The sequence below is a fragment of the Hordeum vulgare genome, chromosome 5H (genome assembly GCF_904849725.1).
Source record: "Hordeum vulgare subsp. vulgare chromosome 5H, MorexV3_pseudomolecules_assembly, whole genome shotgun sequence".
Lineage (NCBI taxonomy): Eukaryota > Viridiplantae > Streptophyta > Magnoliopsida > Poales > Poaceae > Hordeum > Hordeum vulgare.
Genome location: NC_058522.1, coordinates 537,285,377 through 537,357,465, shown reverse-complemented (window position 1 = coordinate 537,357,465; position 72,089 = coordinate 537,285,377). Strand labels below are relative to the sequence as shown.

The following is a 72,089-nucleotide window of genomic DNA, read 5'->3' as shown; positions in this document are numbered from 1 at the left end:
TAATGCGAGACGGCTACTCATTTAAGTCAGAGAATAATGGTTGTTCTATTTATATGAGTGATATGTTTTATGGTCATGCTCCGCTGGTGAATGGTTTATTCTTGATGAATCTCGATCGTGATGTTACACATATTCATAGTGTGAGTACCAAAAGATGCAAAGTTGATAACGATAGTCCCACATACTTGTGGCACTGCCGCCTTGGTCATATCGGCGTTAAGCACATGAAGAAGCTCCATACTGATGGACTGCTAGAGTCTCTTGACTTTGAATCATTTGACACATGCGAACCGTGCCTTATGGGCAAGATGACTAAGAATCCATTCTCAGGAATAATGGAGAGAGCAACCGACTTATTGGAAATAATACATACCGATGTGTGTGGTCCAATGAACGCTGAAGCTCGCGGTGGTTATCGTTATGTTCTCACTCTCACCGATGATTTGAGTAGGTATGGGTATATCTACTTGATGAAGCACAAATCTGAGACGTTTGAAAAGTTCAAGGAATTTCAGAGGGAGGTTGAGAATCAACGTGACAGAAAGATTAAATGTCTACGATCTGATCGTGGAGGAGAATATTTGAGTCACGAGTTTGGCACACACCTAAGGAAGTGTGGAATCATTTCATAACTGACGCCGCCTGGCACACCGCAGCGCAACGGAGTGTCTGAACGTCGTAATCGCACTTTATTAGATATGGTACGATCTATGATGTCTCTCACCGACTTACCGCTATCATTTTGGGGATATGCATTAGAAACTGCAGCATTCACTTTAAATAGGGCACCGTCTAAATCCGTTGAGACGACACCGTATGAACTGTGGTTTGGCAAGAAACCTAAGTTGTCGTTTCTTAAAGTTTGGGGTTGTGATGCTTATGTGAAGAAACTTCAACCAGAAAAGCTCGAACCCAAAGCGGAGAAATGCGTATTCATAGGATACCCTAAGGAAACTATTGGGTATACCTTCTATCTTAGATCCGAAGGTAAAACCTTTGTTGCCAAGAACGGATCCTTTCTAGAGAAAGAGTTTCTCTCGAAAGAAGTAAGTGGGAGGAAGGTAGAACTTGATGAGGTAATTACACCCCCTCTCGAACAGGAAAGTAGCGCAGCGCAAGAAGTTGTTCCTGTGGTGCCTACACCGACTGAAGAGGAAGTTAATGATGATGATCATGAAGCTTCGGATCAAGTTACTACTGAACCGCGAAGGTCCACAAGGGTACACTCCGCACCAGAATGGTACGGCAACCCTGTGATGGAAATCATGTTGTTAGACAACGATGAACCTTCGAACTATGAAGAAGCGATGGCGGGCCCGGATTCCAACAAATGGCTTGAGGCCATGAAATCCGAGATAGGATCCATGTATGAGAACAAAGTATGGACTTTGGTGGACTTGCCCGATGACCGGCGAGCCATAGAAAATAAATGGATCTTCAAGAAGAAGACTGATGCGAACGGTAATGTAACCGTTTACAAAGCTCGACTTGTCGCAAAGGGTTTTCGACAAATTCAAGGAGTTGACTACGATGAGACTTCCTCACCCGTAGCGAAGCTGAAATCAGTCCGAATCATGTTAGCAATTGCCGCCTTTTATGATTATGAAATTTGGCAAATGGACGTCAAAACAGCGTTCCTTAACGGGAACCTTAAGGAAGAGTTGTATATGATGCAACCAGAAGGTTTTATCGACCCTAAGGGTGCTAACAAAGTGTGCAAGCTCCAGCGCTCCATCTATGAGCTGGTGCAAGCATCTCGGAGTTGGAACATTCGCTTTAATGAGGTGATTAAAGCGTTTGGGTTCATACAGGTTTACGGAGAAGCCTGTCTGTACAAGAAAGTGAGTGGGAGCTCTGTAGCTTTCCTCGTACTATATGTGGATGACATATTATTGATGGGGAATGATGTAGAGATGTTGGAGAGCATAAAGGCCTATTTGAACAAGAGTTTTTCAATGAAGGACCTTGGAGAAGCTGCATACATATTAGGCATCAAGATCTATAGAGATAGATTGAGACGCCTCATAGGTCTTTCGCAGAGTACATACCTTGACAAGATATTGAAGAAGTTCAATATGGAAAACTCAAAGAAAGGGTTCTTGCCAGTTTTGCAAGGTATGAGATTGAGTAAGACTCAGTCGCCGACCACGGCAGCAGATAGAGAGAAGATGAGTTCTGTCCCCTACGCTTCAGCCGTGGGCTCTCTAATGTATGCCATGCTGTGTACCAGACCTGATATAAACCTTGCGATAAGCTTGGTAGGGAGGTACCAAAGTAATCCCGGTGCGGAACACTGGACATCGGTCAAGAATATCCTTAAGTACCTGAAAAGGACTAAGGAAATGTTTCTCGTTTATGGAGGTGACGAAGAGCTCGTCGTAAAGGGTTACGTTGATGCTAGCTTCGACACAGATCCGGATGACTCTAAGTCACAAACCGGATACGTATATGTGTTGAATGGTGGGGCAGTGAGCTGGTGCAGCAGCAAGCAAGACGTCGTGGCAGCATCTACATGTGAAGCGGAGTACATATCTGCTTCAGAAGCGGCTCATGAAGGAATTTGGATGAAGGAGCTCATCACCGACCTTGGAGTGGTTCCAAGCGCGTCGGGTCCTATGACACTCTTCTGTGATAACACTGGAGCCATTGCCATAGCCAAGGAGCCCAGGTTTCACCGGAAGACGAAGCACATCAAGCGCCACTACAACTCCATCCAGGACCATGTCCAGAGTGGAGTGATAGATATTTGTAAAGTACACACGGATCTGAATATTGCAGACCCGTTGACTAAACCTCTTCCACGAGCAAAACATGATCAACACCATGATGCTATGGGTGTTCGATACATCACAATGTAACTAGATTATTGACTCTAGTGCAAGTGGGAGACTGTTGGAAATATGCCCTAGAGGCAATAATAAAATGGTTATCACATATTTCCTTGTTCATGATAATCGTCTATCGTTCATGCTATAATTGTATTAACAGGAAACAGTAATACATGTGTGAATGAATAGATCACAATGTGTCCCTAGCAAGCCTCTAGTTGGCTAGCCCGTTAGTCAATAGATGATCATGGTTTCCTGATCATGGACATTGGATGTCATTGATAAACGGGATCACATCATTGGGAGAATGATGTGGTGGACAAGACCCAATCCTAAGCCTAGCACTAGATCGTATTGTTCGTATGCTAATGCTTTTCTAATGTCAAGTATCTTTTCCTTCGACCGTGAGATTGTGCAACTCACGGATACTGTAGGAGTGCTTTGGGTGTATCAAACGTCACAACGTAACTGGGTGACTATAATGGTGCACTACGGGTACCTCCGAAAGTGTCTGTTGGGTTGGCACGAATCGAGATCGGGATTTGTCACTCCGTGTGACGGAGAGGTATCTCTGGGCCCACTCGGTAGAACATCATCATGAGCTCAATGTGCCTAAGGAGTTAGTCACACGATGACGTGCTACGGAACGAGTAAAGAGACTTACCGGTAACGAGATTGAACAAGGTATAGGTATACCGACGATCGAATCTCGGGCAAGTTCTATACCGACAGACAAAGGGAATCGTATACGGGATTGATTGAATCCTTGACATCATGGTTCATACGATGAGATCATCGTGGAGCTAGTGGGAGCCACCATGGGTATCCAGACCCCGCTGATGGTTATTGGCCAGAGAGGTGTCTCGGTCATGTCTGCCTGTCTCCCGAACCCGTAGGGTCTACACACTTAAGGTTCGATGACGCTAGGGTTATAGGGAATTGTTATACGAGATTACCGAAAGTTGTTCGGAGTCCCGGATGAGATCTCGGACGTCACGAGGAGCTCCGGAATGGTCCGGAGGTAAAGATTGATATATAGGACGGATGGTTTCGGACACCGGAAGTGTTTCGAGCATCACCGGTAACGTACCGGGACCACCGGAGGTGGTCCCGGGGGGCCACCGAAAGGGGGTGACGACCCCGGGAGGCTAGATGGGCTAGGTGGGGAAGGGAACCAGCCCCTAAGTGGGCTGGTGCGCCCCCCACCCAGCCCATGTGCACCAGAAAAAGGGGGAGAGGGGGGAACCCTAACTTAGGTGGGCCTTAGGCCCACCAGAGGGGTGCGCCACCCCTCCTCCCGCATCTGGCCGCCACAAACCCCATCTGGGAGGGCTGCCGCACCCCCTAGGGTGGGAACCCTAGGGGTGGCACCCCCTCTCCCCTTCCCCTATATATAGTGGGCACTTTTGGCCTTTGGAGGACACGGTTTTCCCTCTCCCTCGGCGTAGCCCAGCACTTCTTCCTCCTCCTCTCTGCCGGCGCTTGGCGAAGCCCTGCCGGGAGACCTCGTCTCTCCACCAACACCACGCTGTCGTGTTGCTGGTCTTCTTCCCCAACCTCTCCCTCCTCCTTGCTGGATCAAGGTGCGGGAGACGTCACCGGGCTGCACGTGTGTTGAACGCGGAGGTGCCGTTGTTCGGCACTAGATCGGAATCGCTGCGAGTACGACTCCATCAACCGCGTTCTAGCAACGCTTCCGCTTAGCGATCTTCAAAGGTATGAAGATGCACTTACCCCTCTCTCATTGCTGGTCTCTCCATAGGAAGATCTGAACATGCGTAGGAAAATTTTGAATTTATGCTACGTTACCCAACAGGTAGGACCTTCGTCCTCATGGCCGTGTGCTATATAAGAAGAGGAGATGAATATGAATATCAATCATGATAACAAAGAATGACGGGTAAAAATAGAGGTGTGAATGTTCATTGCTTACGTCGAATCTGTGATCCTTGAGCTCAGAGGTAAACGTGTGAATGGTCTCGCAAACATAGTATCCGCATAGATGCGTTCCCCGTGGCTGCTGGTCGCACTTTACGAGAATAGAATATATATAATCAAAATAATAATCTAGTATCATAAAATGTATTGAAAATAGAAGTATATCATACTACTACTTACCTGAGCCGCTCTAAAGGTCAGCTTCTCAGGCTCGATACAGGGAGTCACGCACTTGAACCGCTTCCAAACCCTGCCCTACAAGGATAATGATTTGCTAAGTTTTTCATTAATTGATATATCAGAAAATCATCGAAAGAGACCGATAGAGCGCAAGAATGATTGAAAATACCCTTGGAGCATGTCCTGCAGGCTTTGGGACTGTTCCAAAGGTCTCGATAATGGGTCGAAGGCATCGACTCTTCCCTTATCAATTTGAGCATAGTATTCAAAGTAGGAGTACTTTTCCAATTTGAACATTCAATAAGCAAAACCAAATCGTAAAATAAAGTAGTATTCAAATTAGAATGCATTCAATTATAAGCAAATACATCATTTCTTTTATCCTTACATCGTCGAATATTATCACTAATACTCCTCGAATACTATCATACATATAGCATCACTGATACATCTAGAACCGTAGCGCCCGACGGGTATCGGCGCGGGCAGTGGACACCCAAAGAGAAGGAACCATCACAGGATCATAGCTCCAGTGAGATCCCCGAAGAACCTGCCAGGTATGCTCGAACCTGCCCTCCAACGCAACCATGTAGCGACGGACATGCTAATCCTCCTCGCTGACACGGTGACGTACCACCTCCGCGGTGTCCGGAAGCCTCGGCACCCTCACTGGCCCACGCGACCGCCACCAAACAAGGATCGGGTCAACGACGGGCTGGCTCCTCACCAACCTACGCCCCCCGGAAGGTAGCACCTCCCAATACCAGCCGGGCGGAGCCCAGTACCGGACATGGCCCCTCTGATCAAGCAGGTGTCCTCCACCGAGTCGACGACGAGGATGCGGGATAGGCATCGTAAATGAACTAAAAAAATAAACTAGTTATATTAATTTTCTTGCTAGAAATAAACTATTAACACTTAAGCATATACCATAGCAAAATTAAACTATTAACACTTAAGCATATACAATAGCAAAATTAAGCAATAATCTAAGAAACACTATTAACACTTAAGCATATACACTATACAATAGCAAAATTAAATGACAAAAAAAATATTTCTTATTCTTGTAACCCGAAACTAATTTTTCCTCTTCTTCTATTTCTCCTCTTCTTCTACTTCTTCTTCTACTTCTACTTCTCCTCTTCTTCTACTACTTCTCCTCTTCTCTTCTTCTACTTCTCCTCCTCTTCTAATTTTTTCTCTTCTTCTACTTCTCCTCTTCTTCTATTTTTCCTCTTCTTCTCCTCTCCTCCTCTTCTTATTCTCCTTTTTCTTCTTTTCTTCTCCTCCTCTTCTTATTTTCCTTTTTCCTAATTCTAAATATTAGTAACCCTAATAATCTAGCACAAACCTAATAACAATAGGAATTAAATGACAAAAAAAATTCTTTTCCTTCTTTTCTTCCCTTTTCTTCCTTTCTTCTCCTTTTTCTTCCTTTTTTTCTTCCTTTCTTCTCCTTTTTCTTCTTTTCTTCTCCTTTTTCTTCTTTTCTTCTACTGGCCGGAGTGTTGGGGAGGAGGGGCGGGGGGCTTACCGGCCGGAGGTGTCGACGGTGCGCGGCGAGGAGGACGGCAGGCGGCGGCGAGCAGGACGGCGGGCAGCCTGACGGCGTCGTCGAGTTCGTCGCTGTGCCGCGCCGGGCAGGAGAACGAGGAAGAAGGAAAGAAGGAAATGCGATTTGGGTTGGAAATTTTTTAACTCCCGCTTATATAGATGGATCTTTAGTCCCGGTTCGGGGCTCGCTCCGGGACTAAAGACCCCCTTTAGTCCCGGGTGGAGCCACGACCCGGGACTAAAGGTCCTTTTTTGGCAGACCAGAAGGCGGGAAGCAGGGGCCTTTAGTCCCGGGGCGTGGCTCCACCCGGGGCTAAAGCCCCTCCTCGGGTGCACGATAAGTTTAGTCTCACCTCCCCAGCGAGGGGGACTAACACTTGTTTATAAGCCCCGTCGCAGCTTCTCCATCGAGCTCCTTTCTAAAGCAGGCTTACGGGCCTAAACTCTCTGAAAATTGAATCTATATTCGAAATTATGGGGAAAATTCAACCTGAATTCAAAGTGAGTTCAATTTGAATTTAGATTGATTTTTCTCTATAAATTATCATATAGTTTCAATTTTTTTTCTATTTTCATAATTAATAATTTTGACTATCCAAACTATTATCTATTTTCTTATTTTCAATTAAAAACTATGTTTATTAAAAATTCTTTTTGCATAATTGAGAATTTGACAAAACTATGATAATGAAAAGTGTTTGAAATTGAATAAATAATGCAAAACTATTTTTTATTTTCAAAAGTAATTATTTTGACTATCCAAACTATTATCTATTTTGTTATTTTCAATTAAAAACTATGTTTGTTAAAAATTCTTTTTGCATATTTGAGAATTTGACAAAACTATGATAATGAAAAGTGTTTGAAATTGAATAAATAATGCCAAACTATTTTCTATTTTCAAAAGTAATTATTTTGACTATCCAAACTATTAACTATTTTTTTATTTTCAATTAAAAACTATGTTTATTAAATTCTTTATGCATATTTGAGAATTTGACAAAACTATGATAATGAAAAGTGTTTGAAATTGAATAAATAATGCAAAACTGTTTTCTATTTTTAAAAGTAATTATTTTGACTATCCAAACTATTAACTATTTTGTTATTTTCAATTAAAAACTATGTTTATTAATTTTTTTTTTGCATATCTCAGAATTTGACAAAACTATGATAATGAAAAGTGTTTGAAATTGAATAAATAATGCAAAAATATTTTCTATATTCAAAAGTAATTATTTTGACTATCCAAACTATTAACTTATTTTTTTTGAGCTAGTTGACCCTGAAATTGAAAAGCACTACAAATGAAGTCTGAAAATGTTGAAAGTTGGCATGCTATCATCATTTCACCCACATAGCATGTGTTAAAAAGTTGAGAGGGCTACGACAAAAACTGGATGCACTTCGTGTACAAAATGGACAATCTCTCTCGAAGTAGAAGCGACCCCCACAATAAGAGACGACATTCTTCTTCTCTCATATATGGTGGACACTAGCTCACCTGATTTTTCAACCGTCGATGATGGTCGCTACTCCTACTTCCCCTAGTGCATAACCAATATCTAGCACAAGGAGAAGAAGGAGAAACGACCACCCACAGCAACAGTCGACATTCTTCTTCTCTCATGTATGGTGGACACTCCCTCACCTGATTTTTCGATCGTCGATGATGGTCGCTACTCCTTCTTCCCCTAGTGCATAACAAATATCTAGCACAAAGAGAAGAAGGAGAAGCAACCCACACATCAACAGTCGGCATTCTTCTTCTCTCATGTATGGTGGACACTCCCTCACCTGATTTTTTGACCGTCGATGATGGTCGCTATTCCTTCTTTCCCTAATGCATAACAAATATCTAGCACAAAGAGAAGAAGGAAAAGCGACCCCCACAACAGAAGTGGTTCCGCGGCACGCCACGTGGGACTAATGGTCTTTCATTTTTAAATGACTGTTTTAATAAAAAACAGATCTGTTACAAAAGGGATTTCATTTTTTGAACTTATTTGAACTGAAGACTTTTTGTATATATATGTGGTCGAAATGCATGATACCATGAAGTTAGAAAGGGCTAAACCATTCAAATTTGGAAACTATAATGGCACAAACAGAAACTAGACATATATAAATTGGTCCAAGCAACACATGATACTAGTCCAAACAGTACATAATAATAGCTATCATAGATATATATATTCGAGGTGACGCTGGCCATAGTTGACGACTCGAATCAGAATGTCCACCTTATTCGAGGTGACGCTGGCCATAGTTAACGACTCGAATCTTGCGGTACAACTCGTATGAAACGTATGCATCTTTTGCTGCATACTCAATGTTGATACGATCAAGTGGGGCCTTCTCCCAAAGTTTGTGCTGAGACTTTGGGAAATTGGTCTTCATATTACCATATTCCTCGTCGATCAAGGCAACTGCCATATGAGCCATCGAAGTCCTGACATGTCGAAGCCTGAATACCGTTTGGAGATCAATTAATGAGGCAACCAGTTGGTATCTCAATACCGAAGCTGTACCTCATCTTCAGCTTGTCGTTCGTTATGTCAACGGTAGCAAAAGTGATGCCGTTGTGAAGGAAGTCCATGAGTTCTGGACAATGCTTGTCACTACTGCAACAGAAACAAATTGAAATGGAACAAATGTTACATACTACTGCAATAAGGAAACATGTTTCACTACAACTAAAGAGAAAATTATCTTTAGGATTCAAATAGAACATATTGCTATCCTATGCAATTTTCATATCCTACGAATTGATCAAGAAACCGTAAATTAACTATGACATATATATAACTATATATATATATATATGTATATATATATATATACATATATATATATATATACATATATATATATATATATATATATATATATATTCTCCCACGGTTTTGCAAATATTCAATAAGCTAGACATGTTGCATATTGCTATCCAGTGGAACCTAGAGAGATCACTATATCTATCCAATGGAACCTAGAGAGATCACTAGCTATATGCAATTTTCATGACTATGACATATCATATTGCTATCCAATGGAACCTAGAGAGATCACTAGCTATATGCAATTTTCATAACCTTGGATCAAAGAACACCGCATAAAATTGTATCACTACAACTATGATTTCAATGGAACATATTGAACCAATCAGATTTTTCAGATTGTGGAACACTATTCCAATGGAACATATTAAACATTAGTCCCTTCAACTATCACTACAACTATTCCCTTCAACTAATCAAAATTGTTTCACTACAACTATTTGAAGCGAACCAACTATGATTCCAATGGAACATATTAAACACTAGTTGATTCTAATACGATTTTTTCAGATTATGGAACACTATTCCAATCAGATTGTGTTCCCCTTCAACTAATCAAAATTGTTTCACTACAACTATTTGAAGGGAACCAACTATGATTGAAACAAATAAACTTACAATGTCATTACCTTGGATCAAAGAAAGCCTCAAAACTTACCTCGCCCATTGGAAGATCAAGACATGGTGTGCGAAACATAGTTGGATAACGGCAACACCGCGTTGATCGGCAGTGTACTCCAGATCAAGCCCCAAGAACTTCTCATGATCCACTGCGGCATCAAGCCATCGTTCCTTCAACTGTCTAAGAAAATGCGGCACCTCCCTGCTCTCGTTCGTGTACACGACATCGAGCTTGGTCTTGCCATGTGCGAGCACCTCTCCAAAGCGAGTTGGCATGGTGGAAGAAGAGAAGGGAAGAAGAGAGGGGAAGAATAGAGAAGGGAAGAAGCGAGAGAGGAAGAAGAACAGAGAAAGAAGGGCGACGCGACACAAACTCTGCTTCGGTTGTGGTTTTGTGAAGCGGGATGCAAACCGTTTTGGGCCTTTAGTCCCGGTTTGAGCCACCAACCGGGACTAAAGAGGCATACCAACGGTTGCCACCACTACGGCAGGCCACATGTTAGGCCTTTAGTCCCGGGTTGAGCCACCAACCGGGACTAAAGGGGGATACGAACGGTTGCCACCACCACTGCCCACTGCGTAGCCCTTTAGTCCCGGTTTGGGACACGAACCGGGACTAAAGCCTCGAGGGAGGCATTGAGAATTGGGGCGACGTGGCCGGGCCTTTAGTCCCGGCCCAGAGGCAGGCCGGGACTAAAGGGTCCCGGCCAAAGGCCCGTTTTCCACTAGTGTCAATTACTCTTTTGCTCTTTATGGATTATGTTAAGGAAGAAGGAATTACTCTATTTCTACCACCTTGTCGATTTGATACTTGTTAATAAGTCGTGGCATTCCCTTTTCCCAAATTCCAATGATACTACATGAGATGAGAAGATGGTGTAGTATATATTTACTTGAGATAATACTTTGATCAAGTGACTACAGAACTCACTGTCAAAGAAACCAAAGACTTCACCAAACCTTCAGTACCTTCCCATTTGAACTGTGCATAGTATGTGATGTAGTTCTCCGTCTGGGTTTATTAGTTTTTGCATTTTGGGTCAAAGTTTGACCATAAATTTTAATAATAAAATATAAATTATATGTAAAAAATAGTATCATTGGAAACTACTTCTAATATGTATCTAACTATATAATTTTTAGGACATATCACATATATTTTCCTATTCAAACATATTGTCAAAGTTTGAAACAGGATACGATGAGGACTAATAAACCGGATGGAAGGAGTAGATAACTTATGAGCCCGTACCTTTTTTTCTTCTAAAACTTCCCTACTACTACATTTTCCCCTCTACAGAGAATTCAAGTTCTCAACCTAACACAATAAATGTAATCTCTGTCTTTGCAAGCTCTCGGACAATAAGCATAATTCAACCTCTTAGATGAAGTCTTCGTGTTCTTCTCTACCATGTTGCACGTCTTATATAAGTATAGTTTTTGGTACTGTAACTGTACGTTCTAATAATATTGCACAAGATTGTTGATCGATAAAATGGTAAAGATTCTTAGGAATGATTGGCAACGGGATTGACAGAAACAACAACTTGGATGGATTCTATGTGAACAAAGTGGTATGTATGTCGGAGTTACATCTCCATGCAATTAAGCTACTAGTTACATCCATATCTAGAACACATGGTCGACAAATACATTGAGAAGATGTGGAACCTCAAGGAACGTGGAAGACCTCTAAACCTTGAGAACATAGAAACATCTAACCGGATGTAGATGAAAACCCTAGCTATGCGACCTTTCCCTGTGCTTCCTGTTGGATAGGGTTGGTCGCCCATCTGCTGCACTAGCCTGGCACATAATCATGAAGGTTAGCTTGTAAGCATGCACATGTCACAGGGAATGCCCGTGTAATCCCGCTCATCATGTTGATGCACAGATCCAGTGACTACAACCATGCTTTGCTGTTGAAAATTGTATGGTTGTCAGCGGACGATATTCAGTTTTAGATTTGTGAGCTATGTGTGTGTTTAAGGGTCATTTAATTAGTTATGAAGACACTGACATTTAACTTGTTTATAACATACTATTTGAACTGTGATTGTTCTTACACTTGTAAAGATCAAGTACAATTTGGAGAACAGGTTTCTCATTTTCTAGTCACATTGATGTCAATAAAGAGGGGTCCTAAAAAAGTCGGTATAAGAGCAATAATATTAATATGACATATAAGCTTATAATATCCCTCTTCTTAGAATAATGTAGGGAAAACAGAAGGTGAGATACTGTAAAGTCGTGGTCACTGCCTAATATTTTGTACACATGGATGCCAATGACATTTATTATTTACTAGAAAAGAGCCCGTGTGTTGCAAATGGTGAAAAAGTAGCACAATCCTATAACCAAATAACCACAACTCCGGACTCTAGTAGATACACGTCCTTCATTTCAACACATGCCATCCCATTTTTTTGCAACTTATCCTCCTTCCCATCCTCACAGGCGTGTTAATTTTTTTTAATATTGTTTTTTTATTGAATTTGAAAAATATTGCATTGTTTCAAAAAATTTGAAAATACTGCGTCACATGGTTCTTCAGGAAGTTGAAAAATTATAGAGGGGCAATTTTAATATCATGAACATCATAAATTGTGCATTACGCGGCAAAAAAAGATTGCATGCATTTATTGGCTTTGCCAACACCAATTAGTACTAATTGGTCACGAGTAGGCCAATTAGTACTAATTGGTCATGGCTAGGCTGATTAGTACTAGATAGAAACTAATTGGCCTTGGCTAAGCCGACAGGGTGACATTTTTGATTTTTTTGAAATGATGCAATATTTTTCAAATTCAATAAAAAATGCGATATTTAAAAAACATAGGCACATACGGTGGCCTGAGTGTTCACACGATCGTAACAATTTGAATTTTGTCAATTCTAAAGCGCCTTTCTTTCGGTATAAGATGATAAATATGTTTTTTCCTATGAGGTTTTGGCGAGGCATGCATATGTATTATAGATTTGTTTTCCATCTTCCATCCACTAGTGGGGACGGGGCCTTTAACCCCGGCCCGTAAGGGGCTTTAGTCCCGGTTCACCAACCGGGACTAAAGGGGCAGGACTAAAGGCCTAACCTTTAGTCCCGGCCGTGTTACAATCCGGGACTAAAGGTGCTCCACGTGGGCGCCTTGTAGCGCCCCAGGGGCAGGCCCTTTAGTCCCGGTTCGTTACATGGACCGGGACTAAAGATTTTCAGATTTTGCTTATTTTTGGGTTTTTTTTGAAGAGTTAAATGCAAGCGTGGTCCTAATTCTTTTCTGAAAGTGTCACTTGGGTCCTAATTCTTTCAAAATGCATATCTGAGTCCCATATCTTTTTAAGTTGTTCATCCGAGGTCCTAATCTCGTCTGACCGCCGCTGACCAGTGCCACATCGACACCAGAGGGCCCGGGCGGGAGTTTTCCCGCGCGTGGCGGTTGGGCATATATGCAATTTGGCCCCTGATTAATGCCTCGTTCCCATTCCCCCGTCCCTAGGTCTGCTCCACCCCGCCGCCGCTCATTCCGCCGCCGCCCAGTGCCATGTCCGCCGCCGCTAGCTCCTCTGCGGTGAAGCGCCACGGGAGGAAGATGCTTGGTCCATCGCTGGCATCCATGGCCTTGGCAGCGCCGTATCCACCGCTGGCATCTTCACCGAGGACAGTAGCTCATTCGGTGCAGCCGCCGGCGGGGATGCTGCCGTTGGTACCTTGCCCTAGCTGCGGCATTCGGTCTACAATTCATCTTGTGTCAAAATCGGAGACAAATCCTGGCAGGATTTTCTACAAGTGCCCCAATCATCATGTAAGATTTTATACAAGTGCCCCAATCGATTTGATGATTCTGTGTTCGACATGTTCCTGTGTTATTTGTTGGCTGAATTTTCTTACTCAATTTGTGTCAGATTCCACCAAATCCTTGCCAACATTATTACTGGGAAGATGGACCAGACAACTATTTTGATTTTTTGGTGAGAGGTGGGTACATCAGCCATGGATTGAGCAGTTTTGATTCGGCTGGTGTCATTGCAAGTGAAGAGATAGAAGTGCAAGAGGAATGTGCAGGAGCAATGCAGAGCACTGTTGAGACTGTGGTGAATGCAGATGTACTGAAGAAGATGAATGAGCTTATTTTTCTTTGTAAGAGTATTCTCAGTGCACTTGTTGTATTGATTGCAGTAGTGGTGTATGTAGGTTTTAAGAAGTGATGTGGTAGTGATGTATCCAGTGTTGATGTGTGCACTGTTGATTTATCCACATCTTGATCATGTACTGTGGTAATGAATTTGAAGTAAAATTTGGCAGCATTTTGTTTGTTTTCCTGTACTGTGCCAGCATTTTTTCAATAGCATTGAGAACACAAATAAATAGTAATTGAACTTAGAAGTAGTTTCAAAGATAGATTATAGGAAATAGCATTACATTTCCATGGGAGTACTCTTATCCATGGTTTGTGTGAAACCCAAAGGCACATCCCAGCATCAGGTTTCATTACAAACCATCTTGTTTCCTAACCAAAATAAGAGAACATCCTACACTGCTTCTTTCCAGAATATGTCCAAGTTTGCTTCTATCCAAAATATGTCCAAAATGTGCCACCTTTGTAGCTCTTCACTTCTTAGTTCATGGGGCTTTGTTCTCCTTAGTTTTTGTCACTTTCTTCCTTCTCTTCAAGCCCAGTGTTGCAGTAGTTTGCACTCTTGGAGGGGGCAAAGCATCTCTACAGGCTGCAAGGAACTGGCTATCTGGTAGAGGAGCTGGCAATGATGTTTGTGATTGTTGTGTAGCTATCACCTACAATTGAAGCATTTGCAGCACTTAGTAATTATCAGGAAAATACACAGTAGAAGAAAGTAATCAACACTCACTTGGTCTTGCAGAATTTCCATGACAGTAGATGAAGCAAGATCATAAGTCATTGAAGGTGAAACCAAACTGGATGCTCTACTTGAGAGTTGTGGGCATGACTTTTTCTGCATAACAGGAATTGCACTGTAAATGCAGACATTTTGAAAAATGCAGACATTTTGAGAAAAAAAAACACCTTGTAAGTAGGCCTTTTTACTGGCATTTTCTTTCTCTGGCTAGGTGCTGGAAGTGCTGGAAGTGGTTCTGCTTCTTCAGGAAGAATAATATGAATAGGTTCAGGTTCTGCCTGTTCTGCTGCATCTCCTGCTCCTTCTGCTGCTGCATCTCCTGCTCCTTCTGCTGCTGCATCTCTTGCTCCTGCTGCTCCTGGGCCCCTACCAAGTTCAGGGCATTTTCTTTTGTTGTGCCCTGGCTGCTGGCACACACTACAATGCCCCACAATGCCATGTCTACTCATCCTAGTACCATTCTCTTCCTCTAGTGGGTTCTTCTTCCTTTTTTTCCCAGGCCTCCCAACTTGCTTCTCATATTTGGGTGGTGCCATTGGAGGGCCATTAGTTTTAGGCCACACCCTAGGATCACTACATGGCATTATGACTTTGCCATAAGCTGCTTTGAAAGCATCAATGCTGTAGCACTTGTTGACAACTGCCTCTGGTTTAATTCTTTCATATCTTAAACATGCCACTCCATGTCTGCATGGAATTCCAGAGAGCTGCCAGGCCCTACATGAGCACTCTTCCTTCTGTATGTTCACCTCATATTCCCCAACCATGCCCTTGACATGAAAGATATCTTGCCCAGCAGGCAAAGCTGTGCAGTTGTTGGACATGTCAATGTTTTTGTTCAATTTCTTTCTAATTTTGGGACAAATAGAACCACACATCTCCTCAGCTTCCACATTTTTGCTATAAAACCACACATCTGCGCAGTCACAATGGGCAGTTCTCTAGCATCAAGTATATATCTACAGTGGGAACAAATAAAATGAGATGCTACATTTTAGAGAAATTAGATGCTACATTTTAGAGAAATTAGCTGTTGTAGTTAGTACTTACTTGTTAAACACTTAACAACTATTATTCAGAAGCAAATCACATTTTGGGAGTTCTTGGAAATAGGCCTTGCACCACTGTCTTGGGTCAATTGCATCCAAGTACTCAAATGCCCCCTGATCCATCTCTTTCATCTCTTGCATGTATTTCTTCCAGTCTGCCTCATGTGTAGCTCTTGCAATTTGCCATAACTTATTCTTGAAAACATCGCCTTTCCAGTTCTTTGCAAAGTTTTGATGCAGGTGCCTCACACAAAATCTATGTTGTGCATCAGGAAACAGTGCATTGACAGCATTGATCAACCCCTACATACACAGAGTACAGAAAACATATGAAATGCTACAGTATGACAAAAGAAATGGTACAGTGTGATATATGAAATGGTACAGTATGAAATGATACAGTGTGATATATGAAATGCTACAGTATGAAATGATACCTTCTGCCTGTCACTCATAAGTGTCCATGGTGCTGTGTTTTCTATGTTTAGATCCTCCTTCAATGTGTTTAGAAACCACTTCCATGTAACGGTATCTTCTACTTCAACTATTGCAATTGCAATGGGAAAGATACAATCATTGGGATCAACTCCAACAGCTGTCAACATCACTCCACCATACTTGTTCTTAATGTGGCACCCATCAATGCATATAATTGGCCTGCAAGCAAGTAAGAAACCTCTCTTGCATGCATCCAATGACATGTAACAGTTCTCAAATACTCCATTTTTTGCATTCACAAACATTGTACTTCCAGGATTGGACCTTCTAACTTCAGCTGCAAAGTCCCAAAGCAAATTGTACTGTTCCAGTTCATCTCCGTGTATCAGCTTCAGTGCAAATCTTCTTGCTCTTGCTAGCTTGCTTCTAGTAGGAAGCATATTGTAGTCCAACTGAACTAGCCTTCCAAAGTTCTGCAATGACATCTTCTCATCTGCTCTGAATGTCTCCACATACCTGGCAGCTAGATATTTTGCTGTGAATTACTTGAGTGCCCACTCTCTTTCACATGTATGTTCTCCCACATACTTCTTCACAACCCAAGAATTTGTCCTGCTATCAGGTGCAGCAAATAAGAACCAGGGACAATCACCAACACAGCCAGCCCTAACCCTCTGCTTATCATTTTTAATGTATTGTATTTGCACTCTTTGTTTCACAATGTACTCTTGAATTGCTGCCCTCAATTCTGTCACTGTCAAGAACACCATGCCTATGTGAAAATTCACTTCTTTCATATTCTCTGGCCTCCACCTTTTGAGCTTCACTTTCTTCTTCCTTGTTTTCCTTCCTTGAGCATCAACTACTTCCACTTCTTCTGCTGAATCACTCTCTTCAAGCTCTGAATCTTGCAACTCTTGCAGCTCATCAGATTCATAGTCACTGTCCTGCTCCAATTTGGATTTCTTCTTTTTCTTCTGCTCAAACTTGTCATCCACCCATTCTTCATAAAGATCATCATCATCTTTACCTACTTCATTGTCAGAGTCAACCCAGTCCGAATCCCACTCACTGTCATCACTGTCACTTTCCTTTTCATTACAAATTTCTTCTTCTACCACAAGCTTTCTCCTACTTCTTCTGAGCTCATGACCAACAATTTGTGCCATTGGTGGAACACTGCTACTGCCTACATTGTTGCTACCTCCATGACACTGGTTCAGATTGCCTTTCTGAGCTTTGACCTTAAACCTAGGACTGCCCCTAATTCCAGTATTAAACTGAGGAGACTTAGGGCTTAGTACAGCAGGAAGATCAGGTGTACCACTAACATGAATGTCATCAATTGCATTGTCAAATGTCATGCCTTTATGGTCCACAAACAACTGAAAATACTGAAATTTTGGAACAACTGCTGTCATGTGCAATGTGTCAGTGTCGCAGTCCACAATCCGGAGACCATCAGCTAGATTTTTTCCAGGGAGCAACCAATATAAAGTGAAGTTCGATTGGTCACTGTATCCTAATTGTTGCATAAAATCAGTGAGCCAGAGAGGAGACCATGTATCTACTTCACATCCATCAAACACAACATCTTTGCCATCAACATATGACTTTGACTTGCCAAATCCGCAAAAAAAACCATCATAATTGATTTCTACACTGAAAAGCTCCTCTTGTGGTCCTAGATTGCAAAGGATTCGGTCACTGATTAGGGTTACGAGCACCTAACAGGGAGAGATTGGGATTAGGGTTAGGAGTTGTTACCATATCGCGGAGGAGGATCTCCGGGTCGCCGTAGATGTGGCGCCATCCTAGCGTCGCCGTCCTCGGACAACCGCCGGCAGCGACCCCCTCTTCTCTCTGGAGCAGAGCCACCGCCGTCAATCCCCTGTTTTCGCCGGACAGGGAGATGGAGAGGTGTGGGGAAAAGGAAGAGGGACCGCGATAGAAAGTGATTTAGGGTTACAGGTGTTTTCTGCAAATATACACGGTCGGTCGTTACCCCGCCCGGGCCCTCTGGTGTCGACGTGGCACTGGTCAGCGGTGGTCAGACGAGATTAGGACCTCGGATGAACAAGTTAAAAAGATATGGGACTCAGATATGCATTTTGAAAGAATTAGGACCCAAGTGACACTTTCAGAAAAGAATTAAGACCACGCTTGCATTTAACTCTTTTTTGAATGAAATTATTTTTGGGTTTTAGGGTTTTAGGGTTTAGGTGTTCGGGAGATTAACGTGATGCCTCGTTTGGTGTTCGGAAATTAGTTTTCATATAATTTAAATAGAAATAATTATGCATATATATATATAAGATTAACTTATCTTACAAGCGAGCATATATATACAATTATATGGAGATCTGAATTATCGGGACTAGAGCCCGTCTATCCGATTACATGGACGAACATCAGTAATGGCCCCTAGCTACACTAAATCATCCTTTGTCATCTATAGCTTCCGTCCTCAGAAATCCCGCAAGCTCCTCTGCAACAGCAATCGCGCGTTGCTCTGGTAGGACCTTCGTCCTCATGGCCGTGTGCTATATAAGAAGAGGAGATGAATATGAATATCAATCATGATAACAAAGAATGACGGGTAAAAATAGAGGTGTGAATGTTCATTGCTTACGTCGAATCTGTGATCCTTGAGCTCAGAGGTAAACGTGCGAATGGTCTCGCAAACATAGTATCCGCATAGATGCGTTCCCCGTGGCTGATGGTCGCACTTTACGAGAGTATAATATATATAATCAAAATAATAATCTAGCATCATAAATGTATTGAAAATTAATAGAAGTATATCATACTACTACTTACCTGAGCCGCTCTAAAGGTCAGATTCTCAGGAAAGTTACCGGGAGTCACGCACTTGAACCGCTTCCAAACCCTACCCGACAAGGATAATGATTTGCTAAGTTTTTCATTAATTGATATATCAGAAAATCATCGAAAGAGACCGATAGAGCGCAAGAATGATTAAAATTACCCTTGGAGCATGTCCTGCAGGCTTTGGAACTGTTCCAAGGGTCTCGATAATGGGTCGAAGGCATCAACTCTTCTCTTATCAATTTGAATGTCCAACAGAATCCAATGGAAGCTGCACATATATATATATATATATATATATATATATATATATATATGTCAGTAACTTATCAATTACACTTATAAGTGAATGGACACAATAGAGTAAAGACCCTCACCTGAAGTTGTATGGAAACAGTATGTGGTCACAGAAATTTTGATCTATTAGAAACCTTAGAAGGTTTTCCTCCGTCTCCTTGGGTTTATCAGTTAGCGTCGCTATATGTATTTTATCTGGGTCAATAAACCCTATATTTAGGATGGTCTTACTTTTACAATCCAGAATCTTCATTCTGCATAATAGAGTACAAGTTATATATAGACAATGAATTGAAATAACTAAACAAGTTATATGTAGACAACGAATTGAAAAACTTACAGACAATAGCAACTCATAAGCGATTTGTCGAGGGCGTCGCCATTGTACATCTGGAAGAGTTCATCAAAGTCGAGATGGATTTCTTCGGAGCGGCCGTAGTACTCCCGTGGGACACTCAGCACGATCATCGTTCTCCCATTCTTTGATTCACTTAAGTACCATTGATGCAAGTAACGCATATTTGTTGGGAGATCATCTTTGCTGACCAAAGGCTCTCCCATGACAAAACGTGGCTTAGGGGCTATCACAGCCTTGGGTATCCTGTCGTCTTGGGAAGCCATAAAATCTTCAACCGAGAACCACATTCAGCCGCCAACTCCTTTGCTCTTTCAAAAGCTTGCCCCTGCATCGGAGGGGGAACATTCTCGGTTAACACCTCGAAGGGTGGGATCGACTGTTTGGCCTGTTGTCCAAGCTGAGGAACGTCTGATTTTTTCTTGCTTGTAGTTGAACTTGATTTGCTCCCACTTGCACTTGCACGTGATATGCTCTTTTTCACTTCCTTCTGCAATGTGCGTGTATAGTCATCAGGCTTATGGTGTAAGTCATATTGTGATGGAAGGGTTATGAAGTCTTTTGCCCATGCTATTTGCTTCTCAGTGTATTCCGGGCGGGGCTCGGGTTCCTTCTTTTTCATCTGCGCATCATGATGTTCCTTTGCTATCCTGGCGTTTTCCTCGGGGGTACGATCATAAGGTCTGATAGGAAGATTAGCATGAGTTACCTTTGGGAGGGGCGACCGTTTGCGCTTTGGGGGGCTCCGTCGCTTAGGAATCGTCGGCGGAGCGTTCTTGGTGGCACGCTTCCGCTTAGTATCCTGTGCGGGCGGCGGCGGAGATGGACGACCCAAGTCCGGCGGCAGTGATCGAGATGGACTTGTGTTGTGCTGGCCGACGTCATGTGGAGGGCTTGGAGGTAATGGAGGTGTAGGTGACCTGCGACAACTCGGAGGCGGTGTTGTCCTTGGGGCCGAGCCTAGAAGCTTGATGTAGTTCTTGTCCCATAGGATGACTCCACCCAGTACTTCTCCGAGTGTCCTCTCATCTTCGGGTCCAGCTATGTCGAGCTCCACATCATGAAACCCCGTCATGATTTCATCCACCCCGACTTTAGCAAAGCCAGCTGGAATCTCACGGCCATGCCAGCGTGCATCAGGGCCAGAAGGTAAAGCTTGTCCGACGGCCACCTTCATGGATATGTTCTTGAATTTCTGATGGAGTTCACATGATGTTGACTCCTTGATTCCATCCACAGGGTAGCCGGGACCGCCCTCTATCATTCTTCGTGCATCGTCGGGCGGGGCCTCAGATTCAGCCACGCTGCTTTTCCTCTTAGATGGGGCGCCGGTAATATCAAGTGCAGGATCTTCCTGGCGCGCTACTCCTCTAAGCTCATCAATCTGCTTCTGTTGCTCGTTAATCCTAGCAAGCAACTGGTTGAACTTGTCATTCTCCTCATCCTGCTGCCGCTTCTTTGCTCTCTCTCGGCTTCTGTAAGTGTCTTGGTCTCTGGCAAACCCAAGCCACCACGGGTAAGAAGGACCGAAGCCTCGCGTTCGTCCTCCATGTTCGTCATTGCCGAGGACCAGTGTGAGCAAATCTTTCTCTCTATCTGCAGTGAACTTTCTTTTTCCCTCCTTAATTTCTTTCACTATCCTTTTCCAATTCTCCCTGGGTATCCTAAGACCGTCATTGCAGATGAGGTCCCCTGTTTTTTCGTTGTACGACCCACCATGCGCAAGGAACCAATTTCTTGCTCTCAATTCCCACTCATCACGGAGTGGTTCACGTACGATGCCTTTATCTAGCAGATCTTGCTCTTTCTTATCCCACTTTGGGATGGCAGTCTCATAGCCCCCTGGCCCCAGCTTGTGGTGATATTTCTTCTTGTCGGCATTTATCTTGTTATTTTCTGATAATGCGTGGGCATCTTCTGACTCCTTGTACTCTTGAAATGCCTTCCAGTGATTCGCCTGCTTGGCTAGATACCCCTCGAATACTGGCACTTTCTTTGTCTTCAGATAGTTTTTCCATAGCTTCTTCTTCCAGCTACGGAACAGTTCGACCATCTTCTTTAGAGTCCACTGCTTGACTTTGGCCCTCAGTTTGTCTGCGGCGTCTTCATTCTCATATTCTGGCAGGTTGAAATGTGACATGAGATCATTCCAAAGATTATCTTTGTACCTTTCGGCCACATAGTCACTATCGGCTGCCCCTTTGCGCTTGTTCCACTCCCGAACGCTGATCGAGACGTGATCCCTAACGAGAACTCCGCATTGCTTCTTGAATATGTCAGCAGCATTCTTAGGAAGCTTGGGTTCGCCCGTAGGCAATATCACCTCAAAGGTGTAATGCGTCCGTGCATCCAACTTTCTAGTCGGGCCTCGTTTCGTAGTTTTGCTCGATGTGGAGGCCTAAGAGGGAGAAACATTCATCAAATGAATGTATTTGTATACAATATAGAGCTATCTCCAATATTTTTCACATATTACAAGTGATTGTCGAACTTCATATGTATACCTCGCCAGACTTTATTATTTCTTCACCGGATTCTCCATCAGTGGAGCTATCACCTTCTCCGTCATTGGACCTATCTCCTGCCCCATCGGGTTCATCTTCGTGTCGCTCGACCTCCATTCCAACGTCGTGGTTTAGATATGACGACGGAGATTCAGCTGGTTCAACGTCCGGGACGTCTTTGATTATATCTTCGAGAAGTTCTTCCTCTTCGAGGTTCCTGATATGTGGATTCATAGTTCTGCAAAAAACGGATTCTCTTAACCTATGTACCAAAAAAGAATTATTCTATCAGGAACTCCGTTCCAAAACAACTTTAGTCCCGGGTCGTGGCTCCACCCGGACTCCTAGATTTCTGCATAGTATTCAAAGTAGGAGTACTTTTCCAATTTGAGCATTCAATAAGCAAAACCAAATCGTAAAATAAAGTAGTATTCAAATTAGCATGCATTCAATTATAAGCAAATACATCATCTCTTTTGTTCGTACATCGTCGAATATTATCACTAATACTCCTCGAATACTATCATACATATAGCATCACTGATACATCTAGAACCGTAGCGCCCGACGGGTATCGGCGCGGGCAGTGGACACCCAAAGAGAAGGAACCATCACAGGATCATAGCTCCAGTGAGATCCCCGAAGAACCTGCCAGGTATGCTCGAACCTGCCCTCCAACGCAAACATGTAGCGACGGACGTGCTCATCCTCCTCGCTAACACGGTGACGTACCACCTCCGCGGTGTCCGGAAGCCTCGGCACCCTCACTGGCCCACGCGACCGCCACCAAACAAGGATCGGGTCAACGACGGGCTGGCTCCTCACCAACCTACGCCCCTCTGATCAAGCAGGTGTCCTCCGCCGAGTCGACGACGAGGATGCGAGATAGGCATCGTAAAATGAACTAAAAAAATAAACTAGTTCTATTAATTTTCTTGCTAAAAATAAACTATTAACACTTAAGCATATACAATAGCAAAATTAAACTATTAACACTTAAGCATATACAATAGCAAAATTAAGCAATAATCTAAGAAACACTATTAACACTTAAGCATATACACTATACAATATTTCTTCTTCTTGTAACCCTAAACTAATTTTTCCTCTTCTTCTATTTCTCCTCTACTTCTACTTCTCCTCTCCTCCTCTTCTCTTCTTCTACTTCTCCTCTCCCCCTCTTCTGATTTTTTCTCTTCTTCTACTTCTCCTCTTTTTTCTATTTTTCCTCTTCTTCTCCTCTCCTCCTCTTCTTATTCTCCTTTTTCTTCTTTTCTTCTCCTCCTCTTCTTATTTTCCTTTTTCCTAATTCTAAATATTACTAACCCTAATAATCTAGCACAAACCTAATAACAATAGGAATTAAATGACAAAAAAAATCTTTTTCTTCTTTTCTTCCCTTTTTCTTCCTTTCTTCTTCTTTTCTTCTCCTTTTCTTCTCCTTTTTCTTCTTTTCTTCTCCTTTTTCTTCTTTTCTTCTACTGGCCGGAGTGTTGGGGGAGGGGGCGGGGGGCTTACCGGCCGGAGGTGTCGACGGCGCGCGGCGAGGAGGAGGGCGGCGCACGGTGAGGAGGGCGGCGCGCGGCGAGGAGGACGGTGGCGGCGAGGAGGATGGCAGGCGGCGGCGAGCAGGACGGCGGGCAGCCTCACGGTGTCGTCGAGTTCGTCGCTGTGCCGCGCGGGGCAGGAGAACGAGAGGAAGAAGGATAGAAATGGACGATTTGGGTTGGAATTGTTCGAAGTCCCGCTTATATAGGTGGATCTTTAGTCCCGGTGCGTGGCTCGATCCGGGACTAAAGACCCCCTTTAGTCCCGGGTGGAGCCACGACCCGGAACTAAAGGCCCTCGTTTCCCGCCTCCTCGCCTGCCGAAAAGGGGTCTTTAGTCCCGGGGCGTGGCTCCAACCGGGACTAAAGGGGGTCTTTAGTCCCGGGGCGTGGCTCCAACCGGGACTAAAGCCCCTCCTCGGCTGCACGATAAGTTTAGTCCCACCTCGCCCAGCGAGGGGGACTAACACTTGTTTATAAGCCCCGTCGCAGCTTCTCCATCGAGCTCCTCCCTAAAGCAGGCTTACGGGCCTAAACTCACTGAAAATTAAAACTATATTCGAAATTATAGAGAAAATTCAATCTAAATTCAAAAGTGAATTTAGATTGAATTTTCTCTATAAATTCTCATATAGTTTCAATTTTTTTCTATTTTCATAATTAATAATTTTGACTATCCAAACTATTATCTATTTTGTTATTTTCAATTAAAAACTATGTTTATTAAAAATTCTTTTTACATATTTGAGAATTTGACAAAACTATGATAATGAAAAGTGTTTGAAATTGAATAAATAATGCAACACTATTTTATATTTTCATAATTAATAATTTTGACTATCCAAACTATTATCTATTTTGTTATTTTCAATTAAAAACTATGTTTATTAAAAATTCTTTTTGCATATTTGAGAATTTGACAAAACTATCATAATGAAAAGTGTTTGAAATTGAATAAATCATACAATACTATTTTCTATTTTCATAATTAATAATTTTAACTATCCAAACTATTATCTATTTTGTTATTTTCAATTAAAAACTATGTTTATTAAAAATTCTTTTTGCATATTTGAGAATTTGACAAAACTATGATAATGAAAAGTGTTTAAAATTGAATAAATAATGCAAAACTATTTTCTATTTTCATAATTAATAATTTTGACTATCCAAACTATTATCTATTTTGTTATTTTCAATTAAAAACTATGTTTATTAAAAATTCTTTTTGCATATTTAAGAATTTGACAAAACTATGATAATGAAAAGTGTTTGAAATTGAATAAATAATACAATACTATTTTCTATTTTCATAATTAATAATTTTGACTATCCAAACTATTATCTATTTTATTATTTTCAATTAAAAACTATGTTTATTAAAAATTCTTTTTGCATATTTGAGAATTTGACAAAACTATGATAATGAAAAGTGTTTGAAATTGAATAAATAATGCAAAACTATTTTCTATTTTCATAATTAATAATTTTGACTATCCAAACTATTGTATATTTTGTTATTTTCAATTAAAAACTATGTTTATTAAAAATTCTTTTTGCATATTTGAGAATTTGACAAAACCATGATAATGAAAAGTGTTTGAAATTGAATAAATAATACAATACTATTTTCTGTTTTCATAATTAATTATTTTGCCTATCCAAACTATTATCTATTTTGTTATTTTCAATTAAAAACTATGTTTATTAAAAATTCTTTTTGCATATTTGAGAATTTGACAAAACTATGATAATGAAAAGTGTTTGAAATTGAATAAATAATGCAAAACTATTCTCTATTTTAATAATTAATTATTTTGACTATCCAAACTATTATCTATTTTGTTATTTTCAATTAGAAACTATGTTTATTAAAAATTCTTTTTGCATATTTGAGAATTTGACAAAACCATGATAATGAAAAGTGTTTGAAATTGAATAAATAATGCAAAACTATTTTCTATTTTCATAATTAATAATTTTGACTATTCAAACTATTATATATTTTGTTATTTTCAATTAAAAACTATGTTTATTAAAAATTCTTTTTGCATAATTGAGAATTTGACAAAACTATGGTAATGAAAAGTGTTTGAAATTGAATAAATAATGCAAAACTATTTTCTATTTTCATAATTAATTATTTTGACTATCCAAACTATTATCTATTTTGTTATTTTCAATTAGAAACTATGTTTATTAAAAATTCTTTTTGCATATTTGAGAATTTGACAAAACTATGATAATGAAAAGTGTTTGAAATTGAATAAATAATGCAAAACTATTTTCTATTTTCAAAAGTAATTATTTTGACTATCCAAACTATTAACTTATTTTTTTTAGGCTAGTTGACCCTGAAATTGAAAAGCACTACAAATGAACTCTGAAAATGTTGAAAGTTGGCATGCTATCATCATTTCACCCACATAGCATGTGTTAAAAAGTTGAGAGGGCTACGACAAAAACTGGATGCACTTCGTGTACAAAATGGACAATCTCTCTCGAAGTAGAAGCGACCCCCACGATAAGAGACGACATTCTTCTTCTCTCATATATGGTGGACACTAGCTCACCTGATTTTTCAACCGTCGATGATGGTCGCTACTCCTACTTCCCCTAGTGCATAACCAATATCTAGCACAAGGAGAAGAAGGAGAAACGACCCCCCACAGCAACAGTCGACATTCTTCTTCTCTCATGTATGGTGGACACTCCCTCACCTGATTTTTCGACCGTCGATGATGGTCGCTACTCCTTCTTCCCCTAGTGCATAACAAATATCTAGCACAAAGAGAAGAAGGAGAAGCAACCCCCACAACAACAGTCGGCATTCTTCTTCTCTCATGTATGGTGGACACTCCCTCACCTGATTTTTTGACCATCGATGATGGTTGCTATTCCTTCTTTCCCTAATGCATAACAAATATCTAGCACAAGGAGAAGAAGGAAAAGCGACCCCACAACAAAACTGGTTCCGCTGCACGCCACGTGGTTCCGCTGCATGCCACGTGGGACTAATGGTCTTTCATTTTTAAATGACTGTTTTAATCAAAAACAGATCTGTTACAAAAGGGATTTCATTTTTTGAACTTATTTGAACTGAAGACTTTTTGTATATATATGTGGTCGAAATGCATGATACCATGAAGTTAGAAAGGGCTAAACCATTCAAAAGTAGCAAATGAAGTTAGAAAGGGCTAAACCATTCAAATTTGGAAACTATAATGGCACAAACAGAAACTAGACATATATAAATTGGTCCAAGCTGTACACGATACTAGTCCAAATAGTACATAAGAATAGCTACCATAGATATATATACAACTTTTCGACGTTGAGAACACTACTCGTCTGAATCGTCTGAATCAGAATGTCCACCTTCCTCGAGGTGACGCTGGCCATAGTTGACGAACTCGAATCTTGCGGTACAACTCGTATGAAACGCATGCATCTTTTGCTGCATACTCAATGTTGATACGATCAAGTGGGGCCTTCTCCCAAAGTTTGTGCTGAGACTTTGGGAAACTGGTCCTCATATCACCATATTCCTCGTCGATCAAGGTAACTGCCATATGAGCCATCGAAGTCCTGACATGTCGAAGCCTGAATACCGTTTGGAGATCAATGAGGCAACCAGTTGGTATCTCAATACCGAAGCTGTACCTCATCTTCAGCTTGTCGTTCCTTATGTCAACGCTAGCAAAAGTGATGCCGCTGCGAAGGAAGTCCATGAGTTCTGGACAATGCTTGTCACTACTACAACAGAAGCAAATTAAAATGGAACAAATGTTACATACTGCTGCAATAAGGAAACATGTTTCACTACAACTAAAGAGAAAATTATCTTTAGGATTCAAACAGAACATATGCAATGGAACCTAGAGAGATCACTATAGCTATCCAATGGAACCTAGAGAGATCACTAGCTATATGCAATTTTCATGACTATGACATATCATATTGCTATCCAATGGAACCTAGAGAGATCACTAGCTATATGCAATTTTCATAACCTTGGATCAAAGAACACCGCATAAAATTGTATCACTACAACTATGATTTCAATGGAACATATTGAACCAATCAGATTTTTCAGATTGTGGAACACTATTCCAATCAGATTGTGTTCCCTTCAACTAATCAAAATTGTTTCACTACAACTATTTGAAGCGAACCAACTATGATTCCAATGGAACATATTAAACACTAGTTGATTCTAATACGATTTTTCAGATTATGGAACACTATTCCAATCATATTGTGTTCCCCTTCAACTAATCAAAATTGTTTCACTACAACTATTTGAAGGGAACCAACTATGATTCCAATGGAACATATTAAACACTAGTTGATTCTAATACGATTTTTCAGATTATGGAACACTATTCCAATTAGATTGTGTTCCCCTTCAACTAATCAAAATTGTTTCACTACAACTATTTGAAGGGAACCAACTATCATTGAAACAAATAAACTTACAATGTCATTATATTGGATGACGGCAACACCGCGTTGATCGGCCGTGTACTCCAGATCAAGCCCCAAGAACTTCTCATGATCCATTGCGGCGTCAAGCCATCGTTCCTTCAACTGTTCAAGAAAAAACGACATCTCCCTGCTCTCGTTCGTGTACACGACATCGAGCATGGTCGTGCCATGTGCGAGCACCTCTTCAAAGCGAGTTGGCATGGTGGAAGAAGAGAAGGAAAGAAGAGAGGAGAAGAACAGAGAGAGGGGAAGCGAGAGAGGAAGAAGAACAGAGAAATGGCGACTCTGCTTCGGTTCGTGCTTTTCATCGCCCGAAACGACGCGGGATGCAAACCGTTTGGGCCTTTAGTCCCGGGTTGAGCCACCAACCGGGACTAAAGAGGTATACCAACGGTTGCCACCACTACGGTAGGCCACGTGTTAGGCCTTTAGTCCCGGTTGAGCCACCAACCGGGACTAAAGGGGGATACGAACGGTTGCCACCACCACTGCCCGCCGTGTAGCCCTTTAGTCCCGGTTTGGGACACGAACCGGGACTAAAGGTCCTTACGGGCCGGGACTAAAGCCTCGAGGGAGGCATTGAGAATTGGGGCGACGTGGCCGGGCCTTCAGTCCCGGCCCAGAGGCAGGCCGGGACTAAAGGGTCCCGGCCAAAGGCCCGTTTTCCACTAGTGATCTTGGTTTGCTGAGGCGTTTATTTTCAATTCGGATGGGTGCTGGTAAAAAAAGATGAATCATGCGCTATTGATTAAGGTTACATCCGAATAACATTTTTAAAATGGTTAATGGGTAAAATGACATTATATTCAGATTCTACATATTTTTTTAATCAAATTTTATATATAACATGTTAAATTTGAAGTTATGGTTTAAAAGATATGCATATTTTTCATCCGCAAAAAAATAAAAAGATGTGCATATTTTTAAAAAGCATTTGCTATGTACTGTGCGTTGATTCCTTGAAATATTAGGGATTATTCCAAAAAAATAAAAATCCGACTTAGGACCACAGTTGATTAACAGAAATGTGAGTGAGTTTTTTGGAAAATAGCATGATGGACCAAGAATACCAATTTTCTTCATTAGTTGGTATACATAATTGTACTATATAAGCACATTATTATTTTTGAGAAATCTTAAATCTCACGGTCCATTACTTTCCGATATGTATCCCTACCTACAAAATAAAATTTACATCAACCAGTAATCTGGCATTGTACATAAGCCATCTACTCAGGCATTCTTCTTACAAGACGCCGACCTTACCAGCTGCAGGTTTGCTCTGCTTCATTTTGGCGATAGTAAGGAGATCACCAAAGAGTGAGTCTTCTGGTCTGCTTGGTTTGTTCTGCTGCTTCAAGGCCACAGATGGCGTTGCTCCATTCATTCTCTGAGAAAGTTCATTTGCACTGGCATACGCATATGCGGCGTTCGGGATGTAGTAGCCTCCAGATTGGTGCCCATACCCATAACCGGCCATTTGAACTGCATATAACTGTTGATAGTTCATCCCATAAAACTGTCCACCCACAATCGGTTGGGAGTTCATGCCCATTCCTTGGTTGATTTGCATTGAATTCGGGTACATGCCCCCGTATTGCATGTTCGGCACGACCTGTGGTGGTTGCTGCGTGCCGAGCACCGGTGGCCAGCGCATTCCTCCCGGCATTTGCTGTGTTGACATGAATCCTTGACGAATTTGTGTTGATTGGGGTTGGTTACCGGTCAAGTGCTGAATTTCCCAGGGTGCTGGTGGAAGGCCTCGGTTCTGATCCTCTACACCTGTGAATAGGAGATTGTCAAATGCTCATGGAGCTATTAGAAATGAAAAAAAAAAGTGCACATGCTTTCTGGACCAGGGTGGTTAACAATGCATTAGCCATATTAGTGTGGTTTATCTATTTTCATACTGAACTACATCTACAAGAAGACACAACAACACGTTCATGTTCAGTGTAAGTGTTTTTTACGCCTAGTGCATATTTATAGGCCATATTTCGATTGAAGATACGGCAAGCAATTTGCCTATAATTTGTGATAAATAGACAAATAAAGCTATTGTGGTGAGAAAGTGGTGTACCATAATTTAGTGCTTGCCGTTGGGAATCCACTCCATAAGCAGGCTGCCCATTCCATGACCTTGTGGCGTTCAGTTGAGATTGCTGACCGTAAGGTACGATGTCTCCATTGGAATAAGTTGTAGGTTGCTGAGGCAGAGTAGGCTGCACCTGAGGAGGGTATGCTCGAGATGCAGGGGAAATAACAGAGTTTGTAAGCTGGTTGTAGTTTCTATTGCCGGCAGCAGAACTATTTTGTTGGAACATGTCTGCAAGGGCCAACACATTCTGGTCTGAAGCTGAGTATTCGCTGACAGGAACAAGCGCCAGCGAGTTTTCAGGTTCGGGTTTGATGTAGTCATCTCCACTAAGGAGGTCGAAACTAGGAGCTGGTGCTGGAACAACAGCTTTTGCACTGCTAGATGATTGAGGTGCCGGCGGCGCGGGAAGCGCCAATTGTTCAGAGGGTGGCTGCTTGCTTGCACTTGTAGTAGTTGCCGAAGACCTGGCAAAATGAAGAGAAGGTAAAAAAAATCAGGAAGCACGTGCAGTTTTTGAGAATTTTATTACTACTGTAACTGTATGTTTCTAGTAGAATGTCTTGAACGAAATGATTGACAAATGCTGCTAACCTTTGCACTGCTTCTTTTGTGGTATCTGTCTTTGCTGGCGCGGAATGGAGCGATATCTGCTTCTCCACCGGAACCGCTATGCCTGCGGCGATAGCGTCGTGCTTTCCTAGAACACGCTGCAAATCATCATTCAAACAAAGACCCTGGCTGAGCAGCTCCTCGTCCCTGTATCAATTCAGTACATCCGAAATAAGAAGATTTATATACCGATACAGAACTAACAAATGACAACAAATTTCAGCAGGACATTATGATAAATGGACACTTAAAGCGCCTGAGAGAGAACTGGCAAGGGACATACGAGGTGCTGTTGACAAGCTGCAGCACTCTCTGCTTGTATGTACGGCACTGATCCACAAGGTGAACGATGACATCCTGACGAAGTTCCTGCATATTCAGTGTAACTTAATTTTTCTTTACCTGATAGTAACAACTGAAAAACTGAAAAACTTGAGAGATTTACAGATCTGGAACACTGAACATGTTAGATTTTTCTCTAGCAACATCTTCGTCGGACGTAATAGATCAGTAGTTGAAGTGCATCAACAAAATACCTCTCTCTTACTAGGATCTACAGCATTCAACATCTCTGAAAGAACGTCCATGATACCCCGTGCATTCTGAATATCTGCCAGGCTACAAATGAACATTTCCAAAGTTGAAGCAGAGGTTCAGATTTCAAATAAGTGTATTCAAATTTGATCTTCATTCCAGTAGTTAAGCATTTCCATTGTATGATAAAAAAATTAATAAGTTGGTATACCTTGTGGCAGGAAAATCCTGGGCTGACGATTCAGGAGCCTCGTGGTCAGCGTTTCGTAGAGCAGGAGGATAGTTTTGGAGAGGCTGAGTCTGTGGAGGAGTAAATATTGGCACAGATCCATTTGATCTTTGAGGAAATACGGCTCCGGCACGCTGAGTGGAGATTGGAGTTTAATTAAGTCACAGATTTTGATAATTTGGAAACAGAATAACTTCATTTTTCTCTGCAAAATCTGAGACTGTTAAAAGATCACAACTTATTCGATTTGTGTAAAATACCAAAAGGTCCTGGTATGATGCATAGTATTGCGGATATTTTGAGCGTGCACCACCAAAAACTTCTTGCCAAGTGTCGATCAGCGTCAGAATCTTTTCTTTTACGTGATAATCCGGCTACAACCACCACACAGATAAAGACATTAAGACTTAATATCGGAAACCAGTATATTAAAGTTTGAACTGCCCATACGTACCCTTTTCTTTACTATCTTCACCATTTCATGAAGTATGCCTCTCTCAGCAACATGCACATGGACAATGTCCCCACAATTTTTAATCATTGTCTCCAGCAACTAAAATAAGTAAACCAATGCACTGATTAGTGGTTGAGTAAATGATTACTTAAACATTCCAAATAAAAGCCCTTCTGAATGTGCCATTCATCCTCCTTCTGGTGTGATGTAATGCATTGCTAGGTTACAACATCACTACAAGAAAATATGTTCATGAGTCAAACTGGAAAAGAACATCAAAGCCAACAATCGCGACACAGCTCATCGCGGCTATCAAATAAGAAACAATTTAGTTATAGAAGGTAAGCTTCAAGAAAAGGTGCAAAGGTACATGCCAATTTATTGGGCACACTATATGTAAGGGACTAATAGTTTTTTTTTGCTGGACTAATAGTTGACATAGTCCACATAATTAAGTTGATGAGTCAAATTCATACACCAAAATATTCAGTTTTAAACCGTACTTACCGTGAGAGCGAGAAGCTGGACCTTTGAGTTCTTGTGGGCAATGCGCTTCTTGAGAGACTTGACAACATCCTTCGTTTGCCTGTGAATACAACCGAACATAGATATTTAGTTATTTACACCAAACCGATAACAACAGAAGGTAGATCGATGCACGTAACCATTTTCACAGAAATTTTGCATGTCATAGCTATACTATATCGTTGAGTATAATTTAGTAAGTAAAAAGGTTAATGAGAGCGAGTAACATCACAAGTCTGGTTTTCTGACTGGATCAATGGACAGCAAGTGGCTGCATGGAGTCAAAAGCTCAACAACACATCGTGGCAATGACGGCTAGATCAATGGAAACGTTGCTTTGCTTTAGCAGAGTCAGCCAATACAACAGTATGGAAAGATACAAGCAGTCGTTGTGCGTTCGTGCTCACCCTGGATCGCGGTTGAGGGTGTCGCAGAGCTCGAGGTTGGTCGCCCAGTCGGGACCGATGAGCGCGTCGCTCGTCGCGCGCTGGACCGAGGACGACGGCGACGGCATCTCCACCCCCCCTACGAAATCAACCAGCCAGCAACAGATGTTCTGAGCCCCAGCCCAACACAATAAAGCTTAAGCGGAAGCCTTGGCGATGATGGCCACAAGAATCCGTCGTCCTTTCTCCTCCTTGTTCCTGGTGCCGGCCGCCGGCCCCTACCTCGGTTGCCCCCTCTGAGACTAGGAAGGGAGCAGGAGCGTGGAGCCAAGGAATGGGAAATCTTTTGTGGCCGGCCAAAGGAACCCACTCCACCAGCTGCTATACTAGTCACAAGAATGCAACGACAAACTGTCACCGATGTATATAATTATAATCTTTGACCGGCGTTTCTGAAAGCAGTTGTGGGGATTGGTCAATGGAGTATGTTTGTTATGTCTATCTATCGGTCTGCACTGCACGGCGGTCGACGGCGACAGGCGGGCGAACCAGCTCCACGCGGTGGCGGCCTCCTTTGTTTAGCGCCGGCCGTGACTAGGACGTTGTGAATAATGGAGTTTACTAGCGTTGGCTGCGCAGATAGAACTGCTCCCGGCCATTAGGCACACACTTGTCGCTCCTTTTCCACAGGGCTACGATTCGGTGGACAACTCACAACACAAGCCTGTGTGTACGAGTTGTGGGCCGTTCCTGTGCTTTTCTACGAGATATATTTGATGACTTGGTGTACATGTATTTAATAGCCTTGTTCTTCATGTCTGTACTCCTATATATACTTGTTCATGAGACCCAATACAATATCCATCGATTTCATTAGTCCCTCTCTATCCCTTCTAACATGGTATCTGCCGCAAGTTTTTACACCTAGCCAGGGGCGGAGCTGCATCTACATTTACCCTGTTGCACCTTTGCTAATTTAACCTGATGCATCCATGCACACGTTTGATCCAAGTGCTAAAGTACGAGTGCAAAACAACTTGACCCTGTTGCCTGGGCAACAGGGTAGCTGCATGCAGATCAAGCAACTGGCTTCCGCTGTGTTGCCCCTTCAGGTCGTAGCGTCGTCGCCCCGTGGTTGCCCCGGCCCTCAGTCGCCCTACACCGCCCCGTCGAGCTATAGCGCCACGGCATGCTGTCCCCCTCCCCCCGCCGCCCGAGGCCGTCCTCGTGGCTGCACCAATCTGCGCACCACCGCTGCATCACCCCATCCGGCCGTAGCGTCGCGACAATCGGTCCACACCGCCGCCCGAGGTCTTTCCGTCGTCGCTCTGACCCGCGCGCTGTCGCTTTGTCGCCCCTTCAGGACGTAGCGCCACGGCACGCGGTCCACTCGCTGTTCCCGCGCGTTGACTTCTACATGGCATGCGTCATGATGCCTCCCTAGGCGCGGGAACACCATCATCCGCGCCGGTCTTCGTCATGTTGTTGGGTTCTTCCTCGCCTACTTCGAGCACCGTCACCGCGCTCCTAACTAGCCGCCGCCACCACCGTCAGGCCACCACCACTGCTATTCTTCAGTGTCGTTGCTCCTCGCTCACTCGAGCCGCGTCGTCCATCCACCCCCTTCATCTTCTTCCAGCACCAGCTCATCGCTACTGTTGTCGTCGTCTTCCTCGACCACTTCATCTACTCCCACCACTAGTGGAAAATAGACCTTTCGTCCGGAGCTTTAGTCCCTGTCGGGTTTGGGCCTGGGACTAATGTGAGCATTAGTCTCGGTTCCAGTGGCTAGGAGCGGACGAGGGCACAACCATCTTTAGTCCCGGTTGGAATGGGGCCTTTAGTCCCGGTTGGTGATACCAACCGAGACTAAAAGGGTTGTGGCAGACTAGGGCCCCCGCGAGCCCCTTTAATCCCGGTTGGTATCAACAACCGGGACTAAAGATAAACCATTAGTCTCGGTTGGTATATCCAACTGGGACTATAGTCTTTCCTATATAAAGCTCTGCTTCTTCCAGCCCGAGTTCAAGCTTTCTCTCCTCTCTGTTTCCTTCCTCAAGCTCGAATTCATCCTCCATTTTTGCCAAGATTTGTTAAGATCGAAGGCACCCCATCTATCCAAGTGTTCTAAAAGGTTAGCAACTTCATCCTTTCATCTCTCATTGCTAGTTTAGCTCGTTTCATGCTCTATAAGTATAGTGATTTGTGAGTTTTAGTTTGAGAGTAATTATGTGAGAATTTATTCGATTTATATGCAATTTGAGCTCAAATTAACTTCTTAGTTTGCATATGTGTAGGTGTGGTTTACTTAGTGCCTTCCCCTCACCGACATCGATCGTCCAGCCGTCCCGTCGCTAGCACCACCTTGGTGAGCCTATTGTTATTATCCTTTTTGTAAAAGAATTAATTTGTATGATTTAGATGGTTACTAGTATAATTTTCTTACTTGTATGATGTTTTGTTATATATATAGTGCCACGGTTTTGATATCCGTCCCCGTCGGCCCTCGTCCGGTTTATGATTCAGATGTGGTATATTATCTTTTATAACTATTTGTTTCATTTTGTATTTATGACAATTATGCCCATCAAGTTGATATAAGTATGTTTATCTAGGAGGTAGGTGAACCAGAAAATGCAACCCACCCTCTTGTCAAGAAGTAAAATTTAGTTGAAAAAGAAAACAATTATTTGAAAGAAAAATTGAAAATAATTGAAGAAGATAAGATGAAATTGGAGTTGTATGTTGGCGATGTCGTCGATGATCACAAGATCAAGATGGATGCGATGCGCCTGAAGATTAGAAAATATGTCATTAATAAAAAGGCTTGTTATCATTATGTTGTTTGATCAATTATTACCTTAGTTGCGATTTTGATCGCATTTGTTGTTGCATTTAAATGCTTTAGATAGTTGTATGTTGTTTTATGATAAGTATATATGTCTAAATTTAGAGAATAGAATTTTGGAGGCCGAGCTCCGTCGTGACCGAAAGTTTTGAAATAAAAAATCCAAATATGAAAAATATGCAATTAAGGGAGGATGTTATGCACCTTGAAATACGATCTACACAAACAAGACAAATTCATGGTCTGGAACGATAAATAGTATCATGTGTTAAAAAGCCTCAAAGTTGTCTTTTTTGTACAACCCTCATTTCAATGTATTTTTTTCTAAAAATTTGCACACATGTGTGTTACGCCTTCACTTATCTCTGTATTTTTTTTCAGAATTTTTTTAAAATAAAAATATGAATTTTCATGAAATTTGAATATCCAATTTAAAGGCCTCCATGGAGGCCGAGCTCCAAAAGCAATTTCCGTAAACTTTATGTATATTTTTTTTGCAGTAATAACATTTGGTCACTACTCTTCTTTGGTTTTGATGTGATGAACTTGTATTAATTTGATCACTTCGATGTTGTGTAATGAAGATGAGCCGGTAATGGATGTACGATGACCGACGCTCTCCCAAGTGGTCTACATAATTTTATATGTGTGGCTGAGGTAAACAAGCGGAATAGTTTTATGTGTTGTTCATGTGGTGTTTGTAAGAATAATAAGGATTACTCTACCTCAAAAATCCTTCACATCCACCTGCTTCAGTCCGGTTTTATGTCCGGGTATAATTGTTGGACCAAACATGAAAAAAGAAGGGTTATGATGGAAGACAATGAAGAAGAAGATGATGATGGCAACTATCGTATGTTCCCTGAATATGGTGCTACTACAACGGGAAAAAGCTGAAGATCAAGAGGCACCAGATGAGCCCATTGATGATCTTTGTCGGGCCATTGTTTATGCACAGAGAAACTACAAAAGTGAAAAGGAAAGGTTTAAATTGGAACACATGTTAGAGGATCATAAAAAATTATTAGAGGACGATGGCCGCGGCAACGTCGAAGGTCATGGCAACGACAATTCTTGGATGCGGATGGGGAATGAGAGCGAGCAGGGAATAAAGGGGAAAGGTAGCTAGGTTTGTCCAGGGGGATGCCGATGTCGCTAAGTAGACCTCGAGCTATTGTTATGGCAATTGCCGAACATCAGCAAATAATGGCGCTAATGGATGCGTATGCAGTCAAAGATCTAAGGAAGACGACGTGTCACCTTCGCCTAGCGCTATGCACTTGGGCCAAAGTGCACATTGCACTTGGGCCAAGTAAGTGCTCTCACTCCATATTTTCTCTTTTAATTTCTGTTTTATATTTTTGAGGGAAAAAAGTGTCCAACAAACACCTAGAAAAATGTCAAAGCCCTAGTACCAGACAAGAAAGACGTTGAAGGGCATTTCTAAAAAAGGAACTCGCGACAAAGAGGCACATTTGAACATGCTTTAAAATTAAAGGTAAATCTAAGTAATGAGTTCGAGTTAGGGGACAAATGTAAATGTCTCTAATTCTTTACTTCTTCCTTCCGAGCTCATGAGTTTATATCACTCTACCCTACCTTGGTCCTCAATGGCTACTCACACCGCATGGCCCATAGGGCGTACCACAGATGACACATGCTTACCGAGCTACTTTGTTTACACACAGTCAAAGTATTGCATCCTTCACCGTCCTCTCCCTTACCCGGCCTTTTGTGTGGGCATAAAAGAGTCCGTGCTCACATTGAGTAGTTGTGATAATAATAGGTGACCATTAGTTGTGGACCAAAAGAAGTATCCTTCCAGAGTGGCAACATTTAGCGTATTCATGATTTATTTTTGACAGGACAGGTAAAAGTACGACCGGATGAAGATCCAATGGCTCGAAGAAAAAACGAACATTTGCGTTGTAACAAAATCCAGTTGAATGGCTGGTGCTAAAAAATTAAGTCTTGAACAAACATGCCTATAAAAATGTCATAAGTGGCAGTGTCTACTCTTGGAATATGAATAGAACTCAACCTCTTACATACACTCTTCTTGTTGTTCTCTATCATGGCCTAGTTCTTATATAAACAGTGTTTTTGTTGCTACCTTCTTTTCAAGAACTGTAATTGTATCCACCAAACACCAGTGCTCGAGCGCATCAATAGAAAAATAGTAAGGAGTGTTAGGAATGATAGGCAATAGGAACACTGACAATGTTATCTACTATGGATGAAATTTGTGCAAAGTGGAAGGCATATCTTCTACAAAGCACTACCATGTGAAAAGGTTCGTAGCTAGCCTGGTGAGTGCTATCATTTTGTACATAGACACGTTAAATGTAGTCCCTCCTTTCGTGTGATCCTCGACGCTTAACTCATGTGGTCTGATAGTAACTTATATGGTGACTGTATTGGTCTTTGGAGCTGGATTACAATCATCCCAAATGAGCTTGGCAACTATAGGTTATTCTCAATCTGAGGCCAAAACCTAGAATCTTTCTTAACCATAGCATGATTTGCTAACAACAGTAGTAAGCCAATTATATTCGATGAATAGTGTTACAACCGAGTTGTAGAGTATCCGTGTCTACTAGTTGTAGCATGTCATCTTCGACGACATATTGTTAATTTTACAACCTGTATAATCCAAGCTCCAACAACTGACGATGGCCAGCGGCTCCAAGTTAGCATTTTCACAGGAGACACGACTTGAGGATGATAAACCTGCTCTTCCTCTTGTACCTTGTCATCTCCGTACCCATAACTTTTTACCCAACTTATATTTATATTAAGGGAAAACAAAGCATTGGTAAGAACAACTCCAACGGGGCGACCAATTTGGTCCACTGTCGTCCGTTTGGGTCGGCGCAGACACAAAAGTCGGCCCATCGCGCCGACCCAGACGGACACACATTCACTTTTCGTCCGCGGGCGACCCATTCCCAACCCATTTTTGAGTCGGATTTGCGTCGGTGCAGACATGAGACGTACGCGCGTGCTCGCCTTCTCTCTCTCTCCCCCCTCCCCCCAGCCCGATGGTCGGTGGCACATTGGCCTCGCCCCATCCAACAACAACCCTCGTCCCCTTCATCGCCGTCACCGCTGCCCATTTTTTTCGTTGACTCTGCCGGCTGCAAGCGCCGCAACATCCGCTCAGCAACGCCGCCACCTCCCACGTCACCCGTCACCGCCGTCTTGCCGCCGGGGAACCGACTGCTTCCCACCCCCGCTCCCCCCGACACAGCCGCGACCGAGACCAAGAAGTCGCCTCGCCGCCCCGGCCAGATCCTCACTGACACGCTCGTCGGACGCCGGCCCGCTCGTCGAACGCCGGCAGGGCAGCAAGCTGGTCCGTGTGGGCCACGACTCCCTTCACCGGCCGTCTCCTTCGTCAATGTCCGCAAGCTGTTCGACAGTTTGCCAAAGTACAAAATAGACTCCGCCGACGAGTTCTCAGTTCCAGGGTGAGAATGTTGTGCCTGAGCATGGAGGAGCGGCAACGTTTGAACAGTTCAACCAATTTCATCATAACATGCGTAATTGGGAAACTAACATGCAACTGCAAAATGATTTGGTTGAGCATATGTGGGCTCATGTTGACAACCAATAGATGTATCTTCTTTATTCGGCTTGCAAAACTATGTGAAACATTTTTTCTTTTATTCGGCTTGTAAAACTATGCTATTTTATTCGATTAAAACTATGTTATTTAACTATATGTTTGAACGCAAAAGCAATGCAAACATGAGCTATTTGTTGAAATAGGGCGATCAGCCGGCCACACCAGCACATATGGGTCGACGCGTTGAGCGCAGTGCCGACCCAAATCTAAAACAGGACGGATGTCCGACCCAAACGGATAAAAAGCGGACCTCTAATACTTGAATCAGGGGTGTATCCACATTGGGATGAGTGCCCCACTTCACACACCCGCGCACACACACAGTTAGCAAAATAATGGTGCCTTCACTCACTTGGTCCCCACTATGTTTTTGGGCAGGGTCCCCTGTTTTGGATCAAACCTTTCTAGTATGGGTGGAAGGTTTTGGCTTGTGATATTGATTGGTGACTCCTCACCGCAGAAATAACAAAAGAGGTTTCCTTCTACAGTGGCAGCATTTAACTTATCCTTGATTTGATTTTTATCATGAGGTAACAAGTATGACCGGATGAAATTAAGAAAAGAAAAAAGAAATGTATGCTCCCCTATAACTAGAAGCCAATTGAATGAACCAATCATGCATGTAATTACTGTCATAACTGCCAGCACCAACTCTCAAACTATGAACAGGGTTCAACCTCTTATATATACTCTTTTTCATTGTTCTCTATCATGTCCTAGTTCTGATATAAGTAGTTCTTTCGTTGCTACCTTCTTTGCAAGAATTGCAATTGTATGCGCCAACAGCACTGTCAAGAAAAATGGTAAAGAGTGTTAAGAATGAAAGGCAATGGGAACATTGACAACCTTATCTTCCATGGATGTGATTTGCGCAAAGTGATATGCATATCTTCTATGGAGTACATTTTTCTTTGGCCTTTCTTGTAGGCATGATGCACCACCATGTAGAGGGCTCGGAGCTAACCAGGAACTCCTCGGGATGTTGTACTTAGGCTTACCTAATGATTTTCCTCGTCCCGCATGATACCTGATAGTTAACTCATGAGGTTGGATATTAGCTTGTATTGGTGATCGTGCTTTTTATTTTTGTTTTGAGCTGGGTTTCAACCTCTTTTTCGAAGAAGAAACAAAACTTAGCATGATTTGCTAACAAAATAGCAATCTTGTTGTGCTCAATCGATACAAGTATGATCAAGTTGGCAGCACCTTTGCCTAGTAGCCGTAGCTTGTCATCTTCGACGATATTACTTACGATTTTACAACTCGTATTGTTCGTGACCCAACAATTGCCGACGGGTGCGGCTCCAAGTCAGCATTTCACAGGAAACTGGACCTGGGGATTTGATTTTAAACTGTTTGCTCACCGTGTTCATATGAATGAAAATATAGAGCATTGGTCTAGTTGTGATAGGAAGGAAAATGGTAGTGCAACATTTGATATCAAAAGAAATGCATATCAGGGCTATGCGTATGCTTCTAAAATGTTCTTTTACAAAGAAGACATGCTTTCAACATCGGTGAACAAAATCAGCCTACCAAGTACAACATTTCGGTGATCATTCGGTAAAAATAAAATGATCTTTCACTGCTATACGATAGGTTAATAGGTAACTCGCGTCTTCTTATATCTTGTGCTAAGGCTGAAAATACCTATTTCAAATGCTGATTTTGCACTATCGCACAGTGGAGAACATGGGACGAAGTGCCGTAGTATCGCCTTGGCGGAGGAAGATGGGATGCAGAGGAGGCTAAATCCATCTCCAGCGGAGCTCCAACAACAGTTCAATGGCGGAGGAAGATGGGATGCAGAGGAGGCTAAATCCATCTCCAGCGGAGCTCCAACAACAGTTCAATCCTGGAGCTCATCAGTAGGTGCGTGTGTGTGGTGGACCGACAGCGTGCACTGTCAGTCCCTTTCCTTTGGGGACGTTGCTTCTTATCTCAACTTTTTTTTTTTGAGGTATTTATATCTCAACATTGACATCAAAAGAAATGCAGACAAAAGATATGCTTATATGCTTTTAAATTATTCTTCTACAAAGAAGACATGGGTTGACTTGGCTGAACGAAATCAGTTTACTGAGTACAACATTTTGGTGATCCTTTGGTAACAGAAAAACATGCTATATTTCACAGCTATTGTTGATAGGTTAATATGTAACCTGTGTCCACTGATATCTTGTGCGATAGCTGAAAGGCTGAACACCCTATCTCAAATGTTGATCTTCAACTGATGGAGAACATAGGACGACATGCCGTCTTTCAGGTGATCAACATAGAGTCGGACTTCGGACCAAGGTACTGCTGCCAGATCTCGCCGAATCCTTTTTCTTGGTGCTGACGACCATCTTCAGTGCAAACATTCTTGGGTCCGTCATAGTAGAGAATGTCGGTGTCAGCGTTTGCGCGCTCCCAGTTGGTAGGGAGCTTTAGATAATCGTTATAGAAGGCCAGAGTCATTGCCAACATAACGCTGTCCCTGAAAACGGATGTTTGGCAGGAACGAGAACGGTGTTATCAGATACCTAGGTGAATAAGTATGATTTTATAATACATGCTCAAGATGGGTACTTTTGTCCAGAACGGAATCAGAGTCACTGACCTTGGATTAGCTAGTTTGACAGCCATGGTCCAAAAGGCAATAGAGTCAATCGGATTCCTCTTTATATTGCGTGGCTCCACCAGAAGCACATCAAAATCAAGTAAGCACGCATCCTTGTCAAAAGATTCAGTATGATGTACCAAACCTCTTGGAGCTGTTCTTTGGACAGCATTCAGAACATCCATACTGATGTAATCTCCAAGGCGCTTGCTACAATCTTCAGAAGCACCCACGGCATGACTGCCCAAATCAATGCGAACAAGGTCTTCAATTTTTCCCTGGGTACGTAGGAGCGACATTTCACATAAGGTAGCCCGAAGATACTGAGAAAATGCATACTTTGCTATATACTTGGAAGTGACAGGTTATGCCTTTTGTGTTTCATAACTGGATTTTTGTGCTCAAAATTTTCCATCGAGGTATGTTTAATTTATCAAAGAACTTCCAACCCTAGCAACATGACAGCTCACTATCATCATAAGTCAAATTATTTTCTGGCAGAAAAATCTTAATGGGGCAAATGGTTATCTCTCAGGCAGTCCCATAATAAGCTGAGTAAATAGATCAGATATATGCATAGTACCTTTATGATTGAGTCTGCTGAGATATAAACATATCTCTTTCGTGAGAGAGTCCTTGCAACAACGATTGGTGACAGTTCATTGGGGAATGACGCAAAAAAGTTTCCTTCTGGAGTGGCAACATTTAGCTTATCTTTGATTTGCTTTTGGCTGAAGGTAACAAGTATGAGGACATGAGAGTTCCAACCATAAGTGAGAATTTCAATTTCTGTGCTCACCTAGTAACAGTAATATTTGAATCAGGTAGTACTGCTTTTATCTTGTAGTAGGGCACTTGATCATTGCCTCCTTCAGGTATCACGAAATTGAAGGATACATGATGTGGGTCACTGTCAAAAAAGAAAAAGAAGCATGTCAGTTATACAAAACACTCAAAGATAATACTTAAAGCCACAATTCTGCCATTAATTCTATACATAGAAGAGCAATGCGCAGAGGTAAAACTATCCAATACCAAAGGGGTTTATCACTTTATGTTTTGCAGTCACCATTGTCCATGGAAGTGTGAAATGATCATGAATCTTATCACGCACAACGAAAAATTTCTACATCAGTTACACAAAGTTCTGGCAGTTAAAGTTCACTGTATCATGTTAATTTCGTTGCAGCAAAATTACTGAAACACACGTGAAACAGAGAAACAGAACCTTGAGCTGGACAGGGTGGAGTTTGTCAGCACAGCAAGAGTACGAAGATCCAGACAGCTTATCGAAGAGAAGACATCCACACTTGCAACCTCGTGGGACAGATCCTGCAGGGAAAAATATAGAGCTTCTTCTTGGTAATTCGGACTAACTTGTAAACGAAACCGTTGTCAGTGCAAATCAATCCCAACTCTGAGACACCCTAGAAAGTAGAGCAAAACGCTAGGCAGGAATCCAATTTAACCCTGCACCACTACTGCCTACTAGTATCAAGTTCAGTTTTGATCCTATATTTGGACTTCCTATACTGTAAATTTCAAGCAACCACGGGATGGAGGCCGAATCGCATCCACCTAATTTCCGCATCCGTGGAAGAAGTGCATTTATGACGAATAAAGCAGTTACAAAATCATGAAAATGGAAATGGTCTTGACTGTGGATGCTAGCGATGCCATTGCCATGGTCTGGACCGTGGAGCGGGGGTGAAATATGGAGGAATCAATAGGCAGGCAGGCAATATCGCTCCGCCGCTCAAGTGCAGGAGCGCAAATCGCAGGCAGCGCGGGCACGGCGAAACGCGGCGGCGGCGGCAGTACCTGGGAGTGGCGCGAGGGGTCGACGGGGACCCAGGTGCGTGAGCGGTCGGCGGGATGGCGGGTGTGGGTGGCCGGCAGGAGCTGGAGGCCCCCGAGAACGAGGACGGCGGCGAGGGCCAGCATCTGCATCCCGGGCCACGCCCGCGGCGCCGGCTCGACGTCGCAGTGGATGGCGCGCTGCCCACCCGGAGGCTGCCCCTCGCCCCTCGCGCTGGCGGCGGCCGCCGCCGCGGGCCGGCGCTGGAGGCCGTCCATGGATGGAAGGACCGGGCGGAGGGGTCGACGGGGCGGTGGTGGGAATGGGGTCGAGCTTCGAAGTCTTCGTCGCCGGGGGGTTTGTAGACGGGCCGGGCCTCTGTTTCGTCGTTTGGATCTTGCGGGCCATCGGACGGTCCGATTTATGCGCGTCCTGCCATCTCACGAAAGCCTGTACCTTTTTTTCTTTTCTTTTGCGAATGCAGGATAGCCTGTGCCTACCGACCCTAAAAAAAACCTGTACCAGCGTGGCAACGCACATGTTATCGACAAATGATTTTGTTGAGTTTCATACTCCATCTGTACCACAATATTTGTTGTTGGAAAAAACTAGTTTAGTTTTCTCTAACAACAAATATTATGAAACAGAGGGAGTAGATAAGAGCAAACAAAACTTCAGTCATTATTATATCCCTTGTAAAGCAACTGAATTATAACTACGAATCCTCTCTGCTTATCACCTACACAAATGGAAAATTGATATTTGTACGACTTTTTTTTTTGAATCAAAAATGAAATCCTCTTTCATCGTAGTAGATCTATCAGTGTACATGAATGAGATGAATCTGACACTCGATGAACAACCATCAGTTCATGAAATGCAATCTAGTGTCAGGCTCGCTCATTCACACAACAATAATTGATCGACCTATGCAATTAACATAGAAGCTTGGCACCATCGGTCGGCGCGGCTATTTAAGCCGGTTGGCGTCCAGCTGACGTGGTGAGGTGGGACTAAAATTTCGGTCAACGAGCGCGCCAGAGCAGAAACACGCAAGACCAACTCATCTTCGGATGATTGCAAGTGGGACTGCTATGAAATGGAGCAGGGTGCACGGTCACGTCCGGGCCTCCTCATATGGTCCCAACATTTGGTCTCAATTTAAGGGATGTGGTTAGTCAAGGCGTATAGGAACGAAGTGAGTCGTTCGGTTGAATCAACTTTTTTTAACCGGACACTGATCCGGGAGACGTTACGAACATTTTGAAAAGAAATAGGGGGTCCAGCTATATATAGATGCTCTAACGTGTATTTTCACAAGAAATTTTAGAGCATGCTCTTTGAATTTGGCTTGTTCTTACTCTTTTTCTTTTCACCCCTCTTCTTGTTGCGTCACGTGGGCCTCACCGGCTACTTCGTGCAAGGAGGTGGCAATAGCACCGTGCGACGAAATCAGATTTCACTACAGTGTAATCATGGCTTCAAAATGAATGTCTGAATTTTTTGAAAAGTCGAACACTTGTGCTATAACCAGTTCGACCAAACTTGCACGCAATAAATGACATAATTGCTTTTGCCAACTCTCAAGGCATGGGCAGAGTTATAAGTAGGTTCTTGCATTGCCATCTTTTTCCTCGGAATTACAGTTTTATGCATGAATATTGTTGCACAAGCGTATTGATGGGGATTTTTTTTTAACTGTCTAGGGGGTAAGACTCCCCACCTGAATATATTTCAACAAAAAATATTGAACAAGGATCAGTTTAGGAGAGATGAGAGGAGAAAAATCCCGCCACATGCCGGCATGGATTTTTTTGATCCGTCTTTCGTAGACGGTGAGACCATAAGGTGAGGTCAGAGATTACATCATGGATTATATCAAATGGAGTTTAGACAGTGACACGAACATTCATAACATTTCTTGCGTCCTAATATTTCCAAAGCACTAACGGCAAAACAAAAGGCCAAACCGACCACGGGAGGCTTGTTTGGATGACAAGACACGCTCTACAACTCCGATAGAGGCGAGTAGAGCATGGTTGAAGGCCTAGCGCATCGCGTATAGAAACCGAAGCGGGGCAAGAAAAGAACAGGTGAGCCCCGTCCTCCTGAGTGACCTGGCAGCGAGGGCAAGATGATGATTTGATGATGGTCTTGCGGTGCAAATTACTCCCTCTGTATCTAAATATAAGTCTTTTAAGATATTTCACTAGGTGTTTACATACGGAGCAAAATGAGTGAATATATACTCTAAAGTATGTCTATATACATCCGTATGTAGTCCATTAGTGAAACCACTAAAAAGACTTACATTTAGGAACGGAGGGAGTAGCTCGAGTGTTAAGCATGTCGAGGTAGAATGAACATCCAAAATTTCGGACCCTGCTAGGAACGTTAGAGTCGCTAATGTAAGCAAGGATCGGATCCGACAACTGCGAAGCAAGAGCATCATAGGCACCCTTAATTAGTGGAGAACGAAGCCCTGTTAAGCAGCGATCGTTCGTCCGCCACATCCGAGAGGGTCACATCCTGCAACAAAAGTCTCAAAGCAGCCAATTCATTGGAAGCGGTTAAGTTTAATCGGCTACGCAAGCCCAGATGAATCCCATCCATCACTAGATTATTAACAAGAGCATTTGGCTTTGTGAGATGTGAAAACAAGGCTGGGCATGTGGCGGAGAGGGGCACAGGAAGTAGCCATCGATCTAACCAAAAGAAAGTGGACGAGCCGTCTCCTGAGGGTGTGAAGGTGTTTAAAAATAGTTTTGCCAAGGAAGGATGCAATTTTACCTAGACCTATATGCACGGGGGAATGGTTAAGTATCCAATCCTTCCAAGGCAAAAGGGAGGGTGTAGGAATTTGGATGCAAATTTCAACATTAGGCCAAAAAATTATGGGTGTAAGTTTTTAACTCCTAGACCACCTGCCTGCTTAGGCATACACACCCTATCCCACGCGATCATGCACTTAGCCCCGAGTAAGCCTCATCGCTTGACCAGAATAAGGCTCGTCCACGTTTGTCTATGTATTCCAAAAAACTTATAAAAAGAGAAAAACACAACATAAAATAGGTGAGGAGACTGTCTAGAATAGCAGATAGCAAAATCAGACGACCCCCACCAGAAAGGAGAAGAGCACGCCAACCAGCTAAGTAGATATCACAATGGTCGGTAATGGGTTGGAATGCACGAGGGGGGGGGGGAGCTTATGCGAAGAGAGTGGAAGGAAAAGGTATTTTTTCGGAAAGGTGGCAACTGAGGTGGCTAGCGTTGCTGACAAAGAGGCGGCGACCTCCGGCTCAATATTTAGGGGAACCAATGTGGTTTTGGACAAATTAATGGAGAGACAGATGGCACTGGAAAAATCATCTAGAACACATTTAAGATTTGTGGCAGCTGATTTATCTGCCTTGAGTATTATGAATGTATCATCCGCATGCTGAAGGATTGGGCACGGCAGTGTTGGAGAGATGGGGTGGACCAGCAAATTTTTATCAGAAGCGTCTATGATCATTCTTTGGAGGACATCTGCGACTATTATAAATAGAAAGGGAGAGAGGGGATCCCTTGACGTAGCCCATTCTTGCATTGGATCCATGGGCCAGGAATTCCATTGAGGAGGGTTGCCGTTTTCCAAAAACTAACCAGGGAGTCAATTCAACTAATCTATTTATTTGAGAAGCCCTTACCAACAAATATCGCAAGTAGTGAAGGCCAGCATGCTGAGTCGAAAGACTTAGAGAAGTCAATTTAATGACCATGGTAGGTTTTTTTCCTAGCGCAAACATGTAGAATGTCATCCGCATAAAGGAAATATTCAGAGATGGTGTGACTCGATAAGAACCCGATCTGATCGGGATGAACAAGGAGCGGGACAACCTTCTTAAGACGATTAGTGGAATGAGGAAATGGTAACAAGTGTTAGGGATACGAGAATGAAAATGAAACACGAGAATTAGCGGATATCTCGCTCTACATGCTAGATGGACAAGATATTTTGACCTAACTACGTCGTTGGACAAGCATGCATGTGATTTTGTTTACCTCATCGATCATACAGCTGAGTTTTAAAGCTTCCTTAGTTCACGGGTTCTTTTCCCAGGGGAAATGGTTCACAAGATTTTGAACCTGAGAAACTACGCGCAGTCTCTTGTTTGCGCGATCTTGTAGTTAATATGTTGAACGCAAGAATATGATTGTAATGCATGGCAACACAGAGTATTAGGAAACACTATTTTTTTACGATTTAGATGTTTGGTTAAGATGAATGGATGAAACAGTGGTATCACATAGTAGTATTGAAGTCAACTCACATGAGAAATAAAAATTAGGATATTATTATGATACTAAAGATCCTGTTCTTGTACCTCTGGTGTAGGAATTCCGAAAGGAGGTCCGTGTGGACTTTTGTACTTCTTGTGTAGGAATTCTAAAAAGGTGTCTGTGTGTATTGTAAATTCATGAGTTTTCATGTGAATCTATTAATAATTACGGTCATTTGTTTGCTTTAATCCTTTGAACCAGATGTATTAATAGTGCCACAAAATACAGATCTTATATTTTTTTGAAGGAAGATATAATATTCTGTGTTTCTATCGAGTTTTCCTATGAAAGAGACATGTATGACAAAGGCATTGCATGTAGTGATCTGGCTCACAAGGCTCCACTAGCTTTATTTTGGAAATATGAAATTCAGGCCAAAAACCAAATGAAAGATAATAATTCGACCCACAATATAACTGAGCTCAGTACCAATTGCACCTTGATGTAAATTATTTCTAACGTGGTACTCACTTTTAAAAATCATAATATTTAATTTTGTATGTACTATACAACCAACCATCATTTCTGAGGAATCCACATTCTATATAATCTCCTTTTTTTCACATTCCAATACCCAGCCGCTCCTATACATATTCCACGAGAAACTTCTTCTTTTCATTTTGATGTTGTTGTACACTCGATGAAATACTCGATACCCAAGTGTGTATATGTATGACAAGAGAATGAAAAAAGGTTTCCCGGGGATATGACAAGATAAGGCTTACAGAGTGATGGGTGGATAACATTCATAGGCCTCGACACAATAAATTCAAGGAAGATGCCTAAAATGTATGTATAGTTTTGACTTAGAATTAGGAGGCATCGGGACATCATATTGAATAAGTGTCAGTGTTTTGGGGAGAGCGAGACTAGACAGTTGTGGTGTGATAGCCCAAGGTGGTGACTTCGGCAAACTTGTAATAGGAACCATATAACCGAAAATTTGTAGGAGTGCTCGTTCACGCTTGAACACAATATTGTTGGCCATAACGGGATGGAAACTTAGGGTCGTAATGTCATCTGGATGGCGATCCAGATTTGACGGTGGGACAAGTCATGTTCCCCGCGGCCCAGTTTGATTCCGGTTGCAAGTTACATGATGTGCAATCCCTGCCACGGCGCACCCAACCCAGCGGTTCCGAGGCCACACAACAATCACCAATTACTCCCGCAAAAAAAAACAATCACCAATTATTTGTGCAGCCTGCAAACCCTTTTCAACGGTTCAACCAAGCTAATTACAAACATTGCAACCAATCACTGATTGCAACGCACATAATATGCTTCTGAAGCTATGACTTTATTCACGCAACGCAACATAACAGTGTGTGCTCACACAAAGCCAGATCCTCACACCATACAGGGAAATTTGCTTTACCACATCATTTTTGTACAAATCAATATTCTACTCTACAGGATCAACTCAGCCACCTTCAGGTTTTCCTCTGGTACCCACCAATGCCACAACTGGTGCACATCAATTGTTTCCTCGGCTTATTTAGCATGTCGTGCTCTCGTGCCCTGGCCGTCTATAGATTGAGCAGAACCTAAACCCTAAACTCCGTTGGTGGTCTCGTTCCCATCAAGTAAGGTCGTGCTCTCGTGCCGTGGCTGCCTACAGATTGAGCAGAACCTGGTGCGTTTGCTCGTACCTCGCCGATCCTTTTCACTTTCTTCTTCCATGTTTTGAATGACCTCTCATCACATAGAGGCTTATCCTAATTGATAGTTGGTAATCGTGTGCATTGAATATATTTACCCATGTGATATGGTTTCATGGTAATTAATTTAGGACCGAAGAGCCACTCAATCTAAAAATTCAAGCCATTTTATGTGATCTTTTCGTGAAAAACAACATGCCTTCAGAGCTAATAAAGTGACTCGAAATTGATTGTATAAGAAAAAACATGGTTTCTGAGTTTAGAGTATATATCCACTTGTGGAAAAAAGTAATGTAAATACTCTTATCTTCTTTTGACCCGGCACGAGAAGAGGCAAATTAGCCAGTTAGAGAGATCTTCTCGACATGCTAAATGGGCCAAATTACTCCCATAAAGAATGCTGGAGTACCCTCATTCTGGGGCTCCTCTAGGGCTGAGAGGGTTTCGAGCCGTCCTTCTTCCAACGACTTGCCAGCGGGGGAGGGGGGCCTCTCATGGGCGCTCTGAGCCGTCCAATCAGTCCGAACTGCTCGGACTTGAGCGACCTGACTGGAGGGTCCATGAAGGGTGGACCGCGTGCCTTTCCCGGGCCACCGTCATCTGCCGGCTTCACTAGTAGAAAAGGAGGGCTTTCGTCTCAGCTCGATTTACACATTAGTCTCGGTTTCATTACGAACCGGGACTAATGTTAACATTAGTCTCGATTCGAACGGCAAGGACGTTGGTCGATCATTAGTCCCGGTTCAAATGGGACCTTTAGTCCCGGTTCGTGTCTCGAAGTGGGACTGAAGGGTTTGGAGGCTTTAGTCCCGGTTCGAGACACGAACCGGGACTAAAGGGGTTTTGAATTATTTTTTTCTGTTTTTAATTTTATTTTCTATTTGCAGTTTCTGTTTTAAATTGTTTATATCTTTTAGGATATTTAATGTTTTTGAGTGATTCTTTTTGCATTAGATTCAAAATTTTGTCTAGTTTCTGTTTGTGCAATTGGTTTTCAAATTTGAATGGTTTAAATTTGAATTTGTTCAAATTTGCTTCAAACTCAAATTGTGAATAACTTGAGTTTACAAATTGTTTTTTATTTAATTCTTTTTTCTCCTAGTATCTGTTAGATTGTTGTCACAGTAAGATTTATTTAGTTATTTTTGAATAATTTAAATTAGGATTTTAATTAAAACAATATTGTTTTGCTTATATAGTTGTTTTAGTCATTTAATTGTTTTTTTAGTTAGTTCTTTCTGTAGATTTTAACATGTTATAGTATGGTGCATATTGAATGCATAAAAAGTCTGGAGTTAAAATAATTTTAATAAAATGGCTTTGTAGCAGATGGGTTTTCGTGTGAAACCTTGATACTTCAAAGGATGATTCAGTTTGTACACGAAATGCATCCAGTTTTTGTCGTAACCCTCTCAATTTTTTAGCACATGCTATGTGGGTGAAATGATGATACCATGCCAAGTTTCAACCTTTTAAGAGTTCATTTGTCGGGCTTTTTAATTTCAGGGTCATTTAGGTCAAAAGTTCATTAAATCATGAAAAATAGCAAATGAAGTTATAAATGGTTTAAATTTTAGGATGTAATTTTGAATGGTGTATATTGAATGCACAAAATGCACAAAAAGTCTGGAGTTGAAATAAGTAAAAAATAAAATGTCTTTCTAGCAGATGGGTTTTCGTGTGAAACCTTGATACTTCGAAGGAGATTGTTCAGTTTGTATACGAAGTGCATCCAGTTTTTACCGTAACCCTCTCAACTATTTAGCACAAGCTATGTGGATGAAATGATGATACCATGCCAAGTTTCAACATTTTCAGAGTTCATTATAATGCTTTTCAATTTCAGGGTCATTTAGCTCAACATAGCAACTAAAGTTAGAAAGGGTTAACTCTGGCTTGGTTAACCTTAGTTGTGACTCTGGGGGGACGGTGCTAGCAAATGTAGTCGACGGATATGATTGGACTCTTGGCTAAAGGGGATTCTGAAATTTTCAAACTCCACGCCCCCTGGACCGTCTTTTTTAGTTTTGTAGAAAATAAACAAAAATTATAAAATCTTCAAAATTAAAATATTTGAGATGTAGTTAGGTTTTAGTGCCTAGTTGGTATCCAAATTTTGAGATATGAATTTTGAACATTTTTCCAAAAAATTCAAAAAAAAAATGTAAAACGGCCATAACTTTTCCATACGACGTCGGAAAAAAAATTAATATATAAAAAAAACTAGAGAAAAATTATTTCAAAAAGAAGTTATTTCCAGAAAAATAAGAAAAAATAATAATTTTATTTAATAATATTAGGTTTGTTTTCATTGAAATTCACTACTATTATTACCTAGATAGTTTATTTTAATAATTGTTTGAATTCAAAAAATTAAATCATGTGACATAACATCCAGACACCGGTTTGTTTAGGATTGATAGCTTACTATTGTTAGGAAAATAACAAGTTCAGACTTGGCAACTAGAGGCGATAGAACCAGAAAGTTAAGCGTGTTCGTGCTGAAGAGTGAGAGGATGGGTGACCGGCCGAGAAGTTAGACGATTTGGAATGAGTGATCCACGCTAGAGCAATAAGGATGGGTGATTAGAGATTAATTTGTCAAAGAATTCAAAGATTTGAAAATTGGATTAAAACATAAAAATAAATAAACAAAATATTCAAAAATAAAAGTTAATTTTTTTATTAAAAAAAACTACCTTTTCGGGTCAAACAAACAAATAAACAGACGGATCCTTTAGTCCCAGTTCGTAACTAGAACCGGGACTAAAGGTCCTCCCTCCCCCTTGCTCCGAGCCCCGCCACGTGGAGGGCCATTAACCCTGGTTTGGGGCCGAATCGGGGCTACCATTAGTCCCGGATGATTAGTCCCAGTTCCTGAACGGGGACTAATAGCCCAAACGAACCGGGGCTAATGGCCTTTTTTCTACTGGTGCTTCATGGACGCTGCGAGCGAGGTCGTGCACGCTCTCCCATGACCAATGAGTGAACCAGGCCAGGCTACGAAGTCCTTGATGGGCGGACCATTGAGCGCGCTCGTAGCTGTCATCATTGGGTGGCCCACCTGCTCATATATATATATATATATATATATATATATATATATATATATATATATATATATATATATAAAGAAAGGGTAACTTCTGCCCGTACGTCATGGAAATTGTCCCTCAAGTTGGCGTAGATTACCCATCATACCACACGTAAGTCAAAAAACGATTCGGTTTTTTCTTAAGTCACCGCCCAGCGCGTATTCCTTATGTTGACCTATGCCATATTATATCAACAGTCAAGCACTAGCGGGATGGAGAGAGTCTTGCTCTTCTAACCTGAGGACCTAGGTTTGATTCCCTCTACTTCCTTTTTCTGTCTTTTTTTACTTTTCTAATGTGTAGATGATTTCCACAGTGTCATAATTCGGTCCGACTTCTCTGTTTACCTTTTCTACACTTTTTTGGCACATTCAATACTTTTAAAATATTCATATATTACAAAAATTATCATCAAGTTTAATATGTTATTTATGCAAATTGCTTAGAAAAATGTGTAGATTTTAAATATGCTATTACCTTACATGTTAATCATTTCAAAGTAGTTAATAGTTTTTTTATATAATAGACATTTTCAATGGAATAGGAAGGCTATGTCCCGGCATATTATGGAGCATACAGCCTATACATGCCCAATAGACACACCTAGGAGCAACTTCCACATTAACAATTGGAGTTAATTACGAGAGCTAAACCCCTGATTTCAATATGCACTTTAATTGGGCGTAAGCCAATAACTAACGTGATGGAGAACGTTGCATTTGCAAACAGACTCATTGTCAGCTATTTATAGGTTTTATAAAATAGAAATAATTAGTGTGGGAAAATGAGACCTAAAAACACTCAGAAACAGCGGTCCAAAAATGTGCGATTCATAAAAATATGTTTTGTTTTGGTTCTATTTAATTTTTTAGGTCTGTATGTATTTTTTTACGAGTGATGCTAATTTACAGCACCACTAGTACGGTCCTAGAACTAAAGAAAAATGTGACGGAAGCCCAAACCGATGAAGCAGGAGAGAGACACGCCTCCCTATATATATGATTAAGTAATTAACCTTCTACTAGGAAAATGGTCCGTGGAAGAAAATCTCATCGCACTCTCGCATTTCATGTATGTTCCTTCTTTAATTTTGCATGCATGTCTTAGATATAATATGTCACAGGTCCAGATAAGCAATACGCGTCGGGCGGTGACTTAAGAAAAAACTGAATCATTTTTGACTTACGAGTGACATTGTAATTTATGCCAACTTCAGGGGCAATTTCTATGACGTACGGGCATAAGTTATCATTTCTTTATTAGTAGGTATAGATATGGTGGGCTAATTAAAAGGATATCTAAGACATGCATCCAAACTTCGGATCCTCGAGGGGACAACTTTTGAACCTGAGTGAGACCAAAATTCGGTTGAACTTTGAGTTCCAAGCTCTTGGCGCTTGCGTCAACCCGTAAAGTGTCTTCTTAAGCTTGTAAACTTTCCCTTCTTCGTCTTTCTTCTCATAGCCGAGGGGTTGTTTCACGTACACTTCTTCTATGAGATCACCGTTGAGGAAAGCGGATTTAACATTCATATGATGAACCTTTCAATCCTCTTGTGCTGCCAAAGCTAGGAGCACTCTCAACATCTCGTGTCGAGCAACCGGTGCAAACTCCTCATCATAGTCAACTCCTTGACGTTGTACGTAGCCCTTTGCAACGAGTTTTGCCTTGTACTTCACAATGGCACCCTCTGTGTCCTTCTTTAACTTGTAAACCCACTTCAAACCAATCGCCTTTTGGTTTGGAGGTCGGTTTACCAAGGTCCACGTGTCATTGCTCTCAATCGCCTTCATCTCCTCATCCATGGCGTGCGTCCAGCTACGGCTTTTTCTCGCCTCTATGAAGTTCGCCGGCTCCTCAACTCCAAGCAGACATAGTCCGGAGTACTCGAGCGTAACTAGCTTTGTGTACTTGTTGACTTTCTTGAGCGTCTTTTAGTGATGAGGCCCTGAGGAGTCCGTTGTAGCTTGCGAAGGAGGTGACACAATTTTTTTCGATGTTGATGCACTTGAGGAAGATGGCTGAGTCCCGTGCGTGTCATCGACATTCGCGTCGTCGGCGTATTCATCGTGACTGTGACCATCATCTTGATTGTCGTCGTCACTATGCGCCTAGTTGTCGATGTTGTCGTCGAGATCTCCGCCTGTGCCGTGCGCGACGTTGTCGCTATCTCCTTGCGACCTATGCACGTCGTCATCGGTGTCGGCGCCATGATGATCACTACCATAGTGGTCACCTTGGTTGGGCGTCTTGCCAACCACCTTGACACCCTCCCCTGCATCATCATCAGTTGGAAATTCAACCATGAATATGTTATCGTTTGGAGCATCGTCGGCTGCGGCGCTCCAATTCCACGCTTGGTTTTCTTTAAACACGACGTCGCGTGAAATCCTTAGATGCTTGGTTTGTGGATCGTAGAAGCGGTATGCCTTGGTGCCGGAACTCCTCTCGTATCCGATGGAATACCATCTTGGTGCTACGATCGGCCAACTTTGAGGGATGCAGCTCTGTCGTCTTCACATGTGCCACGCACCCGAACGTCTGTAGATGAGACACATTTGGCTTACGTCCGTAAATTGCTTCATACGGAGTCTTGTCGATCACCACCTTCGTTGGAGCCCGGTTGAGAAGATAGACTGCCGTCGAGACAGCTTCTCCCCAAAAAGCTCCCAATGGGTTCTTGCTCTTGAGTAAACTCCTTGCCATGTCAACGACGGTTCGATTGCGCCTTTTGATACATCCATTTTGCATCATGCTTTCATGTTGATATTTATCGCTTTATGGACTGTTATTATATTTGTGGTACCATCACTACAAGAAATATGTCAACTAACGACCTTTTGACAGTGATGCTGGAAGGAATGGTCATAAATCTTTGACCATTTGACATCATTTGGTCGTAAGCTCTCTGGAGGGGTCCTAGCCCCAAAAACCAACGACCATTTTCATCAGAAAGGTCATCACTTGCTTACTGGAAAAGGTCATAAAGCGGACAGCACCTGGCACTGCCTTATTTCTAGGTGATAATAACCAATATGAATGATCGTTACTAGGCTGGTGACCAGCGGTGGTGGTGCTGACGCCACGGCCACCTCACCCATCGGCAGTTGTTGCTGTTGCTGTTGCTATCTACATGAGAGAGCTGAATTGAGATGTTGCATGTTGCTAACCAATCGACCATAACATCCTGCCATAACATCCTGCCATAACATCAGTGAAGCAAAATAGGATCAGCCATAACATCCTACCATAATTAACATAAAAAGTATAACACATTCCAACACAATTCACAACAACCTGCCGATAACACAGTGCGCAAAAGTACAACAGTTCACAACGACGACATCGATAAACCAAGGATCATGGAGGGTGACTAAATGGGACCTAGAGCATTCAGGAGGGCTGCATGCTCTGCCTTGGTCTTGATGTCTTGATCAGCACTCCGCGATAAACCGCGTGCATGCGACATCAGGTGTTCATAAATCCCATCCCTGGGCTTTGGCTTTGTGGTGTAGTATGGGCATCTGAACATTCCCCTCCTGAAGTAGGCCGCCTTCCCCTTCTCCCAGATCTTCTGGGCTTCCTTCTCAATGAAGGACTCTTTGTTGCCGTCCTCCACGTCATCTCTAGAGTTATACTGCACACACAAATTAATTGCGCACACATTATGCATTCATATAGGCATTATGGAGCCAGAACACACACTTCTGATTCAGAATGATGCAATGAACAAACATCAGATAATTCCCATTTACCAAATTTTAATGAACAAAGAAAGAAAAAAGTCATGTACAGTAATCTAATTAAACAAACAACATTTGGTCGTTAAACCTACGACCTTCTGTTTGATCATAAAATCCTACGACCAATCCAGAAAAATGTTGTTATACTTCATTAAAGACCCTCAGCTATAGACCTTTTGTTTTTGGTCATAAAAAGGTCACAAATGGAAATCAATGACCATTCAGTGACCAATATTGAAGGTCGTTAGTTGACATATTTCTTGTAGTGCATACTTATGCCTTTTCTCTCTTATTTTGCAAGGTTTATTTGAAGAGGGAGAATACCGGCAGCTGGAATTCTGGACTGGAAAAGGAGCAAGTCTTAGTCCTCTATTCTGCGCAACTTCAAATGCCCTGAAAATCAACGTGGAATTTTTTGGGAATATATAAAAAATACTGGGCAAAAGAAGTGCCAGAGGGGAGCTGCCACGGGCCCACAAGCCTGGTGGCCGCGGCCTACCCCTCTGGTCGCGGCTACAGGGCTTGTGGGCACCCTGATGGCCCACTGCCCCCCTCTTCTGCTATATGAAGGGTTTCGTCCGGAAAAAAATCAGGGCGGAGCTTTTTCGAGAAGGCGCCGTCGCCACGAGGCGGAACATGAGCAGAACCAATCTAGAGCTCCAGCAGGACGATCCTGCCGGGGAAACTTCCCTCCCGGAGGGGGAAATCGTCGCCATCGTCATCACCAACACTCCTCTCATCGGAAGGGGACTCGTCACCATCAACATCTTCATCAGCACCATCTCATCTCCAAACCCTAGTTCATCACTTGTAACCAATCTCCATCTCACGACTCCGATTGGTACTTGTAAGGTTGCTAGTAGTCTTGATTACTCTTTGTAGTTGATGCTAGTTGGATTACTTGGTGGAAGAGTTTATGTTCAGATACTTGATGCTACTCATTACACCTCTGATCATGATTATGATTATGCTTTGTGAATAGTTACTTTTGTTCCTGAGGACATGGGATAAGTCATGTTAATAATAGTCATGTGAATTTGGTATTCGGTCGGTATTTTGATATGTTGTATGTTGTTTTTCCTCTAGTGGTGTTATGTGAACGTCGACTATATAACACTTCACCATATTTGGGCCTAGAGGAAGGCATTGGGAAGTAGTAAGTACATGATGGGTTGCTAGAGTGACAGAAGCTTAAACCCTAGTTTATGCATTACTTCGTAAGGGGCTGATTTGGATCCACCAGTTTAATGTTATGGTTAGACTTTGTCTTAATTCTTCTTTCGTAGTTGCGGATGCTTGCGAGAGGGCTTAATCATAAGTGGGATGCTTGTCCAAGTAAGGGCAGTACCCAAGCGCCGGTCCACCCACATATCAAACTATCAAAGTAACGAACGCGAATCATATGAACATGATGAAAATAGCATGACAGAAATTCCTGTGTGTCCTCGGGAGCGTTTTTCCTCCTATAAGACTTTGTTCAGGCTTGTCCCTTGCTACAAAAGGGATTGGGCCACTTTGTTGCACCGTTGCTACTACTTGTTACTTGTTACTTTTCACCTACTACGTTTCACCTCACTACACCATCACTTGTTACCGCTACTTTCAGTGCTTGCAGTTATTACCTTGCTGAAAACCGTTTATCAGAGCCTTCTGCTCCTCGTTGGGTTCGACACTCTTACTTATCGAAAGGACTAAGATTGATCCCCTATACTTGTGGGTCATCAAAACTCTTTTCTGGCGCCGTTTCCGGGGAGTGAAGCGCCTTTGGTAAGTGGAATTTGGTAAGGAAACATTTATATACTATGCTGAAATTTATTGTCATTTGTCACTATGGAAACTGTTCCTTTGAGGAATTTGTTCGGGGTATCTTCACCACGAACGGAAGCACGAGGAGTTGCTCCTCAACCTAAGGTACCTACTGAAAATATCTTTTATGAAATTCCTTCGGGTATGCTTGAGAAACTACTGACTAATCCTTTTACAGGAGATAGATCATCACATCCATACTTGCATATAATCTATATAGATGAAGTTTGTGGTTTATTTGAGCTTGCAGGTTTGCCCGACGATGAGGTAAAGAAGAAAGTCTTTCCTTTATCTTTGAAAGATAAGGCGTTTAAATGGTATAGGCTATGTGATGATACTGGATCATGGGACTACAATCGGTTGAAATTGGAATTACGACAAAAGTTTTATCCTATGCATTTAGTACATCATGATCGGAATTATATTTATAACTTTTGGCCTCGTGACAGGGAAAGCATAGCTCAAGCTTGGGGATGCTTAAATCAATGCTATAGTCATGCCCCAATCATGAGCTCTCGAGAGAAATTATCACTCAAAACTTCTATGCTCGGCTTTCTCATGAAGATCGTACCATGCTTGACACTTCTTGTACTAGTTCTTTTATGAAGAAGGATATTGACCACAAGTGGAATTTATTGGAAAGAATCAAACGTAACTCTGAAGATTGAGAGCTTGAAAAAGGTAAGGAGTCAGGTATGAATTTCCAGTTTGATTGCGTTAAACCTTTTGTTGAAACAAACACTTCTAGAGATTTTAGCGCTAAGTATGGACTTGACTCTGAGATAGTAGCTTCTCTGTGTGAATCTTTTGCTTCTCATATTGATCTTCCCAAAGAGAAGTGGTTTAAGTATCATCCTCCTGTAGAAGTTAACATAGTTAAAGCCAATCTAGTTGAAGAGAAAGTCATTGCCTACAATGATCCTATTGTTCCTTGTGCCTACACTGAGAAACCACCTTACCCTGCTAGGAAAAAGGATTATTCTAAAGCTCCAACTGTGATACGTAGGGGTTACATTAGACCACTTGCACCCCCTGAGGAAATTAGAGTTGAACCTAGTGTTGCTATTATCAAAGATCTCTTAGCTGAAGACATAGACGGGCATGTTATCAAATTCTGTGAAGACTCTGCTAGAATTGCTAAACCTCACGCGAAAGACAAATACTTAGCCTGCCCGTTGTTTCTGTCAAGATAGGAGATCACTGTTATCATGGTTTATGTGATATGGGTGCTAGTGTTAGTGCAATACCCCGGTCCCTATATGATGAAATCAAAGATGAATTGCACCTGCTGAGTTAGAACCCATTGATGTCACTATTACGCTAGCTAATAGAGACACTATCTGCCCTGTGGGAATTGTGAGAGACGTAGAAGTCCTGTGTGGTAAGACAAAATATCCTACTGATTTCCTCGTCCTTGCTACTGCACAAGATAGCTTTTGTCCCATCATATTTGGTAGACCCTTTCTCAACAATGTTAATGCTCACACTGATTGCGTTAAATAGACTGTCACTGTTAGTTTCGAGGGTGTGTCTCATGAATTTAACTTCTCCAAGTTTGGAAGACAACCCCATGAAAAAGAGTCGTTCGGTAGGGATGAAATCATTGCTCTTGCCTCTATTGTCGTGCCTCCTACGGATTCTTTAGAACAATATCTGCTTGAGCATGAAAATGATATACATATGGATGAAAGAGATGAGATAGATAAAATTGTTTTAGAACAATATCCTATTCTTAAGAATAATCTGCATGTTGAACTGCTTGGGGATCCTCCCCCACCAAAGGGTGATCATGTGTTCGAGCTAAAACAGTTACCAGATACACTTAAGTATGCCTATCTTGATGAGAAGGAGATATATCCTGTTATAATAAGTGCTCACCTCTCGAATCACGAACAGAAGAAGTTATTAAAAACTTTGAGGAAGCACCGTCCTCCTATTGGATATACTCTTGATGATCTTAAGGGTATTAGTCCCACTCTATGTCAGCACAGGATTAAAACCGATCCTGATTCTAAGCCAGTTGCTGATCATCAACGGAGGTTAAATCCTAGGATGAAAGAGGTCGTGAGAAAAGAAATATTAAAGCTTCTGGAAGCAGGAATCATTTATCCTGTTGCTCATAGTGATTGGGTAAGTCCAGTACATTGCGTACCTAAGAAGGGAGGTATCACCATCGTTCCTAATGATAAAAATGAACTAATCCCACAGAGGATTATTACTGACTATAGGATGGTGATAGACTTCCGGAAACTGAACAAGGAAACCAGGAAAGACCATTATCCTTTGCCGTTTATCGACCAAATGCTAGAAAGGCTATCTAAACACACACACACTTCTGCTTTCTAGACGGTTATTCAGGTTTCTCGCAAATACCTGTTGCACAATCTGATCAGGAGAAAACCACTTTCACCTGCCCCTTTGGTACCTTTGCGTATAGACGTATACCTTTTGGCTTATGCAATGCACCTGCCACCTTTCAAAGATGTATGATGGCTATATTCTCTGACTTTTGTGAAAAGGTTGTTGAGGTTTTCATGGATGATTTCTCTGTTTACGGTTCTTCTTTGACGATTGCCTCAGCAACTTTGATCAAGTCTTACAGAGATGCAAAGATACCAACCTCGTCTTGAACTGGGAGAAGTGCCACTTCATGGTTAATGAAGGCATCGTCTTAGGACACAAAATTTCTGAGAAAGACATTGAAGTTGATAATGCTAAGGTTGATGCAATTGAGAAAATGCCTTGCCCCACAGATATCAAAGGTATACGAAGTTTCCTAGGTCATGCTGGTTTCTATAGAAGGTTCATTATAGACTTCTCTAAGATTTCTAGGCCTCTTACCAACCTCTTGCAGAAGGATGTTCCTTTTGTTTTTGATGAGGATTGTGAGGAAGCTTTCAAAATACTTAAGAAGGCCTTGATAACCGCACCTATTGTTCAACCACCTGATTGGAACTTGCCCTTTGAAATCATGTGCGATGCTAGTGATTATGTTGTTGGTGCTATTCTAGGACAAAGAGTTGACAAGAAGTTGAATGTTATTCACTACGCTAGTAAAACTCTAGACAGTGCCCAAAGAAACTATGCCACTACGGAGAAGGAATTTTTAGCAGTTGTGTTTGATGTGAAAAGTTCAGATCTTATATAGTTGACTCCAAAGTCATTATTCACTCTGATCATGCTGCTATTAAGTACCTTATGAAGAAGAAGGACGCTAAGCCTAGGCTAATCAGATGGGTTCTCCTGCTACAGGAATTTGATTTGCACGTTGTTGACCGAAAGGGTGTTGATAACCCTGTAGCAGATAACTTGTCCAGGCTAGAGAATGTCCTTGATGACCCACGGCCTATTGATGATAGCTTTCCTGATGAGCAATTGAATGTCATCCGCACTTCACATTGTGCACCATGGTATGCTGATTACGCAAACTATATCGTAGCCAAATACATACCACCCAATTTCACCTACCAGCAAAAGAAGAAATTCTTCTTTGATTTGAGACACTACTTTTGGGATGATCCTCACCTTTATAAGGAAGGAGTAGATGGTGTTATTGGACGTTGTGTGCCTGAACATGAACAGGGACAGATCCTGCAGAAGTGTCATTCCGAAGCCTACGGAGGACACCATGCTGGAGATAGAACTGCTCATAAGGTATTGCAATCAGGTTTCTATTGGCCCACTCTCTTCAAGGATGCCCGTAAGTTTGTCTTGTCTTGTGACGAATGTCAAAGAATAGGGAACATCAGTAAACGTCAGGAAATGCCTATGAACTATTCACTTGTCATTGAACCATTTGATGTCTGTGGCTTTGATTATATGGGACCCTTCCCGAGTTCCAATGGGTATACTCACATCTTAGTTGCTGTTGATTACGTCACTAAGTGGGTAGAAGCTATCCCCACTAGAAATGCTGATCACCACACCTGTATTAAGATACTTAAAGAAGTCATTTTCCCAAGATTTGGAGTCCCTAGATATCTGATGACTGATGGCGGTTCACACTTCATTCATGGTGTTTTCCGCAAGATGCTCGCTAAGTATGATGTCAACCATAGAGTTGCATCTCCTTATCATCCTCAGTCTAGTGGTCAAGTGGAGTTGAGTAATAGGGAGATCAAATTGATCTTACAAAAGACTGTCAATAGATCTCGAAAGAATTGGTCTAGCAAACTTGACGATGCACTATGGGCTTATAGGACTGCTTATAAGAATCCCATGGGCATGTCGCCGTATAAAATGGTTTACGGTAAGGCCTGTCATTTACCTCTTGAGCTAGAACACAAAGCTTATTGGGCAATCAAAGAGCTCAACTTCGATTTCAAACTTGCCGGTGAGAAGCGGTTGTTTGATATCAGCTCATTAGATGAATGGAGGGCCCAGGAATGTGAGAATGCCAAGTTGTTCAAGGAAAAGGTTGAGAGATGGCACGATAAAAGAATACAAAAACGTGAGTTCAATGTAGGTGTCCTGCTATACAATTCTCGCTTAAGATTCTTTGCAGGCAAGCTTCTCTTTAAATGGGAAGGTCCCTACGTTGTCGAGGAAGTATATCGTTCCGGTGCCATCAAAATCAATAACACGAAAGGTAATTTTCCGAGAGTGGTAAATGGGCAAAGAATCAAGCATTATATCTCTGGTACTCCCATAAATGTTGAGACCAATATCATCAATATCATAACTTCACAGGAGTACATAAGGGATGTTTATCAGCCTGTTTCAGACCCTGAAAACGAAGAGGTATGTGTTTTGGTAAGTAATTGGACTCCAAAACTTTTCCAGTAGGAAATTTTCTCCGTTTTGGAATTTATGAAAAAAAAGAAAAATAAAAAGCAGTCCGGAGAGCGCACGAGGCCGCCACAAGTTTGGTAGCCGCGGTCTCCCCCTGGCCGCGGCTACAGGGCTTGTGGGCACCTCGTGTGCCTCCCGGACTTCGTTTTCTTGCGGAGCACTCCTTCTGGTCCGAAAATCATTATATATACGCCCTAGGGTTTTGATCTCCGTATCGCGCAGTTTTCCTCTGTTTTCGTTTCGAGCCTGTTGTGTGCCGCAGATTTAGAGCAAAGATGTCTCAGGAATCTGTTGGGGAGAATAATCTCCCTCAAGTTCATGAAGAAGTAGATGCTGATCTGAAAAGAGTAGAAGTCACGGAAGCCAGGGACAAAGCTAAGGAGAAACCCCAAGCTAGGGAGGAAGTTCAACCTATGTTCAACATTGAAGACGTTGAAGGAGTGGATTTTCTCCAACCCTTCCTCCACATGTTGTCTACATCCTTGATTGAACTCTTGAGGTTTTGTGAAACAACTCGTGCTCGCAATATTTCCCTTTCTCGTGAAGTTGTTTTGCTGGAGGATCATGTCGCAGATCTCCGAGGTATAAATCAAAGATTGATAGCTCTCTTGGAATCAAAGGCAAAGACTCCACCAACATTACCACCAAAGGAAGACAACTAAGCATTGGTATGGGCAACTCCCTTGGCTTATGCCAAGCTTGGGGGAGTTGCCCTGGTATCGTATCACCTTTATATCTTTTGCTTTTACCTTTATTTTAGTTCTTTCTTTTTCAGTTTTTACTTTCTTCTCTTAGTGGAATAAGTCTTTAATGTTTAGTTTGAGTCTTTTGCCTTGTGTCTCCCCCGATGTATTCGAGCTTGCGAGCTATATAATAAAGAGTATCTTAGTCAAGGGCTTTGTTTTGTGTCGTGATCAAAAGTATGAAAAGAACGATAGCATGAAAGATCATGAGATGATCTTATGGAAAGTAATAGATTCACATATAACAAGTATGATGATTGAAACTTGTTGAGAATACACCAACATAGACCCCAGTCATTGTTGCAATTAATAAGAAGTAATAAGGAAAGAGAGGTTCACATATAAATATATCATCTTAGACACTTTTTACAATTGTGAGCACTCACCAAACTATTACATGCTTAGAAGTAGATGTTGGACAAGAAAGACAACATAATGAATTGTGTTTGCTTGGTTCCAAACAATGTTATATGTCTAGAGATCCCTTAGCATGTGACGATTGCTTCCACCTCATATTAGCCAAAACTTCCGTACTAAGTAGAAATACTACTTGTGCATCCATAAACCTTCAACCCAGTTTTGCCATGAGAGTCCACCATACCTACCTATGGATTGAATAAGATCCCTCAAGTAAGTTGTCATCGGTGCAAGCAATAAAAATTTCTCACTAATATGTATGATCTATTAGTGTGTGAAAAATAAGCTTTATACGAACCTGTGATCGACAGACTGCATAATAAAGTTCTTTATCATAGGAGGCAATATAAATTGACGTTCCTCCGCACTGAGAGGACACGCATCCAAACCTCAAAAGCGCATGATAACCTCTGCTTCCCTCTTCGAAGAGCCTTTCTTGTACCTTTACTTTTGTCCTTGTGAAAGTCATGGTGATCAACACCAATTCCCTATTCCGTCTTCATCTTGGTGAACATCATATTCTTGGGAAATATCTATATTCATATATCAACTTGGAGATGAGTACTTATGCTTTATTATTGTTGACTTTACCCTTGAGGTAAATGGTTGGGAGGCAAAATTATAAGCCCCTATGTTTCTCTGTGTCCAACTGAAACATTAATGCCATGAGTACCACGTGAGTTGTAACAATTGTGGAAAACAAAAGAGATGATTGAGTATGTGGATTTGCTTTACAAGCTCTTATTTGACTCTTTCTGATGCTATGATAAATTGCAATTGCTTCAATGACTATGGACTGTTGTTGGCTACTTCTCGGTAAGGTTTTTGATTCATACTTTGCTTTGTGAAGGAATTGTTACTTTCCCATAAGAATATTTATGATGTATTGATGTTCTATGTGTGATTATGATGCCCTCATGTCCGTATTATGTTTTTTCGAAACCTTCATCCCTAAACATGTGGACATGTTTATGGATCTTGGTTTTCGCTTGAGGACAAGCGAGGTTTAAGCTTGGGGGAGTTGATACGTCCATTTTGCATCATGCTTTCATGTTGATATTTATCGCTTTATGGACTGTTATTATACTTTGTGGTACCATACTTATGCCTTTTCTCTCTTATTTTGCAAGGTTTATTTGAAGAGGGAGAATACCGGCAGCTGGAATTCTGGACTGGAAAAGGAGCAAGTCTTAGTCCTCTATTCTGCGCAACTTCAAATGCCCTGAAAATCAACGTGGAATTTTTTGGGAATATATAAAAAATACTGGGCAAAAGAAGTGCCAGAGGGGAGCTGCCACGGGCCCACAAGCCTGGTGGCCGCGGCCTACCCCTCTGGTCGCGGCTACAGGGCTTGTGGGCACCCTGATGGCCCACTGCCCCCCTCTTCTGCTATATGAAGGGTTTCGTCCGGAAAAAAATCAGGGCGGAGCTTTCTCGAGAAGGCGCCGTCGCCACGAGGCGGAACATGAGCAGAACCAATCTAGAGCTCCAGCAGGACGATCCTGCCGGGGAAACTTCCCTCCCGGAGGGGGAAATCGTCGCCATCGTCATCACCAACACTCCTCTCATCGGAAGGGGACTCGTCACCATCAACATCTTCATCAACACCATCTCATCTCCAAACCCTAGTTCATCACTTGTAACCAATCTCCGTCTCGCGACTCCGATTGGTACTTGTAAGGTTGCTAGTAGTGTTAATTACACTTTGTAGTTGATGCTAGTTGGATTACTTGGTGGAAGAGTTTATGTTCAGATCCTTGATGCTACTCATTACACCTCTGGTCATGATTATGATTATGCTTTGTGAGTAGTTACTTTTGTTCCTGAGGACATGGGATAAGTCATGTTAATAATAGTCATGTGAATTTGGTATTCGTTCGGTATTTTGATATGTTGTATGTTGTTTTTCCTCTAGTGGTGTTATGTGAACGTAGACTACATAACACTTCACCATATTTGGGCCTAGAGGAAGGCATTGGGAAGTAGTAAGTAGATGATGGGTTGCTAGAGTGACAGAAGCTTAAACCCTAGTTTATGCGTTACTTCGTAAGGGGCTGATTTGGACCCACTAGTTTAATGATATGGTTAGACTTTGTCTTAATTCTTCTTTCGTAGTTGCGGATGCCTGCGAGAGGGGTTAATCATAAGTGGGATTCTTTTCCAAGTAAGGGCAGTACCCAAGCACCGGTCCACCCACATATCAAACTATCGAAGTAACGAACGCGAATCATATGAACATGATAAAAATAGCATGACAGAAATTCCCGTGTGTCCTCGGGAGCGTTTTTCCTCCTATAAGACTTTGTTCAGGCTTGTCCCTTGCTACAAAAGCGATTGGGCCACTTTGCTGCACTGTTGCTACTACTTGTTACTTGTTACTTTTCACCTGCTACGTTTCACCTCACTACACCATCACTTGTTACCGCTACTTTCAGTGCTTGCAGTTATTACCTTGCTGAAAACGGTTTATCAGAGCCTTCTGCTCCTCGTTGGGTTCGACACTCTTACTTATCGAAAGGACTATGATTGATCCCCTATACTTGTGGGTCATCGCCTTTCAATGACCCCATTCTGCTGTAGCGTGTAAGGTGCCGTGAGGAACCTTTTTATGACAATCTTCTCGCAGTAGTCGTTGAACTCATTCGACATAAACTCTCCACCGCGGTGTCTCCGTAGAGCACGAACCTTCAACTTGTGTTCCATCTCCGTTGCAGCCTCCGGCTTCTTGAACGCTTCAAATGCCTCATCTTTAGATCGTAGGAGAATGACCCACATATATCTCGAGTAGTCATCTACCACAAGGAAGAAGTACTTCTTTCCTGCGTGAGTCGCCGGGGTGATAAGGCCACATAGATCACCATGGAGCAACTCGAGTGCATCACTTGCACGATAGGTAGACTGAGCAGGGAACGGCCTACGATGCTATTTTCCAACCAAGCACCCATCACATACTCGATCAACATGGTCGATAACTGGCATCCCGAATACCATCTCCATCTTTGACATCTTCTTCAAGGCGTAGAAGTTAACGTGTCCAAATCTAGCAGGCCATAACCATGAATCATCATCACTCTTGGCGAGCCAACACTCTAATTGAGATTGATCAAGGTTGAGGATACAGAGCCTGTTCCGTGTGCGATTAACACGAGCTAGCACGTTTCGAAGGTTGTCAAAGATCGTCATCACTCCGTTCTCGATATCCACCTTGCATCCATTCTCGTCAAGCTTCCCAATAGAGATCATGTTGTTGCGAAGCCGTGGGATGTAGTACACTCTGGTGAGTATGCGATGTTCGCCTGTGAGACCCTCGAAGAGGACAGATCCTTGCCCGCAAATCTCCACAGCTGAACCATCACCGAACTCGACCGAGCCTTCAACATCGTATTCCAGCTCGAGGAATTTCTCCTTGCACCCCATCATGTGGTTACTCGAACCCTTTTCGAGATACCACGACACATTGTGATCACCGGATAACTTTGGTGTCACTTTCTTCTCATGAAGTAGCACCTTCCGGCTTGGTTTCACAACCACCGTGTCAGCGAGATCACAAACTTCGGCCATCAAAAGACCTGGACCTTCGCCTTCCTGCTTTGACAAATTTGCCTTGATCTCCCGCTTGTTAGGCTTCGAACAATTCTTCGGAAAGTTACCCATCTTATTGCAGATATAGCACTTGACCTCGGACAAGTCCATGTTCCGTGGCTTCTGCTCTTTAGATTGGCCCGTCTTACCATGACCTTATGGTTTGCCTTTTCCTTTGCCTTTTCCGGTTTGTCCGTCGCCCTTCGTGTTGCTTGAGCCTTGGCCACCGTCACGCCTTCCTTTGCTATTTCGGGCCTCCCAATCTGCGTACGAGTACATGAGTTGGTCACTACCTCCTCCTTTGCCTTTCCGACATCCACGAGCATTATCTTCCCATGTACGCAAGCGTCCGATCGCCTCCGTTATGGTCATGTCGTCAATATCGTAAAGCTGCTCAAGCGTGCCAATAATGTACGTGAATTTATCAGTCACTGTACTGCAAAATTTCTCCACAATCTTGGTCTCGTCAAGCTTTGCACCAAGCGTGCGGATCTCTCCCATCAAAGTAAGACGCATGGCATAGTCGTTCACCGATTCAGTTTCCTTCATCCGCAACTTGTGAAATCGGCGCTTCAGCACTTGTGCCCGAGCCTTGATGACACGATCTTCTCCAATCCTCATCTCCTTGAGTGCGCTACATGCCTCTCTTGCTGTCTCGAACTACGCCAATGTCATCAGCACGAATCCGGCACAGACTGAACTATGGCGGCCATGGCACCTTCGTCGCGCTCCTCATCGACGTCGTCGTCCGTGATGGCCTCCCACACTCGAAGGGATCGGAGAATAATCTTCATCTTCCCCGCCCACATGCCGTAGTTGGCGTCGATGCACATCGGGTACTGGATGGGGATGTTGCGATGCGCCTGGACGTTGGCGCCACTCGTTCCTCCACCACTGGTTGCTGACTTGCCGCCCTTCTTCACCTTGTCGCCGTTCTTGTTCGCCTTGAAACCATCTTTGCCGAACTTGACCGACTCAGCTTCGCTATCCGTCATCGTAAATCGTAGATCATCAAAGCTCTGATACCAATTGTTAGCTTCTATCCCCAGATTAGATTACCCAGAATCAACAACGTACAAGTGCTAAGCTAGCACACAGCCAGGCAGCTGGATGGATTATCCCAACTCCTGTGTACGTGGAGCTGGCTTGGCAGCGACTTATCGCTTGGATCAATCTCTCCCAGACTCACTTAACTAGGCGATAGAGAAAAAATTGAACAACGTATCGCTAGAGGCTTGTATCGAACCTGATATTTCTTATTGCTTTTTCGTTTCTGGTTGTGTTACAAGGACGGGTGCTCATGTATATATACTACCAGACTAGACTTGGACCCAAACCGACTAGGTATACGTATCTTACATGGACACGCACATATACAAGCCGGACATGTGATTAACTCTAACATTGTCCACCTTCGACCACTCGAGGGCAATGCACATGACTATCGATTTATGTGAAAGCCTGTACCAACGGCCTTGTTCTCGCCAAATGATTTTGATTGAGTTCCATAAATAAGGTGGGCTTCCCACAAGAAATTTTAAAGCAAGCCCTTTGAATTCGCATTATGGTTTTTTCTGTTTTGCCTTCTTCTTTTAGTTGCACGATGTGGAGCTCGCCGGGTACGTTGGGCGTGACAAAATGATATCTTACAGTCTTACAATTACTACAGCGTGATGGTGGCTACATAAGGAATGACAGAAATTTAAGAAAAACCGGACACATGTGCTATGACTTGCACACAATAAATAACATAACTATGCATGCCAACTTTTATATAGGACATGGATAGAGTTATAAGTAGGATCGACTTTGCTACCTTTGTCTTAAGAATTGTAGTTATATGCGTGAATATTGTTGCTCGAGCGCGTTGGCAGGAAAATTGCAACGAGTGTTAGGAATGATAGGCAACGGGAGCACCGGCAACAGTATGCTGCGAATAAACAGTGTGCGCAAAGTGGCATGTGCATCAAAAAGGTTCCTTCAAGCAATCACGCTATTAGTAACATCCAATTTGAAGTTCCAAAATCTCTCTGGTTATGCTGTTGTCGTAGAGAGTAAGACAATAGTAGTGATAAGATCTGGAGCCTTGGGCAGGCAAAAAACCTATACGGTCGCGGGAAGCGCATGTAGGTCACCAATACTGTTCACCTGAGGCTTGCCCACCGAGTCAGATCTTTACTCTGCAGTGGTTTCTAGTGCATCGTGTTGCGTAGAGTTGGCCATCGATATCCTCCGCCAACGTGACACATGATCAACAAGGTTTGTGTTTCAACATGCATATGCCACAAGAAAGATCCCGTCAATCTTCCCCAAGACGTGTTGAGCAAATTACATTCATGTTCTCCTTTCTAAAAAAAATAAATATATAATTAAACCATTTTACATATGAATAATCATGCAGTGAATTTATTTGCCCATGTGGACTGGTTTCATAGTAACCAATTTGGGACCGAACAACTACTCAATCTAAAAACGTGAAACCATTTTATATGATATTTTCGTGAAAACCAACATGCCTTCGGAGCAAGCAAAGTGACTCAAACTTGATTGTAGAAGAAAAACATGGTTTCTAAGTTTAGAGTATATATCCACTTGTGGATAAAGTAATATAAACACTTTGATATTCTTTTGACCTGACACGAGAAGAGGCAGATTATCCAGCCAGAGAGATCTTCCTCAACATATTAAATGGGTCAAATTACTCCTCTCAAGAATATTGGAGTACCCGCGTCCTGGGGCTCGTCGAGGGCTGAGAGCGCCTCCAAGCCGTCCGTCCCCTGGTGACTTGCGGGAGGGGGGGGGGAGCTCGGGGGCACTCCAAGCCGTCCGATTTGCCCGTACGGCTCGGACCCAGGTGACCCAGCTGGAGGGTCCATGACGGGATGACTATGTGCCCGCCAAGGACCACCTTCATTGGATGGCTTAAGGGATGGCCACGAGCGAGTTGGGTGCGACTTGGAGGTTCATGACAAGTGGACCGTTGGGGAAGAGTGATTGCTTCTGTCCAGCCCTCGAGATGCCCTCACGATTATTTTTGTAGGGGATTTGTCCGTGCCTTCTGTAATTGCATTCGTAGGGGTGTTGAAGCCTCAACTAGTGTCATCACCTAGCATCTCAATTCGCTGGTCAAAACATAAGGACTTGTGAAAAGAGGTCATGAACAAATATAGATGACTTGACGATGCCGATTATTGCAATGATTGGATCATAGTCATGATCGAGACAGGCGAGGATATAGTCGGCCATCTCTGGATCACACCGGATGACCAGCAGCCGCAAGTTCATCACCTAGGCTGGTCATCTTAGCAATGTAGGCGGGACTGACATGGCACCCATATTGGTGTTGGCCATGGCGATCCTCATGTTTGTAATCCGGGAAAGAGACTCTGAGGATCGTAGCTCACATATCAAAACGTGGTTTCCTTCCCTACAACTTGTGCAAAATTTTATTTCAAGGGAGAATTCAACAAGTAGCTCATAACCTACTAATCCTTCTATATTCATGTAGCGTACATGGGATTTGGTGCCATGGACATGACTTTGTCTATCTGCTGTGCTTCCATCATCTTTGGTGACACCACATTTGATCCATCAAGGAGACCGGTGACCTGTGCGCCACATAGCCCAACATCAGTTCAGGCTTCGGGAGGAGGTAATTCTCCCTTGCCAATTTCTCGGTTGGAGGTGGGTCGAGGTTGAGAACGACGGCGGCCGAGTTGGAGGCCATGGCATGAGGTTTCTATGTTGTTTATCATCTAAAACATTGAAGCATTCTTACTCTAGTCTCCAACAGGAAAAGCCGCATGGTATTTATTGATATGTGATGGTGGCCGACTGTTTACAGGATGAACATCATTTGTTCTCATCTTAACACCAA

General features: G+C 42.4%; 2 protein-coding genes across 2 annotated transcripts; both read right to left on the bottom strand.

Annotated features, from left to right (window-relative positions):
* Positions 1–29,398: 29,398 nt before the first annotated feature.
* Positions 29,399–33,566, bottom strand: LOC123452489 (TOM1-like protein 9). Its single transcript, XM_045129142.1, has 10 exons — positions 33,197–33,566; positions 32,772–32,850; positions 32,265–32,363; positions 32,071–32,184; positions 31,793–31,944; positions 31,584–31,665; positions 31,331–31,416; positions 31,030–31,194; positions 30,421–30,902; positions 29,399–30,122 (listed from the first exon to the last, which is right to left on the bottom strand). Exons 1-10 carry the CDS (start codon positions 33,301–33,303, stop codon positions 29,587–29,589), a joined length of 1,902 nt encoding a protein of 633 aa, XP_044985077.1. The 5' UTR covers positions 33,304–33,566; the 3' UTR covers positions 29,399–29,586.
* Positions 33,567–41,644: 8,078 nt separating this feature from the next.
* Positions 41,645–44,437, bottom strand: LOC123452487. The gene is made up of 6 exons (XM_045129141.1): positions 44,075–44,437; positions 43,482–43,585; positions 43,053–43,163; positions 42,837–42,984; positions 42,254–42,531; positions 41,645–42,130 (listed from the first exon to the last, which is right to left on the bottom strand). Exons 1-6 carry the CDS (start codon positions 44,327–44,329, stop codon positions 41,914–41,916), a joined length of 1,113 nt encoding a protein of 370 aa, XP_044985076.1. The 5' UTR covers positions 44,330–44,437; the 3' UTR covers positions 41,645–41,913.
* Between the last annotated feature and the right edge of the window lie 27,652 nt (positions 44,438–72,089).

Excerpts from the sequence above, each read along its gene's own strand:
- LOC123452489 (XM_045129142.1), bottom strand. The coding sequence starts at position 33,303 with ATGCCGTCGCCGTCGTCCTCGGTCCAGCGCGCGACGAGCGACGCGCTC. Across the intron at positions 32,364-32,771 it reads TCCAGCTTCTCGCTCTCACG|TTGCTGGAGACAATGATTAA; the intron begins GTAAGTACGGTT and ends TACTTATTTTAG. Across the intron at positions 30,123-30,420 it reads ACGGCAAGCACTAAATTATG|GTGTAGAGGATCAGAACCGA; the intron begins GTACACCACTTT and ends TCCTATTCACAG.
- LOC123452487 (XM_045129141.1), bottom strand. The coding sequence starts at position 44,329 with ATGGACGGCCTCCAGCGCCGGCCCGCGGCGGCGGCCGCCGCCAGCGCG. Across the intron at positions 42,985-43,052 it reads TCAAATATTACTGTTACTAG|CCAAAAGCAAATCAAAGATA; the intron begins GTGAGCACAGAA and ends TGTTACCTTCAG. Across the intron at positions 42,131-42,253 it reads GTCAAACTAGCTAATCCAAG|GGACAGCGTTATGTTGGCAA; the intron begins GTCAGTGACTCT and ends ATCCGTTTTCAG.